Source organism: Asterias rubens, chromosome 14 (assembly GCF_902459465.1).
Source record: "Asterias rubens chromosome 14, eAstRub1.3, whole genome shotgun sequence".
In the NCBI taxonomy this organism is placed as follows: Eukaryota; Metazoa; Echinodermata; class Asteroidea; order Forcipulatida; family Asteriidae; genus Asterias; species Asterias rubens.
Window position 1 is genome coordinate 2,847,008 of NC_047075.1, and position 72,089 is coordinate 2,919,096.

The following is a 72,089-nucleotide window of genomic DNA, read 5'->3' on the forward strand; positions in this document are numbered from 1 at the left end:
CCGCTTTTAACATCGGTCTCATCACTGTCACCATTACAGCCCACCTTCGATACATGTCTTAAAAGTTTTCAAAGGTCGCAAAATGCGAGGTAGTTTGATTGCAAATTTCTCCCATTTAAAAAAGTCCTATACTACTCCAACATACCTCATTTTATTCCTTACATTTGTGGAATTACTATGACACATAACAGGGCTTACTAAATGATGACTTTGTCCAGATGTGATGATTTGAAAATTGGTCCAAAAAAACGTGTACAAAAATTACATTTAACGTGACTATTCTCGGGCGCCGCCATCTTTTAATGATTCTCCCGCTGTTGATCAGGGGCGCCCGGCAAATCTTGCAAGTCATGAATATCCATAAGGTGACGTCATGATCGCTAGGCTTATGTGCGTGTACAGTAAAAAGTGAATATGTATAAGATGACGTAGCGATGCGCTGTATCTGGAAACTACAACCGCGCAACGTCACCTCATACATATTCATATTTGCTTTGTACACCACACAAATTGATAAATCAGCGTAGCCATACCGCGTCACGTGACATTACCTCTTGGATATTCATGACTTGCAAGATTTGCCTGGTGCCCTGACTTCTCACGTCCAACAAGAGGAGAATCATTAACACATGGCGGCGCCCTAGAATAGTCACGTTAAATGTCATTTTTGTACACGTTTTTTTTGGACCAATTTTCAAATCATCACATCTGGACAAAGTAAGCCCTGTTATGTGTCACAGTAATTCCACAAATGTAAGGAATAAAATGAGGTATGTTGGAGTAGTATAGGACTTTTTTAAATGGGAGAAATTTGCAATCAAACTACCTCGCATTTTGCGACCTTTGAAAACTTAGCGTGTAAGACATGTATCGAAGGTGGGCTGTAATGGTGACAGTGATGAGACCGATGTTAAAAGCGGAGCCGTTAACAGCTCAACAAGGTGGGCTAGGTGAAAACAAAATACTGTGAATATTGTTTACCGTCAAAATAAGTGGTGTCCGTTCTGTCATCTGGGGCTGGTATGAAAGGGGCTTCTGTCTCCCTGATTCGCTTCCAGTCGATTGCGTGGAATAGTGGATGGGACTTCAGGTCTGAAGAAAGCAAGATAATATATTTGAGAAAATTATGGGAAAGCGTCATTAAAGAAAATGGCTAATGTGAACATCCTTTTTATCTGACAGTTACCAACCTAACACACAAGACAAGAACATAAACAAAAACAACAACAACAAACTGTCAGTGTCTTCATTCCCATTTTAGCATTCGACCGGAAGTCGCACGTCTGGCTTGACCCCCAATAAAACGTGGATGAAAACAAACAACAACCACATGAAACCGCGACCAAAATGGTGGTCTCTTTTAGTTTGCGTAGACTACCGTAGAGAGCAAAAAAATCCCCATCGGATTGCTTCAGAAAGAAGGAAAACGGACCTAAAACATCCATCAAAAACCTCCATGTTCCCCGTCCACAAATGACCTAAAAAACATGCTCAAAACTTACCTTTAAATATTGAAAATGCTTGAAAAATGCGAGTTCTAGTGGTTGTGTTTTTGTTAACCACCGTCCTAGCTACACGACGTACACACACGCATCACGGCAATAACCAACGGAACTTTCGCAATGCTTTCTGGAAAAACAATAAAATGGAAGTTTATTTAAAGGTGACGCAATGAGGTGGCACTACTAATAGTAGTACTATTATTGAAATACTTTCTAAATCACCAAACTATCTTTTTGAATTGTACAAACAATTTACGGGTTTTCCCCGCCAGATATAAATATATGCAGAAACATAGTTATGTGATCTGAAAACAAATTAATCAGAAAGATTATAAATTGAAACAGTCAGGTCCCATTTTTTCTTAAAGCAGAAAATGTCCCTTAAAAATGTTAGTAGAAATGAGCAGGATACAAGTCAAAAGTTACTTATACGACGTTACAGTGAACGAGATGTTAACAGTTTTACTTGAATTTTTCCATGCCTTTTAAACGTATTGTAAAACGGTTGCATACAGTGATTTCATAACAAAAATGTTCCTAGAACAATTATTAATATGCTTTTCAAACTAACAGTATTCTCTACACTCTGTTAAACAAATTGCTTTGGATATGAAAAATTCAAATCTTATTTCAATAGATATTTTCTTTTGTCATTATTAATAGATTTGCCACAGATTTTTTTTCTTGAGAAATGAATCAGCTGTTGCAAACTGCTTGCCAACCAAAAAGGACCTTAAGGTCAAAATTCAACAAAATAATAGTAAAAATGCCCTCGAAGGCTAACAAGTACAAGTCAAACAAATCAAAAGTAATTTTAGCAGTAGGGCCTTCACTAACTAAATTTCTTACCCATTATTTTTGGATGGTACTTGAAGTGGACGAAAGGAAAATAGAAGATAAGACCAGAGAAGATGAAGAGACATGCGTAGATAGTTTCCATTCCTGGACCATTAATGAAGGGACACACAACAAGGTAACAGGCGGTGATGAATACAACAACCACGAAGATCATGGGTACCTGGGGGAAATAAGGAAAACAACTTTTGTGAGTGCTGAGATTAGGGAGAGGCAAGTTGGTCTCAATTTCTTGACCAATAATAAAGTGAGGCACGACAAGTTAACTGTTGTAATACTACTTTGTGTGCAGAGGCACACATGTTGAAGTTGGTAATAAAATACTCCATCTTACGATCACTTCATATCCCACCGCTGCAACCATGAAGTCACTTCATATCCCACCGCTGACACCATGAAGTTCGAGTATTTTATCACCAACTCAAACGTGTGTGCCTCCACACACAAAGTATTATTACAACACCAACATGCGGTGATGAAGACAACAATGACAAAGATCATTGGTACATGGGGAATAAGGAACAACTTTTGTGCGAAGATCATTGGTCGTATATGGGGAATATTAAGGACCAACTTTTGTGAGTTCTGAGATCAGGGAGAGGCAAGTAATTGGTCTCCGTTCCTGGACCATTAATGAAGGGAGACACGACAATGTAACAGGCGGTGATGAAGACAACCACGAAGATCATTGGTACCTGGGAAACAAGGAAAAGTGCTCTTGATATATGCCTTTTTGTTTTTAATTGATACAAAACATGCCAAGAAATTGCCCGGTAGCTAGAGGCAGTTCGGAGCCTATATTTTTAGCAGCGGGTGGACATTTTTGCAATCGGGGATAAAGAATATTAATATTGTGGTTTTACCCAGATACACCGATGTGTGTTAGCACTGTATACTCAGTACTTTCCAGAGCTCTGCGAAAATAAATCACAGGCATATTCGGGTTGGATGAAACAGAAACCAATTGCTGAGTTTAGAGGCAGCTCATAATACATACAGTAAAGAACTTTCCTAACTACGAAAAAGGCCTACTTGTTGGCGTACTTTAAAGGGTCTCGGGCGATCCGGTAGACGGTACCGGAGTATCGGGACGGCCAGCACGGCACTACCGTAGAAGATCCACCCAGCAAAGCTCAGTCCGTAGACCAACGTGTCGAAAGATCCAACGGCGATGAGAAAGACCGCAACAATAGCCTGGTATAGGTGAAGAAATGAAAGCAGGGTTTAAAATGTTTCATAGGGCTGATTTAAAGGCACTGGACACTATTGGTGATTGCTCAGAAATAATAACTGTCAGCATAAAAGTTTACTTAGTAGCAAGCAATAGAGAGCTATTGATGGTATAAAACATTGTGAGAAACGGCTCCCTCTGAAGTAACGTAGTTTTTGAGAAAAGTGTAACTATTTCTCACTCGAATAATAAAAAGACTTCATATGAAAGCACATGAATTTGCATCTCAAGACGAGCACACACATTGTTGTGCAACAGTGTTTTTCTTTCAACTATTCTCTCACAACTTGGATGACCAATGAGTCAACATTTCCACAGACTTGTTACTTTATGCATAATGTTGTGATGCACCAAGAGAATACTGGTCTTTGACATTATGGGGGAAATAATAATGGGCGGGGCTTACTTCCAGAAAGATTCCTTGGAGGGGTGTTCAACTCTTTATCCTGATCATGCTCAGAACCTGGGCCATGTGACCCTCACGACTCGTAACGTACGGAAGCCTAGACAAAACAATATTTAACAACATAAAAATACATTTAAAATTTACTCCATGCAGTGTATTAAAATTGATCCGTGTGTTGTCACATAGGGCATACAGATACACCTAAAAATTAACATCATGTCCTACCTGGGTGTTAAAATGTACACTAGGGTGTTAAATTTGACACCATGGTGCTCAGGCTAAAATGAACATCATGTCCTACCTGTGTGTTTAAATTTACACCAGGGTGTTAAATTTGACACCATGGTGTTCAGGCTAAAATGAACATCATGTCCTATCTGGAATCTGTAAGAGACGACCCCATTGCTCCCCCGAAGACTGAGATGCAGATACCTAGAGGTACGATCCAATACATGACACCAACCGATACCTCAGAGAAATCCTGGTCACACAAAAATAACCAAGATTCAGACAGTTTTTAAAGAAACGTGTTCTTGAGAAATCCTTTTTTTTCTTCAAAAGACTTGATCAGGCATGAAGTATTTTCTTCTGCATCTAAAAGCACACAGATTGGTGCATGGGGTTGTTTTTCCTTTCATAACTCTCTTGTAACTTCGCATGACCAATTGAGCCCAAATTTTCACAGACTTGTTATTTAATGCATACAGACCTGATACTTCACAGAGGCAACGAATGCGATTAACAGTTAACTAACAGTTAGCAATTACCAGTGCACTGCAGTGCACTACATGTAAATATTATTAATACATTACCAGGGCAACTGCTTTTGATGCGATCATCTCATTTGGGGACAGAACAGTCAGATACGACAGGGTGACGAAGATGTAAATCACTATGGTAATAGGAATGCTAATTATTACGGCCAATGGAACATTTCTAGAGAATGAAAATAAAATAATGCATTTTGTTGTTATTTATAAGTAAGGGATACGACAAGTTATACGGAACAAAACATATAAGGTTCAAATTATAGTTTGTAATGGCCTTACACGTTACGAGTACAGCAAACAATTTGATGAGCACATCAGGCACCCCACAAACCCCAGGGACCACAAAGTCTGCTGTGTACGTCCCCAGGGCTAGCGTGACGAGAGCCATACCCCCAGGACGCATGAGCAGACTGGAAGTCCACGAGTATAGCAATGCTGGGATATAGGCTTCCTTTAGGAAGATGTACTGGCTTCCTGACTTCCCTGTTACGATACTCAGTTCAGCGAAGCACTAAGGCACCTGGCCAATAGAATGAAAGAGTTATTGTTGTACTACAAATTGCATAGGAGGGTGGTTGCTCAAAGGTACAAAACCCTACATTCCGATAACACAATGAATATAGTGCTTTGAAACCACCGTAAAATCTCAGAAAAGAGCATCATTTTCTGCTATTAAGCAGAAAACGTTGCTCTTCTATAACACAGAAATGGCACTAATTTCATAGAGCTACTTTAAGCAATGGATAATTACAGCACATGCTTCAAGTGAGATTATCAGTCATGGCACATGTAGAATATGTGTTGTATTCTGCTAAGCAAAAACAACTACCATGTATTAAGCAATATTTTCGGCCTAAAGGAGCACTACAAGACCCAAAACTGATTACCCAAAAAACAGCCCGCCCGACATATAGCATGAACATCTGACGTCACACTTACAGGCTCATGAATAACGTCAGAGACCGGCCTCCAACCGGTGTGTACATTCACCTTTGACCTATATTCATTTCACATAGAGGGTGCGTTCGTTTATCTTCCCTGGGTCGACCCCGGTGTGTGACGGTTTTTTTTCCAGGACGAACGTGTGCAGATAATTAACCACGTTCGTCCTGGAAGAAAAAACCGCCACACACCGGGGTCGACCCAGGGAAGCTAAATGAACGCAACCCAGAGATACGCAGTAAAATGGAAAGCTAATGTCACTGCACGTTTATCCAATGATATCATAATTATCCATCCAATGGAATCACTAGAAATGAGTAGCAGATACCTGTCTTACAGGGGTCCACACGCTGACACAGTGAGCTCGATCAACTCACCTGCTAGAGCTAGAGACTAACCCACATACCACACATACCACCAGTTAGCAACTGACCATCACAACGTAGCTGGTTGCAAGTCTTATAATGCATTGTCTATGTGTAAATGAAGGAAACCAGCCTATTACTTAATACGCACAATTAGGCTAGTTTACCGTGAGCGCAATGTTTTTACTGACACACTACTACGTATGCGCTGGTTTATGCGCTACAACTCACACAAAGAGTCAGTTACCAAAGTACATTTTAGTAATATGCGCTATGAAAGTAAACAGGAGTCAAGACACAACATGGTAAATGGTTTATTACTCAATGTTTTTATTAAATCGTAAAGAATGAAGCGAGGATCATGAAGTCGTAATTGGCTAAATAAATCGTACAAATTACCCCTAAATCAAAAGTGTTGGCACCTTTTTGGGGTTTGTAATTGCATTTCAAGCCTTAAAATTTCATAAAAATTTAGGCCCAAAAATGTAAAGCAGTTGACTTTTTAAAATTGTATTTATTACTTGTAACACTAGTTTTATACATGTTATACAATGTTATAAATCATGTTTAAAAAATTGTTTAATAACACAAAGAAATCAAAAAGGGAGATTACGATAATCAATTAAAATTACCTTGCTTAAGCCACTCGCAATGTTTGTCCTGTCTTTAAATTTGTTGTTTATAATATAAACATAACCATGTACTTTACTTAGTTCCAGCCCGATACTTCACGGAGGCAACGAAGGCGATCACCTCCGTGTCCCCTGATCATTGCCTTGGTGCCCTTGAACCGCTCCGGTAGAAACTTACAATGTCCTCATAGGGTGCCCTTTACCAAGGAGGAAATGCGCTGCACTTGCCCTTTCAAAATACAAAGCATACATGCCTGGCTAGTTGGTTGCCTTTATGGAGGCAACAAAGGCGATCGCCTCCATGTTACCTGGTCATTGCCTTGGTGCCTTTGAAATGCTTCAGTAGAAACATGTCCTCATAGGGTGCTCTTTACCATGGAGAAAATGCCTTGGTGCCCTTGCCCTTTCCAAAAACAAAGCATACAGGCCTAGCTAGTTGGTTGCCTTCCTGTCGCCTGTAAGAATTTCCAGGTTTCACAAGCCCCCAAGGAACATGGTTTTTTATGTTCAGTACATTCGTTGTGGGTAGTGCTTAGGTGGGCTTGGGGACTCCAATCTCGGCTTCTGCAGCGGTGACACGTAGGACTTATGTCGAATGGAATACGCAGGATCACAATCTCTACCTGTTTTTAAAGGCAGTGGACACTATAGTGGTAGTTACTAAAAATAAGTATTAGCAAAAAACCTTTGGTAACGAGTAATGGAGAGCTGTTGATAGTATAAGACTAGTGAGAAACGTAGTTTTCCACAAATTTAATTTAGAGACCTCAGATTAGATTTTGAGGTCTCAAAATCGAGCATCCGAAAGCAAACAACTTCGTGTGACAAGGTTTTTTTTCTTCTTCATTGTTATCTTGAAACTACGACGACCTATTGAGCTCAAATTTTACAGATTTGTTATTTTTAGCATATGTTGAGATACACCTAGTGAGAAGACTGGTCTTTGATAATAAGCCATTTGCGAGTTAAATTTGAATAATGTCTGATACAATGCAGTTAAATGCACCCTTTACATTTGAATTCCTCAGACAATCAAGACAGTTGCTACGCCATGTGATTAGTAGTCTTGGTTCAGGACTCTCCTGGATTTGTCACAAGAGGTCGCGCTATCACCCCCAACACGCTAACAACCACGAACCGCTATCACAGGAGAGTCTTGGCACATTCGTTAAATCTCCCCCCCAAAATGAAGGGGGGGGGGGGGGTCTCTGCGGGAAACGTACGCACGCGCATTATGTTTCCCCCGATTTTGGGGGGAGATTTAAGACTCTCCTGTGATAGCGGTTCTCGGGTAATAGCGGTTCGTTGTTGAAAGCGCGTTGGGGCGCGCCCTTTTGTGACAAATCCAGGAGAGTCTTGAACCAAGACTATGTGATTAGAGGCAAACTTTTGTATAGCAACCTCCAGAATGAGCAAACCATGGTACCATTGTGTCATACACATCCATTCAGAATTGTGTGTGGGTGTTCACCGGCTCTTACGTAACTACGCAAAAGCTTGTCCCTAATCACTTGGCGTAGCAACTGTCTCGATAGTCTGAGGAAATCAAATGTAAGCGGTGCATTGTAACTAAAGCGAGTCATTGTACCAGACATTATTCAAATTTAACACGCAAAATGGCTTATTACCAAAAGTGTCCAGTGTCTTTAAAGGGAAGGTACATGTTTGGTAATTTCTCAAAACAAATATTAACTTAAAAACTGACTTGGTAGTAGAGCTGTTGATATTATAACACATTGTGGGAAATGGTTCCCTCTGATGAAGGAATGTAGTTTTTGAGAAAGAGGTAATTTCTCACTAAAATATTAAAAGACTTCCAGCTAAAAGTATTTTATTCCAGCTGAAAGCACACAAATTCGTCCAACAAGGGTGTTTTTTCTTTCATCATTTTCTCGCAACTTCGATGACCAAAAAATTTAGCCCAAATTTTCACAGGCTTGTTTTTTTACGATTATAATGGGATACACCAAGTGAGAATACTGGTCTTTGACAATTACCAAATGTGTTCAGTGCCTTTAACTGACCTTTCCGAGAATAGCAATCACTCTCTGACGTCTGGAAATTGTGAAGATCAAAACAGTCATCGTAGCAATCACCCCTTGCAACTTTCTGCTCTTCAAGAAGCCACAATTGCTCGTCCTGAAGATGGTGTCTGGTGGGTATCTCTGCATGGTATGGGATGTAGGCAACTCTGTTGGTTTGCTCCTGAGAGTGGGCTTCAAGGAAGTAGGAGTGGTCTTGTCGATAGTGAGGCGGGTGTTGCTGATGGGAGCTGTTGACAACATCCAAGATATCCCTAGGATCCTGAGGAAAAGAATTTGGATGAAACTGAACATTGAGAAAATAGAATAGAAGGATTGCAATACACGTCATCGACCGCCATCTTTGATGTATTAACAAGGGAAAATTTCACTTGCAGGGCGTACACGCGTGCGCTTTTCCCTTGTTAATACATAAAAGATCGATGGTGGTCCATGATACTAATTGCAATCCATCTATTAGCCGTTGCAAAGTGCTTACCAACCAAAAGAACCTATGGTTGACTCTATCACAGTGCCAAGGTTGTACAGTATGATCCTTTTGTATGTATTCTGAAAGCAAAATTATCGTACTCAAAAGAGTCATCAATCGTACAACCCATAATATACATGTTACACGTTTACACACACTCACACACTCAGTTGACCCAAGTTGTTGCATTGCAGCATGTTTGAGTCAGGCTCTATGTCTGACACGCCACACGACTCTATCCTGAATACAGCTGATTAGCTCCTCCTTGTTAACACGTTTAAAAGGCTATAATATAACTTAAGCCTTATGAAAAGTGTACAAGGCCTTGTGTACCTGAAAAATGGTACAAGGCCTTGTGTACTTGTCAAATTTTGCACGAAGAAAAGGGAACAAGGCTACAGCCTTGTCTACCTGAAAAGCATAAGCCAATTTTGCCCGAAAAAAAAGGGAACAAGGCTACCTGAAAAGTTTAAGCCTTGTGTACTTGTCAAATTTTCCCTAAAAAAGTGTACTAAGGCAAGCCTTGTGTACCAGAAAAAGTTTTGATACATGTGTATGCTCACCTGTTGTTGATAGATGTCATGGTAACCAGCCCTCCAATCAGGATGCCGGTTAGGTTGCTCAGTGTGCCAATCAGGACATCTGTTGGATTGCTCAGCTAGTCTCTCTCTCATCCCTGCTTCTCTCAAAGCATGGTGCCAACCGCTAGTAGACTCGGTCAGTCTTTCGTAAGAACGAGCCCGCCAATCTTGCTGACTGATCTCTTGCATATCTCTCAACACGGTGGGTATTTTTTCGATAGCCCCAACCGTCCCGTCCTTGGTGACGCCCCACGTGTAGGTCGACTCGGATGGCCTGTTGCTTTTTAAGGCCTGCCAAACATTACCGGACTCTACTAGTTGATCCCTTGATGTCATTGACTCCCTAGTTTGCCCACTCTCCTCAGCCTTCCTAAGGAATGGCAGGGTATCGGTGATGCTGTCTACTGCCCTCTTGTGACAATCTGCTGTATAGGCTGCGTGTGTAGTAGTTGGCACCATGTGTATATTCTGAATGAGACAGAAATAGGGTAATTGATTTAAGGCTGAGTGATAGACACGGAGCAAGATCGTTTCCTCAGCTCACGTCATATCAATCTTCTTGCCATGCCACACAAGGTAATTTAGGATCCATCTAAAGTTTACAGCATTTTCACGCTCATACAAAGTGTATGAAGGGTATCAGGGGGGGGGGGTGTCAGGGCACTTCTTTAAAATTAATAATTTGGCTGTTTACTGTTTGGAAATTCTCCTGAAAAAAATAGCGAGTTGAAATTGAATTGGATTGAATTTGATGATGCAAGTGTACAAGTTGGCACACTCCAGTCAGAGTATGTTATGATAAAGATATTGGACTATAGGACCATTGCAGATTTGTCTTTTGAAATAAGTGGTAAAATAACAACTATTTTGGTAAAAAGTTAAATGCATTTCACATACTCGGTATCAAGGACAAAAAATAATTGTTTACTTTTAGTCTAAAAGCTTACCGATATGAAGTTCATACTTAACAGGGTCTATGTACTTTGTGTAGGAAAAACAAAACAAAAGTCTACAGATTTACACTAAACTTACACAGTATGAAGATAATGATAGTAGAAAGCTTTCTTGAAAATATTACTAGCTGAGGTGCTGTAGTTTTTGAGAAAGGAGTAAAACAATGTCATGAAAATAATTTTTGTTTCAGTGATCATGAGACGAAAATTATTTTAGCATTTAAAAACATATTTTCATGACAATGAAAACTACAGCACCTCAGCAACTAAATTTTAAAGTTACGCTTTCTACTATCATTATCTTCAAACGGTGTAAATTTAATGTAAATCTGTGGACATCGTGTTAGTACCCAAATCCTTTAAAGCTATTTTTATGTGAAAGAGTTCTTTCTATATTTTGCTATTCGAGATAAACCTTATCGGCTGCAGGACTCTTTACCTTGTAAGGCTGGTATTGCCTCAGGTCCAATCCTGTGCTCTCCTGGGACAAGGAGTACACTGCGGCCCCATGGACAGGTTCAGCTTCAGCAGAGTGGCCTGGGATGTAGGTCGATGGCGCTTCGTGGGGATGAGTCAAGGAATCTGATGAAGCTGGTTGATTTTTCTCTTCTGGAAATATACACAACACAGGACTTGCATGATTTTGTATGGGTCAGATAATTCTTGGAGGCAACAGAGGCAGTCAGCACTAGCCCCTGGGGCAAATTTCATAGAGCTGCTTAAGCAAAAAATTTGCTAAAGCACGAAAATAGCTCGCTTATTACTGGCCAAATGTCATACCATATATTGCTTGTGACTGGTATTTAGCTGTTGTTTACTTTAGCATAACAATTGAGTTGAGTCTTGGCCGGTACTCTGATTTTACTAAGCGAGGATGTTTCTGCTTAAGCAAATTTGTTTGCTTAAGCAGCTCCATGAAATTGTGCTTGATGGCGGGACTGACAGTTACAGACGACAACAAGAGCAATGGCAATGTGACACCCAAGTGCAAACATCATCTGCCAAGAGTTTCCTTCCCTTAAAATATTACTTGCTGAGGTGTTGTAGCTTTTAAGAAATGAGTACCACAGTACAACTTCACAAAAAAAAACGTTTTCGGTCTCAGTGAGCCAAAAATTATTTTAGCTTGTACAACAGATTTATGCGGCTTTCCTGAAAACATTGCTGTGATTTTCAAAAACTTGAGGAATAATGAAGTGAGTGGGGATTCATGTCATGGTCAAAAACTGCAATTACAAAAGGTATCAAAACCCTTTAAAGACACTGGACACTATTGGTAATTGTCAAAGACTAGTCTTCTCACTTGGTGTATCTCAACATATGCATAAAATAACAAACCTGTGAAAATTTGAGCTCAATCAATCGTTGAAGTTGCGAGATAATAATGAAAGACAAAAACAACCTTGTCACACGAAGTTGTGTGCTTTCAGATGCTTGATTTCGAGACCTCAATTTCTAAATCTGAGGTCTTGAAATCAAATACGTGGGAAATTACTTCTTTCTCGAAAACTACAATACTTCAGAGGGAGCCGTTTCTCACAATGTTTTATACCATTAACCTCTCCCCATTACTCGTTACCAAGTAAGGTTTAATGCTAATAATTATTGTGAGTAATAACCAATAGTGTCCACTGCCTTTAAAGAATTCCGACATGGACTTCCAGTCAGTGTAGGATTTCTCTGAAGTTGGGGAAATAAGCAATTACTTCAGACACTTACCTTCCTTTGCAGTTAGAATCGCATCTACTCTAGATAGGGTGGAACTAGTGTCTCCTCCCGAGCTGACAGAGTGACAAATACTGGGAAAAAAGTATAACAAAATACAGAATGTGTTGAAATAACAATAGAAGCTTCTTATTTAGCGCTCAATCCGTCACTCAGTGATGCTCAAGGCGCTTTAACAAACATTCATAAATACCTAAGACAGTTTATCCATTCTGGTTGGTCGAGAGGGCATCACGAGGGGTTGTTTGAACGAATGATATAACACCAGTAAAAAGTGTTGAAACATGGGCGTGACACACGAGCTTGCACCTGTGCTTATAAGACAGTTTCTTCATTCCTATTGGTTGAGAGCAACGGCTGAAACAGTTGTGCCACATCGGCATTTCCTTATAAGGAGTTGTTTACCCAAGGGCGGCAGAGGGCTTTACCATTTCATAGCTGGAGGGGTGTTGTGTTGAAAGAAATCATTGAACAATTATAATTTTCGCATTTATTTTACTTTTTGACCAAAAAGTGTTGATGTTTTTGACCGAAAAGGTATTTATGAATGGGAATCAAAGAGTATTGAATCTGTTTTCAACTAGTGGTTTAAACCCGCTGAGGCCTGGTTCTTGATATTTTACCTCGACTTTGTCTCGATAAAATTATCAAGAACCAGGCCTCATTGGGATTAAACCACTACTTGAAAACCTCTTCACCACACATTGATTCCCTTAGTATTTCCTGCAAAAAGGTTGGCTAGGTTTAAGTTTTGAGATCTATTCCTTTTACACACATGTAGCACCATGCAATATGCTGCCAATCAAACCAGGAACACCAGGGAGAACCCCTTCTCATTTTGATAAGTGCACTGGGTTCTTTTACATGTGTTAATGTACACAACACACGGAACCAACGGCTTTACGTCCCATCCAAAGGACGAAGCAATGGAACACCTGGGAATTAAACCCCTTGTCATTTTGATAAGTGCACCGGGTTCTTTTACACATGTGAATGTACACAACACACGAAACTAACTGCTTTTTGTCCCATTTGAAGGACAAAGCAATGGTTAAGATTCTTGCTTAGAGACAAGTTTCACGACTGGGACTCAAACCCACACTCTGCTGATCAGAAACACCAAAGAAAAATTATGTTGTAAGCATAGAGTTATATATAAGAACTAGAGGGCGCACTTGCGATGCTGCTTGTACAAATGCGACGGGACCGCAAGATGACAAGCGCGCCATTCTGTACGCGCGTTGAATATGAAATACACGTTTGAGTTTTTTTATTGAACGCTCACGCGATGCTGTTTGTTTAACTTACAAAATGTGTGGTGAAGAGGTTTTCAACTAGTGGTTTAAACCCGCCGAGGCCTGGTTCTTGATAATTTGACCGAGCTGAATTCGAGGTAAATTATCAAGGACCAGGCCTCGGCAGGTTTAAACCAGTAGTTTAAAACAGATACAACACACTTTGATTCTCATTCATAAATACCTTTTCCGTCACGCCCATGTTTCAACACTTTACTGGTGTTATATCATCCGTTCAAACACCCCCACGTGATGCCCTCTCGACCAATCAGAATGGATAAACTGTCTTAGGTATTTATGAATAAGGTTTATAAACACACACACAACAACAAGCAAACAAACAACAACATACCTGTTTCTCTTTAGCATTTTCAATAAGTCCTCCTGCAGTTCTTTGAAATAACCTAAAGGAAAAAAAGACACAACACTTGAAAGATAATAACAAAAATAATAATGAGCCATTGGTATAAAGCGCAAAATCACAATGAAGTCTCAAAGCTCTTTTGAAATGAAAGAGTGAAACCAGGAAAATACAGATGGAACTGTACTGCATACAATAAAAAATACAAGTTATTTCACAAAAAGTTGTGTCTTCAAATTAGACTTAAAGACACTGGACACTATTGGTAATTGTCAAAGACTAGCCTTCACAGTTAGTGTATCTCAACATATGCATAAAATAACAAACCGGTGAAAATTTGAGCTCAATCAGTTGTAGAAGTTGTGAGATAATAATGAAAGAAAAAGCACCCTTGTCACACGAAGTTGTGTGCTTTCATCAGAAGCTTGATTTTGAGACCTCAAATTCTAAATCTAAGGTCTCAAAATCAAATTCGTGGCAAATTACTTCTTTACATCAGAGTGAGCCATTTCTCAAAATGGTTTATACTATCAACCTCTCCCCATTACTCGTTACCAAGTAAGGTTTTGTGCTAATAATTATTTTGAGTTATTATAGTGTCCACTGCCTTTAAAGCCATTGGACCCTTTTGGTACAGAAAAAAATAATAAAAGTTCACAGATTTACAAAAAACTTACAGGGTTTACAGAAGGTAGTGGTGAAAGACTTCTATTGAAATATTATTCCATGAAATGCTTTACTTTTTGAGAAAACAGTAAAACAATATCAATTCTCGATAGCGAGAATTTTGGATTTATTTTAAACACAGGTCATGTCACGGCGAAACGTTATTTTCTCCCGACTCCGATGACCGGTTGAGCCTAAATTTTCACAGGTTTGTTATTTGATATAGAAGTTGTAATACACAAAGTGTGGGCCTTGGACAATACTGTTTACCGAAAGGGTCCAATGTTCTAGAGAGGAGCTTTCTTTTGTACTATTAGGAGTGAGTTCCAGAATTCAGGAGATGCAACCTGAAAAGATGTGTGCCATGCTTAAAGGATCAATCATGTTTGCCATGCTTTGGTTGGGCTAAGTGGTCCACAAAGTCGGTATGATGGGAGGATGCCAGAGGAGGGCATTATGGATGGGATGCCGGAGGGATGCAATCGTTCCGTGGGCCGACCAAGGGTGGCTGGTGTTTACATGGAGCTGTCCATACACCATACAAGTATTTTGCACCCTGATGAGACCTCTGAAAATCACTTCAGTATAGGCACGTTACTTGTGTGGGATTCGAACCCAGGATCTTTGCCATTCTAGTCTATAGTTATCATGATAAATTATCTACTAATAACCTCTCCCTGAAAAAGCCACCTTTATGTCAGATCGAAGACAGTCCATAGGCTAAACAAAATCTATAGGCACGTTACTCTTGTGGGATTCAAACCCAGGACCTTTGCCATTCTAGTCTATAGTTATCATGATAAATTCTCCACTAACCTCTCCCTGGAAAAGCCATCTTTATGTCTGATCGTAGACAGTCCATAGGCCAAACAAAATCTATAGGCACGTTACTCTCGGGGGATTCAAACCCAAGACCTTTGCCATTCTAGTCTATAGTTATCATGATAAGTTAACTACTAACCTCTCCCTGGAAAAGCCATCTTTAATTATGTCTGATTGAAGACAGTCCATAGGCCAAACAAAATCTCTAGGCACGTTACTCCTTTGCCATTCTAGGGCTGCAGTTATCATTATAAATTCTCCACTTACCTCGCCCTGGAAAAGCCATCTTTATGTCTGAACGAAGACAATCCATCAGGTCATGGCTGATCTCCTTCAGAGGTAGATCCTAAAGACAGAAGTAAAATGAAGATTTGGAAGCTGAAATTCTCCTTTCCCTTATGAAATAGTCTTATAAGATTCTTATAAGATTCTTATAAAATTCTTACAAGATTCTTATAAGATTCCTTTACGATTCTTATACAATTCTTACCCATGTTCTTATAAGATTCTTATAAGATTCTTATAAAATTCTTACAAGATTCTTATAAGATTCCTTTACGATTCTTATACAATTCTTACCCATGTCCTTATAAGATTCTTATAAGAATCTTATAAGTATCTTATAAGGATTTTATATGCAAATTAGTAGGATCTTATACAAATCTTATAAGAATCTTATAAGAATGTTAAAAGACCCTTTTAAGGTTGTAAGTAAGAATCTTAAAACAATCTTATAAGAATCTTATAAAAATCTGAAATTCTCCTTTTAAAGGAACACGGTGCCTTGGACCGGTCGAGTTGGTCTTTGAAATCTGTTTGCAACCGTTTGTTATAAAATGCATATGATTAGAAAGATATTTAAAAAGTAGAATATCATGATCCACACAAGTATCACTCGAAATTACGTGGTTTTCCTTTTACCTAGTCGACAAACACAGTCAGCCATTTATGGGAGTCAAGTTTTTGACTCCCATAAATGGCCGACTGGGTTTGTTCGCAAAGTAAAAGGAAAAACATGCAATTTCGAGGCAAATGTGTGTGGATCATTGTATTCTACTTTTAAAACATCTTTCTACCCATATGCATTTTATAACAAACGGTTACAAACGGTTACAAACGCTTTTCAAAGACCAACTCCACCGATCCAAGGCAACATGTTCCTTTAAGAGAAAGTATGTTTAATGATCAAATTTGTGGCTATTGACAGAACTCAACAGGGCCAATTTCATGGCTCTGCTTACCGTAAGCACAAAATCGGTGCTTACGGAAGCAGGGAATTCTGCGTTACGGCAAGCGTATTTCACGGGTTAGCGGCGAATTTCTGCGCGTGCGTACTCCACGTTCCTAGGCATTCTACACTTACAAGGCTAGCGCAGAAATTCGGCCCTTGCACGTAAGCGGGGAATTGTGATCGTAAGCGCAGAATTCGGCGGTAATTAGAGCCATGAAATTGGGCCCTGACGTCATCATCAGACTAATCTTGGATGCGCCATTTTGGTGGTCAATGTCACCGTCAATGTGCGATATTCAGTGAAGTGTGCATTTTGACGAAGCGGCGTTTACACATAAACCTATTGACCACTAAAATGGCGCCATGTGTGACGTACTTGCAACGGGTCAACAACAACTTTTGGTTAGAAGTCTACGACAGAATAGTATCAAGCAGTTAGAGAAACATTTCACTTTTACATATATTATGAGTACAATGTAAATGAGATAAAAGTTTTTACGACACAAAATCACAATTTAGATCGTTTATTCCTATTAAGAGCACCGAATTCAAACTCTGGTGTTTCTGATCAGCAGAGTGTGGGTTCGAATCCCCAGCCGTGACACTTGTGTCCTTAAGCAAGACACTTCACCATTGCTTCATCCTTCGGATGGGACGTAAAGCCGTTGGTCCCATGTGTTGTGTAACGCATGTAAAAGAACCCAGTGCACTTATCGAAAAGAGAAGGGGTTCGCCCCGGTGTTCATGGCTGTGGCTGCTTAATGCGCCGTAGCACCTTGTAAGGTGCTAACTAATTGGGTCTCAAAATTCATTACTGCAATAACCTATCTTTCTGAAAGCTTGTATATACTCAGCGTCTTGAGTACCTTGTTTGGTAGATACGTGCGCTATATAAGACTTTGATATTATTATTATTATATTATAATCAATGCAGATTTTCAGTGATTACTCAAAAATGCAACCACCTTGTGAAGTGAAATTTTCTGAAAATCAATGGCAATAAAAACTTACTTGGTAAGAAGTTCAGCAGATTTGGAAAGTATAAAACATTTTGAGAAACTTTTCACTTTCAAGGAACGTTACAGAATTGGTAAGAAACAAAAATCGTGAATATTACAGATTTACATAAAACTTACATGGTCTAATGATGATGATAGTAAAAAAAACATCCCTTGAAATATTTATGTCTGAAATGTCATATTTGATGAGAAATAAATAATCTAACTTCGCGTTTGGAGTTTATCGCTCAGTGAGCGTTTTATTCATTTTTATTTTGGCATCGATGCAGTGCAAAATTTGTAATCGGTTTTTTCACTATTCTCTCGTGACCCAGATGGCCGATCGATCTCAAACTTCAACAGGTTTGTCAGTTTATGTATATGGTGGATTACATAAAGTGCTTACACTGCTAGCAACTGTTTTGTTAGCAACAACCAATTCTGTAATGTTCCTTTAAATCCATGACCAATCTATGACCAAGCGCAAGTACATAACATGTACATCTGTAGAGTTATTAGTCATAGTGGGTCTGTGTCATGCCACTGCCAAGCAATTCTGTTTTTGTCAATGATTAATTCTCTCTGTTGTTCACTAACCTTTGGAAACTCCTCATTCGTGCTTGCCTTTTGTCGACAACCATCCGCCTTACTGTGTGATCTGCAAACAGAATTGAAACTTCAATTTTAGAACGCGGTGCCAGTTTTATATAGAGTCTTGATAATTCTTCTTCTTTGTCAATTAGTTCTCTTGGCCTAGAATGATGTGTAAATTTGAACTCAATTGGTCGTCAAAGTTGCGAGATTACTATAAAACACTATTACTCAACTACCGTGATCCCCCTCTCGCTCCCGCCTCTCCGCAAACATTACTATCGTCTTGCAACAAGAATGTAGTGAGAACAAGTTCGGTGTGATGGGGATACATGAATGTATACCCGGCAGCCAGGGAAGTTCTTTATATAATTTGCCACAACATCCCAAAAAGTAGTCTGCACACGTTGGTTAAAACTTTTGTATTACTGAGTTTGGACTATTGTTGTTTGGTTTAGGGAGGCCGATACAACACACCTAGTAACCTGTTGAATAGACTATTGAAAAGAGCCGCCAGATTAATCCTTGGTTGCCCCTACCAACTTCCTCGACTGATATGTTTAATAAATTTAACTGGTGAGCTTTTGCCGAGAGAATTTAACAATAATTGTTCTCTTGTATAAATGCATTCATCATCTATGCCCAGAGTACATTTCACCAACAGCTGTTCCACTCGACAAAATGACAACCTTATCTCTGAGAGTTCCCATGGCAAAGACAGAAAGCTTGTGCTCAAGCTTTGCCTTTTCTGGGGCCAAAATGTGGAACGATCTGCCAGTAAGTCTGAGGAAAATCGAGTCTCTGTCAAGTTTTAAAACTGAGCTTTTTCAATTCTAAATCATTTAATTTATACTCTGTACATATTGTGAGTCAAGTTTTATTTGTACTTATTGGCAGTTTTCCCGCCTTTTATAATTGTACATTCATATAAATCAAATTCTATTGAAGTTCCTGAATATCTATATAGGGACGGGTTATTTATTTATTTTTTTAACCTCCTCTTACTGTGACAGTTTATAAAATTTACTCTTGTGATATTTGTTTGTTTAGACTCTTATTTTTGTTTATGTTGCTTTTAATTTTCCGTAACATTCTTAGATATTTTTGGGGTTGAACAAAGAATTGACTAGAGTGGGATTCGAACCAACGACCTCCGGATTAACGTGCCGGCGCTCTACCAACTGAGCTATCTAGCCCTATATTGGCGGTGTCCCTAAAATAGGGACACCGCCAATATAGGGCTAGATAGCTCAGTTGGTAGAGCGCCGGCACGTTAATCCGGAGGTCGTTGGTTCGAATCCCACTCTAGTCAATTCTTTGTTCAACCCCAAAAATCATTTACAAATTTACCCAGTCAGTTTCCCTTGTGGTTTATATTGATATTCTTAGATATTTACGTAATTTTTATATCGTAATTTTATCAAGTGATTTTAGGTTTACTTTTAATATGTTAGTTTGTTTTCAGGGCCCAAATGGAACCAGTTATTTTTTACTGATTTGGCTTACCCTGGGTTAATAAAGAAAATAAATAAATAAATATAAAGTTGTGCCATGGTCACCCAGTTGTACTGAAAACGACTCCTACCTCGGCAATGATCCAACAGACGGTAACTGACTTGCTCTAATCTCCGTACTGACCACTGGTGTGATTGGGCCAGTGCTTCCAACCAGAGAGTCGTCAAAGCTTGGTGCATTGTGTAGAGTCCGATCAGAAGTGCTCAAGATCTTCTTCAGGTCATTCTCGACCGCTTCTTTGACACGATCAGAGACAAAAAGTGGAGCTTCAAGAAATAAAAAGAAGAAAGCGATTTAAGATGATTCATAAAGCTGAAAAGTTTAAACAATTACCAAATATATTGTGTGCAAATGGGAGTGTCGTGGCCGAGCGGTTAAGAGCACTGAATTCAAACTCTGGTGTTTCTATCAGCAGAGTGTGGGTTCGTATCCCCAGCTGTGACACTTGTGTCCTTAAGCAAGACACATAACCATTGCTTCGTCCTTCGGATGGGACATAAAGCCGTTGGCCCAATGTGTTGTGTAAACGCATGTAAAAGAACCCAGTGCACTTATCAAAAAGAGAAGGGGTTCGCCCCGGTGTTCCTGGCTGGATTGGCAGCATATTGCGCCACAGCACCTAGTAAACCATTACATACTGTGCTTAAGGATTAGGTCTTATATCTCAAAAATTCGCCCCACTCCTTGCAGTAATAATACCTGGCGCTTTGTATCCTTTTGCAAAAGGCGCGTTATAAATATGGTTATTATTATTATTAAATAAGTGAACTGTCGCAGAGTATAATCATGGGGTAAAATTCTTGACTATTCTCACCCAAATCAAAAAGACAGTTTCTCAGCGTCAGTTTGGAAAAGTTTGGCGTGTATTCCTGTCATCTGATGTGAAGTGGTTAAGAGTGTAACTAATTAACCTTGCTGAACTGGACCCAATTTCATAGAGCTGCTATAACAACAACGTTTTGGAAATATCGCGGAATATCTGGCACAGTAATCTTCATGCAGGAAAAATAATCCTTAGTTGGTCATCGGAGTCGGGAGAAAATAACGGGAAAACCCACCCTTGTATCCGCACGCTTTGTCGTGTCATGACATTTGTATAAATAAATCCGTAATTCTCGTTATCGAGAATTGATATTGTTTCAATGTTTTCTCAAAAGTAAAGCACTTCATGGAATAATATTTCAAGAGAAGTCTGTCACCATTACCATCTGTAAACCCTGTAAATTATTTGTAAATCTGTGAACTTTAAAAAAAAATTCTGTTCCTAAAGTGTCCAATGGCTTTAAACAAGAGCATCAACCTAAAAATTAGTCACCTGTCCGTGAGCCTTCAGAATATTTGAATATAGTTGATGTTTGCTGTCTCATGTTAAAGGCACTGGATCGACACCTTTGGTAATACTTGTCAAAGACCAGTATTCTCACTTGGTGTATCCCAACATCTGCATAAAAAAACAAATCTGTGAACATTTTTACTCAATTGGTCATCAAAGTTCACCAGGCTTGTTGCATAAATTTGTGTGCTTTCAGATGCCTAAAAAAGGCTTCAGGTCTTTTATAAATTTGAGCGAACAGCTCTCCATTGCTTGTTACAAAGTAAGTGATGCTAACAATTATTTTGAGTAATTTGGCCTACCAATAGTGTCCAGTGCCTTTAAGCAAGTCAATGTAATTTTACATGTTTTTATGTGACATTTTTTATGTGACATTGTCTGCCGTAATTTTAATGGATGTCTGCCTCACGCCTGTCAACCTTCATTAGGATTCAAAGCCTGTCAATTTACATTTAACCGTAATCTCTTTCGACAAAAAAATATTAGCGCAGATTCGTTTATTCCATCACTGAGCTTTGTTGTGTTAAAGGCAGTGGACAATATTGGTAATTACTCAAAATACTCAGCATAAAACCTTACTTGGTAATGAGTAATGGGGAGAGGTTGATAGTATAAAACATTGTGAGAAACGGCTCCCTCTGAAGTGACATACATGTAGTTTTCGAGAAAGAAGTAATTTTCCACGAATTTGATTTCGAGACCTCAAGTTTAGAATTTGAGGTCCCGAAATCAAGCATCTGAAAGCACACAACTTCGTGTGACAAGGGTGGTTTGTTTTTTCATAGTTATCTCGCAACTCCGATGACCAATCGAGCTCAAATTTTCACAGGTTTGTTATTTTATGCATATGTTGAGATACACCATGTTAGAAGACAGGTCTTTGACAATTACCAATAGTGTCCACTGGCTTTAAAGATTCTAGGTATGGTTTTTGGCCGATTTGAACATAAGTTTAAACTAAAAATTTAAAATGGTAAGGATTTAAGAAAGTTACAGCTACAGGAGGTTTTTATATTTTGTTGTGGTAATGAAACCAAGGATGTCTCATACGTGCAAGTCAACTTAAAGGCAGTGGACACAATTGGTAATTGTCAAAGACCAGTCTTCTCACTTGGCGTATCTCAACATATGCATAAAATAACAAACCTGTGAAAATTTGAGCTCAATTGGTCGTCGAAGTTGCGAGATAATAATAAAAACAAAACACCCTTGTCACACAAAGTTGTGTGCTTTCAGATGCTTGATTTTGAGACCTCAATTTCTAAATCTGGGGTCTCAAAATCAAATTCGTGGAAAATTACTTCTTTCTCAAAAAGCTACGTTGCTTTACAGGGAGGCGTTTCTCACAATGTTTTATACTACCACCCTCTCCCCTTTACTTGTTACCAAGTAAGGTTTTATGCTAAAAATTATTTTGAGTAATTACCAAATAGTGTCCACTGCCTTTAAGCGCAGTCAATGTTATTTTGAAGATGGGACATTTTTTGCCATAATTTTAATGGATGTCTGCCTCAAGCCTGTCAACCTTCATCAGGATTCAAAGTCAGTCAATTTACATTTAGCAGAAAATAAACATAAGCGCCGATTCGTTTATTCCATCACTGAGCTTTGTCAGGTTAAAGATGCTAGAGTATGCTTTTTGGCTGATTTCATAATAAAATTTAGACTAAACATTTTATATGGTAAGAATTTAAGGAAGTTAAAGCTTCTAGCACATATCTGTGCAAAAAGGGTGTTTTTTTTTTCATATCTTCTTGCAACTTTGAAGACCAATTGTGTAAAAATTGTCACAGATTTGTTTTTTAGGCATATGTTGGGATACACCATGTCAGAATACTGATCTTTGACCCAAAGGTGTCCATGGGTCCATTTCACAAAGAGTTTAGGACTAGTCCTAGGAGATATACAAATTGCATGGCTAGTCCTAAGTTAGGACGAGTAACTGGTCCTAACTCGAGATAAGACTTGTCCTAACTCTTTGTGAAATCCACCCCAGTGCCTTTAAGTTTCTACATACATTAGTCTCATCAATTGTGAACGTGACCAACACAAAGATAAATCAATCTCCAAGGTTCTGCATCTCTAAATGAAATCATGAGAAATCGACACAGAGAGTTTAGCGCTCACCTCGGTAGACTTTGTCTGATTTCTTGCCCTTGTTGTAAATTCCAATCGGCCTCTGGGAAGATAGAAAATAAAAGGTTGTGATATGTTGCTATGTTTAAAGGTAGTGGACACTATTGGTAATTACTCAAAATAATTATCGGCATAAAACCTTACTTGAGCAATGGGGAGAGGTTGATGGTATAAAACATTGTGAGAAACGGCTCCCTATGAAGTGACGTCGTTTTCGAGAAAGAAGTAATTTTCCACGAATTTGATTTCGAGACCTCAAGTTTAGAATTTGAGGTCTCGAAATCAAGCATCTGAAAACACACAACTTCGTGTGACAAGTGTTTGTTTGTTTCATTCATATCTCGCAACTTCGACGACCAATTGAGCTCAAATTTTCACAGGTTTGTTATTTTATGCATATGTTTAGATACACCAAGTGAGGAGACTGGTCTTTGACAATTACCAATAGTGTCCACTGTCTTTAAGGATTTCCGATTCCCGGAGAGAATCTCTTTTACATCTGATTTACATCTTCGTCTCTTCAGGCCTCTATCAAGCCTTCTTTTTTGGAAGGGCAAAGGGCGCTAACAATAATAATAATATTAGAGGATTGGAATGACTGTATTCTTCTATTATTATTATGTATGTATTCTTCTAGAGACCCTTTATGATATGTTTCAGAAAAAAAAATAGAAGATTGGAATGAATGTACTCTTCCAAAAACCAATGATGTGCCATCCCTTTATGATATGTTTCTTGAAAACTAAAGGATTGGAATGAATGTACTCTCTTCCAATAACCAATGATGTACCATCCCTTTATGATATGTTTCTTGAAAACTAGAGGATTGGAATAAATGTACTCTTCCAAAACCAATGAGGTACCATCCATTTAAAATATCTTTCTTGAAAACTAGAGGATTGGAATGAATGTACTCTTCCAAAACCAATGAGGTACCATCCATTTAAAATATCTTTCTTGAAAACTAGAGGATTGGAATGAATATACTCTTCCAAAAACCAAGACGGACCATCTCTTTATGATTTTTTTTTTGAAAACTAGAGGATTGGAATGACTGTACTCTTCCAATAACCAATGATGTACCATCCCTTTTTGATATGTCTCTTGAAAACTAGAGGATTGGAATGAATATACTCTTCAAAAAACCAAAGATGTACCATCTCTTAATGACATGTTTCTGAAAACTAGAGGATTGGAATGAATGTACTCTTTTAAAAAACAATGATGTAAGTGTCTTGGCCGAGCGGTTAAGAGCACCGAATTCAAACTCTGGTGTTTCTGATCAGCAGAGTGTGGGTTCGAATCCCCAGCCGTGACACTTGTGTCCTTAAGCAATACACTTAAAGGCAGTGGACACTATTGGTAATTACTCAAAATAATTATTAGTGTAAAACCTTTCTTGGTGACGAGTAATGGGGAGAGGTTGATGGTATAAAACATTGTGAGAAACGACTCCCTCTGAAGTGCCATAGTTTTCGAGAAATAAGTAATTTTCCACACATTCGAAATCAACTATCTAAACGCACACAACTTCATGTGACAAGGGTGTTTTTTTCTTTCATTATTATCTCGCAAGTTCGATGACCGATTGAGCTCAAATTTTGACAGGTTTGTTATTTTAGGCATATGTTGAGATACACCAAATGTGAAGGCTAGTCTTTGACAATTACCAATAGTGTCCACTGCCTTTAACCATTGCTTCGTCCTTCGAATGGGACGTTTTAAAAGCCATTGGTCCCATGTGTCTCTTTGATTCAAAATCATGAAAAGTCTGTCAAAATCAACTTAATTTTTTTTTTTTATGAAGGCCACTTCAAGGTGTGGGCTACAATTTTTTCCAGAGGCCGTTGCCACCTACTCCTAGGACTGAAACAGGGTAACCCCTTTTAAAGTCCATACGGATGTAGGCATGGGTATCGTCAGTCCGAAGCCTGGCCGGTAGAGCAGAAGGCACTACCTCCCCAATTTTACGTAGCAAGCGTCACGACTGGGATTCGAACCCACACTCTGCTGATCAAACACCAGCGCTTGAATCCGGTGCTCTTAACCGCTCGGCCAAGACACGCTACAAACTGCCACCAGGGGCACGTTGCCACCCACTCCTGGGACTTAAACAGGGTAACCCCAAGCACAGTCTGTAAGGATTTAAGCACGGGTCATTCACTAAAAGAGTCTGGCTGGTAGAGCAGAATACAATACCTTCCAAATGTTTTTAAAAAGCAATTATGCTGTAGTGCCTTGCTAAAGCGCACAAAATTTCATATATTTCATATTCGAACCTAGAACCCGCTGCTGACAATACCAGAGCTTGGGTTCGGTGAACTAGATCGTCCGACCATGACATGCCACATTTAAATATTGATGTTTCTTACCGTGAGTCTGCCCTGAGTTATGATGGAAGTCTGTTGAGTTTGCTGCACCCCATTGTCAATTTGAGAATGCTGTCAAAAAGAAAAACAATTCAGAATTTATTTTATCAACTTACTGTGTCTTATGGTGCTTGTATGAACAGGCATTAAACAATTGTTTGTCATTGTATTTGGCTTGATGGGAGGTAAGGGGCAATTCAAAATATTAAATCATCAAATATTTTAACAGCAAAGCTTAAAGGCACTGTACAAATTTGGTAATTGTCAAAGACCAGTGTTCTCACTTTGTGTATCCAATCATACGCATAAAATAAAAAGCCTGTGAAAATTTGGGCTCAATTGGTCATCGAAGTTGCGAGAAAATGATGAAAGAAAAAAAACACCCTTGTTGGACGAATGTATGTGCTTTCAGTTACTACAGGCACCGATAGATTTCCATGACTATGGCCTAGATAATGCGCGCTAATGCCGCGTCCAAAAATGCATGAACCAAAACACACACAAAAGAGTGACCCTTAATTCATTATTCTTTGACAGATTCAAGCCAACAAGCAGGGGAAGAAAAGAATCAATAGATAAAGTCAATTTGTAACATCGGCCTCGATTGATTGAAATGACAAGATGGTACATCATCAAATAAAAATAGCGCAAGTCCTTGAGTTTAATGGATTTTTCTGCGGACAATACAAGAGTGATATTATCCGTGTTAAACATGGACTACTGGATGATTGAAGAGGCTATGCATTGTGGAATTTTAATTTCAAAACCGAACGAGCGGGATTGAAAATCATGTTATGAAATATTGGGAACAATCTGAAGGCTCACTGATTCATACACAAACCAATCAATCCTCCATGAAACTAATTGCATTTGAACTTGTTTATGGGATTTGTTTGATTTAAAGGCAGTCGACACTATTGGTAATTACTCAAAATAATTATTAGCATAAAACCTTACTTGGTAAAGAGTAATGGGGAGAGGTTGATAGTACAAAACATTGTGAGAAACGGCTCCCTCTGGAGTAACGTAGTTTTCGAGAAAGAAGTAATTTTCCCCGAATTTGATTTCGAGACCTCAGATTTAGAATTTGAGGTCTCGAAATCAAGCATCTGAACGCAAACAACTATTTCCATCTGGAAGTTCACTGATTATAAAGAACATACCAGTACCAATCCTCCAGAGAAAAATTTCCATCTGGAAGCTCACAGTTGGTTCTAAAGTTCATACTTAATTTAAAGAGGATGTCATAATGATCTAAGCAAGTATGTTGCTCTAAATAGAATCATGAACTCTCACCAATTTTTGGGGAGGGCTCTCCACAGATTTGATATAAAGAGGGAGGTTGCTGTATGAATTAACATGTTATGATGAGGTAAATAAAACCCTGTTCAATAGTTTGTGGTTAGAGACAATGTTGGATGAGGACTCACCAGTGAAATTTCCTTAGCGCGCTTGATATGCTTCCTAAATTCTGTCCGTTCATGTGGATCAACCTTTAAATACAAACAAATAAAAACAACGATCAAATCAGTAAAATTTTATTTCTAATCCTAAATATTGTGTTTTATTTTCTTTCAGCTTAAACTAGCACCCTTCTTAAAATATCCTTTGTTTTGGGGGTAAAATTGCTTGAAATTCATGTAATAATAATCAATAGTCAAAAGTATCTGAAAAATTACTGTATTGAGCGGAAGGCAAAGTGGTGCAATCATATGATGAGACAGTGAGGCCTACCCAGCGGCGCAGTTATAAATGGTGTGCCTACAGGTGCAATTCGAGGCAGAGGCTGCCCTGAGCTGCGCTGGATAGACAAAGTCACAAAGTGGAGCGGCAGAAGCGTAGGAGAGTTGAGAAGAGCAGGGTTTGAAAAAGATCATGTGATGGCGGTGCCTCCAGGAGTGCGCCCCCATTACAATTTGAGGATAAGGCGTCCACGGACGTAGGTATTTGCCAAATGATGATGTATTGAACACACAATGATGAAAAGTGAAAATTATTGTCAGAAAATTAGACAGTAAAAATGAACTATGTCCTAGCATATGGTCAGAGCTATTCTACATGCAGCTTGGGAAATGCAAAGCACACACAGTTTTTTAACTCTAGGCCTCAAAATCACCCACAGCAATGGCACTTTTGGGACAAAATGGTTGCTTGTATTGGAACCTTGCAGAGGGCACCACAGAAAAGAGCGCGAGGCACCCTCAGCAAGGTTCCAATACAATGTTACATTTTGTCCCCATAGAGTGCCTCTTGCCAGAGGAAACTTACCGTGTCCCTTCAAGTACGAAATTCAAGGCCTGCAACTCCCTATTAAACTGTTAAAAACACTGCACAGCTGATAGATCTCCCTAAGGTTTATCGCGAATAGCAAAATATAAAGAGAGCGCGCTGAACCCACACAGAGATATAAGGCCATGCGAGTGCACGTCCTGCATGACAACATGCGCCATAGTCGTCAAATGCCCCCTCTGCCTACCCATAACGCAGTGCGGTTCAGAATCGTGAACCTTATGGGCTATATAGAGGGCCATGTGAGTACCCTCCCCCCCTCCAAGACAGTACCCACAATTATGGGAAACTTTGGGGAAATGTTTGAAGGGGCACCTTGGGAAACGTTTGAAGGGGCACCAAGGCCAAAACCTGGGCAACAAGGGCCATTGCTACCTGGGCCCAATTTCATGGCTCTGCTTACAGTAAGCACAGAATCGGCGCTTACGGAAGCAGAGAATTCTGTGCTTACGGCAAGGGTATTTCACGGGTTAGAGACGAATTCTGGCTTCTGCGCGTGCGTACTTCACGTTACTAGGCATTCTACGCTTACAAGGCTAGCGCAGAAATTCAGCGCTTGCACGTAAGCAGGGAATCGTGACCGTAAGTGCAGAATTCGGCGGTGAGCAGAGCCATAAATCGGGCCCAGGTGAACTGGGTCAATAGTCTACATGTAGGCTACAGGGGATTACAATGCATCCTACCTGTTGCTGTTTCTGACCAGCTCTAGTCTTATTCCTCTCTGTGCGTGACTTCCGCCTTTTCTCCTTCTGATAGCTCGTCTTATGGCTCGCGTCCCGATGGTGGCGATGCTGACATCTTACTACTGGGTTGTCCTTGTCTTTAGCGGGTTTTACTGTTTCCTTCTTTGCTTTTGTTGTTTGTTTTTCCGGAGTCGTCGTTCCGCAACTTATCATCACGTCATCGCTGTCGTACAAATTGTATTTGTAGAAAGTTTCGGACGCTGTTTTGACTTGAATGAAGAAGGAGAGGTAACCCACACAAAATTTTAAATCAGGAAGGTTTTTTTTTATAGCTTTTTTTTAATAATAGTTATAATAGTGGCCTCTTAAAGACAGTGGACACTCTTGGTAATTGTCAAAGACCAGTCTTCTCACTTTGTGCATCTCAACATATGCATAAAATAACAAAACTGTGAAAATTTGAGCTCAATTGGTCGTCCAAGTTGCGAGATAATAATGAAAAAAAAAAACACCCTTGTCACACGAAGTTATGTGCTTTCTGATGCTTGATTTCGAGACCTCAAATTCTAAATCTGAGGTCTCGAAATCAAATTCGTGGAAAATTACTTCTCTCTCGAAAACTATGTTACTTCAGAGGGAGCCGTTTCTCACAATGTTTTATACTATCAACCTCTCCCCAGTACTCGTAACCAAGCAAGGTTTTATGCTAATAATTATTTTGAGAAATTACCAATAGTGTCCACTGCCTTTAAAGAGCCCCTGTCCGTCAGCCATGTTGCTCATGGCGCTTTACAAGCAAAATATATAAAAATACAAAACAAAGTACAATATATCTTTACAACATCGACATAACAAATTGACTAGAAGAGGTAGATTGTTCCAGAGAGATGGGCCAGCGTGGGAAAAGCTGTGGTCACCCCAAGAGTGCCCTGATTTTAGTTTGTTACAATTAGATTAGTAGGATTTGAAACTTTGCATGGTGGAAATACGATATGGAAAGGTTTGCGGTAACACCATGTAATGACTGTCTCTAATGAGTTGGGGTGGTTCTGAAACGAACCGTTGGTTTTAACTCAACGTTTCAATTAGTATGCTCTGATCGTCTTCTGGAGAAAGCTGGTCTTCTGGAGAAAGCTGGATTGTTGTTGAATTTCTTAGAATTTTGGTTTCATAAACAGAGAGATTTGAAGATGAAAATTGATTTGTCAAAAATATATATTTTTTTTTTACCTCCTGCTGTCTTTGAAATTGTTGGAGTCCTTCTCTTGACAACAATATCTGCACATCGGGACGTTGTAGAGCCTCGAAATACTACGAGTTTAAAAACAAATAAGGTATAATAGTTATAATAATTCATAAAGCGGGTTAATATTAATAATAATAATTAAAAAGCACCATCTATCTAAGACTAAACTTATTCCGAGGCGCATAAAACAAACAAAGCTAGTAACAACACAAAAATACAAATTATGAAGCTTGGAAAGAAATAAGGGTATGTTGCATAAAAATGCTGAATTACATAAACATGTTGGCAAAAATAAATGGTTAAAAACAGACAGAAAGTCAATCATAAGAAATTTTGAATAGGTGGGTTTTTAGCAGAGTTTTGAAGCAGGGTTCGTGCGAATGTGATTCAAATTTTGCGGTCACAAATTTGCGACGAATAATTTGAAGGAGTAGAGATGTGGACAACATCTGCGAAACATGCGCAACAAAAACAGAGCTGCGGCAACAAAATGCGATTTGCAATCGCATTCGCAGGAATGGACTGGACATCAAGCGCAAATTGTACATGTAGGTGCATAGCCACGATCGTTGGTACACTTTTTTTCTTGTCTATTGCAGGGGTCGAATTTGCCACTAGCCCGCTACTACCAAATTGACAGCCGGGCTACTCATTAACCAGTTTGATAGGCTGATGGGCTAGTGGAAAAATAATGCATAATACAATATCACCAATAATAATGACCTGTGCTGATGGTAGTGTAAAATGAAATTCTTTCGGTGACAAATTTGTGCTGTGACTCAAGACGTAATGTGTTTTTTCGGGCTACAAAAATCTCATCAAGGCTACTAACAATTATGGGTTACTAGCCCTACTGACTTCCATGAAAATACACTTAATTTCAACCCCTGTATTTTTATGAATAACTGTTTGAAAACCCCGATGCAGAAGTTATCTCAATTATTTAAATCAATTACCAATAGCTGCGTCAATTATGAATAAATCCTCAGTTTATTTTGACACAAGGTCTGCAAAGAGTTACTCAATATTTATTGGTTGCTCGTTTGGTGTCTTTTGTCACAAAATTGAACCCATGTTTGTGGGTGTGAACAGGCATACCCAGAACTGTGCGGACTTTTACTCAATGGAACAAAGGTACCGCAAACATTTTCTTTGTTAAACTGGGTCCCCACTTTAGAACAGGGGATAGAACAACAGAAGCAAGTTCCTGTAACAAGTAGTCACTACTAAATTGAAGATCAAGACACAAGATCTGGAATTTCGTCATGTTCGTTTTGCAAAGGGCACTTCCCACTGGAAAATCTTACTGTCTATGGGGAACTTTTTAAGAATATTTCCTCAAAATGGGCCCAACTTCATAGAGCACAAAAAGTGGCTAAGCACAACATAAACTGGTCACGGGTGGCTACACGGGGGTTTGGCGTTGTTTTGGCTGGTGCATTTATTTTAGTGTGCGGGTCTTTTGTTGCTTTGTATTTCTGACTTAACTTATTTTGTTATTTATATAGTTTTGATATTGATTGTGTATTCTTGTATTTGGCCAGTGGATGTCAAGTTTCTATGTTTTTTAACCTGGACAATAAATAAATCTATTCTAATATATTCTATGCTTACCAGAATAAGGTTACCAGCCAAATTACTTTGTCAATTACGACATTTCAATGTGGTATTCTGCTAAATTTTGCTAAGCACACACGTTGTAAGCAAAACTACACTGGCTCCATATCTCTCAACGAATCATCTTAAAGCTGATGCTCACTGTCCACAAAGCACTTAATGGCAAGGCTCCCCACTATATTTCTGAACTTCTTCAAGTTTACACTCCATCAAGGAATCTTCGATCAAGTTCTATGCTTCTCCTCATTGATTGAACCCAAGTCTCGACACTCATGGGGAGACAGGTCTTTTTCTTCAGCTGCGCAACGCATCTTGAACTCTCTACCACTTAATCTTAGATCTTGTCTTTGTACCACAACATTCAAATCTCTTCTCAAAACTTATCTTATGTCACAGGTTTTCAAGGACTAATTTTGTTGTGTCTGTTTTTCTTTGTTTTGTTTTGTTGTTGGTTTTTACTGCGCCTTGAACACTTAGCAGGGGGTGGATACGTGCGCATTACAAGTCTTATTATTATTATTATTACTATTAAAATTGTCAGCTCTTAAAAACAGCTCTATGAAATGGGGCCTTGGCACCAAAGAGTTTAACAGTCTGGGGAATCTTACTTTTAAGAGCAGCTTCTCTAACTAGTGGTTGGTTTGTTGTTGCATCCATACAGCTCAGCTTAATGTGAAACTTGTTTTATAGGAAGAAACATCTGTAGCAAGACAGGGAAAACAAAGAAGACATAACAAACTAGCTGTCTACAGAAACTAAATTGGATTTGTTCTTAAAGCCATTGGACCCTTTCGGTAAACAGTATCATCCAAGTCCCACACTTCGTGTATCACAACTTATAATAATAATAATAATAATAACAAATTCTTATATAGCGCATTTCACAATAACCGTATCAATGCTCTTTACATTAGTGCCCTGGTCATGGGGCCAATAACATCCCTGTAATGTTTCTCAGCTCCCTAGGGAGTATACAGCCCTGAGCTGCCTGTAAGGCGCTTGTGGCTTTTTCATACACAATAACAACCTCTACCCTCGCAGGTACCCATTTATACCCCTGGGTGAAGAGAAGCAATTATAGTAAAGTGTCTTGCTCAAGGACACAAGTGTCACGACCGGGATTCGAACTCACACTCCGGTGAATCAGCACCAGAACTTGAATTCGATGCTCTTAACCACTCGGCCATGACACTCTATATTATATATTAAAACAACAAACCTGTGAAAATTTAGGCTCAATCGGTCATCGCATTCGGTAGAAAAAAACGGGAAAATCCACTCTTGTTTTCGCGCGTTTCGCCGTGTCATGACATGTGTTTGAAATAAATCTGTAATTCTTGCTAACGAGAATTTATATTATTATACCGTTTTCTCAAAAAGTTAAGCATTTCATGGAATAATATATCAAGAGAAGTCTTTCACCATTACCTTCTGTAAACCCTGTAAATTATTTTTTTTGTTTTTTCTGTACCGAAAGGGTCCAATGGCTTTAAAGGGAAGGTACACATTTCTTAATTACTCAAAACAAATATTAATCTAAAAACTGACTTGGTAACGAGCATTGGAGAGCTGTTGAGAATATAAAACATTGTGAGAATGACTCCCTCTGAAGTAACATAGTTTTTGAGAAAGAGGTAATTTAAAGGCACATGGACACTATTGGTAATTACTCAAAACAATTGCTAGCATAAAAACTTATTGATAGCATAAAACATTGTGAGAAGCGGCTCCCTCTGAAGTAACATAGTTTTTGAGAAAGAGGTAATTTAAAGGCACTGGACACTATTGGTAATTTCTCAAAACAATTGCTAGCATAAAAACTTATTGATAGCATAAAACATTGTGAGAAGCGGCTCCCTCTGAAATAACGCAATTTTTAAAATAGAGATATTTTCTCAGTCACATAGGAAAATACTTCAGCTGATGAAGCCTTTATTTTGCATCTGAAAACACACAAATTTGTGCAACAAGAGTGTTGTTTTTTTCATTGTTCTCCTGCAACTGATGACCAATTGAGTCAAAATCTTCACAAATTTGTTATTTTATGCATATTTTGGATTACACCAAGTGAGAATACTGGTCTTTGACAACTACCAAAGGTATCCAGTGCCTTTAAATAAAAAGAAATATTCAACCACAAGGGAAACTGACTGGGTAACTTTTAATTTAACAAATTTACTAGAAGGGGATTTGAACCATCCAACTCAGGATTAACAAGCTGATGAGCACTCTACAAACTGAGCTACCTAGCCCTATGTTGGTGGTCATGTAAATGTTCTAGCTAAAAGTCCTGCAGCCGATTTCACAAAACTCTACTAGGATTAATCCTATCTCGAGTTAGGACGAGTAACCCGTCCTAACTTAGGATGAGTTCAATTCGTCCGAACGTCTTCGGATACGGAACTGAACTCGTCCTAAGTTAGAAAGAGCTTGTTTTCAGATCAATGTTATTTAGACTTGTTCCATAACCTTCCAACCAGATTTTCCCATCAAATTCATGTACTACATGCACTTCAAAGGTGAAGAGTACATTTTCAATCATGCCTTTTGTGTTCCATTTTTTAGACTCAGTAACTAAGTGTTTTCCTTCAATAAGTTACAGACATTTTTGTTTTCTTCATATTTTTAGGTTTTTCAGCCACATTGTAAACACAATGGTCTATTGACTCAATTCACCAGGGCCCAATTTCATGGCTCTGCTTACCGCCGAATTCAGCGCTTACGGTCGCGATTCCCCGCTTACGTGCAAGTGCCGAATTTCTGCGCTAGCCTAGTAAGCGTCGAATGCCTAAGTAACGTGAAGTACGCACGCGCAGAAGCCAAAATTTGCTGATAACCCGTGAAATAAGCTTGCCGTAAGCACAGAATTCCCTGCTTCCGTAAGCGCCGATTCTGTGCTTACGGTAAGCAGAGCCATGAAATTGGGCCCTGACGTAATCATCAGAATAATCTTTGATGCGCCCTTTTGGTGGGCAATGTCACTGTGCATTATTCAGTGAAGTGCACATTTTATTTTAGGCGACGCGGCGTTTACACATAAACCTATTACCCACTAAAATGGTGAGTGTGGCACAGTCGCCGCACGTGACGTGAGTGCAAGATTGCTTTTTTGGCTGTCGTGCTTCAAAATTCATGCAGTCAAATAGGCAAAATTCCAAAAGTTGTCACATCCCCCAACCAAAACTTCCACTTAATTTAGGTCAAATTAAGGACAAGTTTCTGTATGACGCCACCACTTTTCTATTTGATATGAAATAATAAAGTATCTAATTTACCTCAATAAGATATCCCTTTTTCATGTTTTTGTAACTAAAAATGAGTGAAAAAGTGGTGGCGCCATATGGAAAGTTATCCCAAATTAATAATTAATCCAATTCCTACCATAGTATTAGTAACCTAAACTAGGCCTACTAAAAAAAGTACTACTGCTACTACTGAAGCTAGAAGTAGAATAAAAAAAGTATTCATACAGAAAATTAAAACTAAGACTCACTGACATGACTGAGGCCTGAGCAACAGCAGAACAGGCAATTTCAAATTTAATACGAAGGTCAAGGTGTCGATGCAAAATCATGAAAATAAATTAGCCATTTTCGTTTAGACTGTCTTCTGTGGTCGGTCTCGACAACTTTGCTCGCTTAGATCGTTAAATAATTGTTGTTGCCAACTTGCTAATGGTGTAACTGCAACTTTCTAAACTAAACAATAACAATCATCGTCATTTTTTGTATAGACCCCCAAAAAGTTCAAGATTCTTCCACACGTTCAATACCACCAGCAATACCATGCATGTATTTTAATCATCGGCGAAAATACGAACACACAAACAATAATTTCAATCCGTTTTAATACTCACTTTGACTTCGTTTTCTTCACCATAGTTCGGAATATACAGCCACAACATCATCCACTTGATTAAATCTCTCGGAAAATCGCTTTTGTTTGACCAAAAGAGCCATTAAAAATTGCTTTTTATCTGATTTTGTGCGACGTATGACGAACGTCCTCCAAAGAACTTGGCAGCCATGTTTGAATAATATGACGTCACATATTGATAGAAGAAACCATTATCTTTTGAAGGGGTGTGGTGCATAAAACTTTTCTCTAACGTGATTGGTCAACAATGCTTTCACATTAACATAGTGCTTTGCAGTATCAACAGAATGAATGATGATTTTAAAATGTCATTTTGTGGACTGGGATCAGAAAATTTTAGGGGGAAAGCCAAAGGAAAGAAAAACGGGGGAAATATGTGATTTTTTTTACCGAAATCATTTGTTAGCAGTGAAAAGTTAGCCCTCTGTAGGCTACAATGAAATGATAGAAAATCATCCTTTGCTCATTTTTTAACGATAATTGTAACGCTGAGTGCATAGCCCAATAATTAGGCTACAGAAGCGTTAAAGGCATGGACAACTAACCTTTGGTAATACTTATCAAAGACCAGTTTGCAAAAAAATAACAAACTGTGAAAGTTTTGGCACAATTGGTCATCGAAGTTGCAAGAGAATAATGAAAGAAAAAACACACTTGTTGCGTTACTTGCTGTGCTTTTTAGACTCATTATAAAAGGCTTCAGGTGAAGGTTAGTTTATTATTTTAGTGGGAAACCACCCTTTCTCAAAAACTACGTTGCTTCAAAGGGAGCAATTTTATTTTTTATTACTATCAACAGATCTTCATTTCATACTGGTTTCAATTAAATTGTTATGCTAACAATTATTTTGAGTAATTACCAGTAGTGTCCGATCCAGTGTATTTAATTAAAGAGATACATTGAGAAAAATAAAAGAACGTCATATTTATGACTATATATAACGCATAAAATATGACTTTGAAGTCGTAAAGTCAGTACTTAAAGCCATTGTACACTTTCGGAACAGAAAAAAAAAGTTCACAGATTTACAAATAACTTACAGGGTTTACAGAAGGTAATGGTAAAAGACTTCTCTTGAAATATTATTCCATGAAATGCTTTACTTTTTGAGAAAACATTAAAACAATTATCAATTCTCGACATCAAGAATTACGGATTATAGTAAAACACATGTCATGACACGGCGAAACGTGCAGAAACAAGGGTGGGTTTCCCGTTATTTTCTCCCGACTCCGATGACCGATTGAGACTAAATTTTCACAGGTTTGTTATTTTATATATAAATGGTGATACACGAAGTGTGGGCCTTTGGACAATACTGTTTACCGAAAGTGTCCAATGGCTTTATAAAGCTCATAACTGTGATACAGCATAATTCATAATCATGGCTTGTGTAAATTATGTCATCTGTTATAAGTATCGAAGTCGTGAATATTATGACTTGTTCATAGGCCTATAACAGGATTGGTATAACTTTGTATAGTTTACTGCAGAGGCGCATTCCACCATACATGGATTGAAACCGCTCGCTATACAAAATACACCATTGACAATATTATTCGCCTGGCGCCGTACCAGGAAACAGTTGAACAATTCGCTCGTTTTGATCAATCGGGGCAATAATTAATGTTGATTTCACAAGTGAATGGTTTACGCGTTCGCTAATTAAATAGGTTGATTGACTGGTCTGGCGTAGTGTTTGCTTGAGATATTGCGAGCAAACGATAACAAGGGTACTTATTAAAATAAATTAATGTTCAGAAAGCATTGCTATTTTTTTCTCAATTATACCTTTCTGTACCAGGAAGTCAACATTTTAGAAAATCTAAAAGTTCTGGTTGCAATGTGACAATGCAAACTAGCAAAAATGCCATACGCATGCGCGTGTGGCCGATGAACTAACAAGGAAGGGTGGATCATGTTCTTCTTCCATTGGTAGATTTAGAGTGGAGTCTAATGGCCCTTTTCGAAACCACGGCTTCGGCTCAGGCTAGCTAGCTTGGCCCCGTGGATAGTTTGACAATATTGTGCGTGCTTTGCGTATTACGTGCTTAGGGTTTCAGACGAGAGTACGGAGCCTGGATCCGAATCCAAAGCCGAGGCTTCGTAAATGGCTTTGCTTCGGTTAATGTTTACCCTGACATCATAATAAGAATGGCGCCTGCATGCAACTGCTGAACTTATTTTTGTGATGAGTGTTTATTTTGCTCTTCGATTCGGCTTGTTAACATCATCACTGAAGTTGTACACGGGGTCACATCAACGTGAAACACCCTGTACTGTTTGATCTTCAATAGCTAAACAAATAAACCATAACACGTAATTTGTCTTTCTGGTTTTGAAAGGTCAGTTGGTTGTAGTTTCGAATTCTCCATTGTGAATCTTTTTTTTTAACCTCAGTTAAATTTATTTTTCGGATAAGTTAATTATTTGCTTTAGTTAGGGTGTATTTCTGCGTTTTTGATGTATACCGATTACAATTCGTTTATGGTTGCGTAAGGTGTCACAAGATTAGTAAGGATAAAAATATGTTGTTTAATTTTAATCTGAAAGTTTTTTTACGATGAAGATCGTACTTTTAGCAGATCGGAAAACTTTAAAGTGAATGAATACCTTTGGTACTTCTGGGTTTTTTTTCCAATCTTAAAAAAAAATTGTTTGTATATTTATAGCCATCAAACTAACCTGTGAAAATTTCATTAAAAAAAAGGGGGTAGCGTTTTTGAGATTGCCGTGCCGAAAATCTTAAGCGTGGCATGCAGAAGAATAGTCGGCAATTGGAATATACAATCTGAGATTGAAATATACAATCTGAGAAGCTTTACCGCTGCAGTAACGCCCTTTGAATAGTCTTGGTTCCAAGACAGAGATCCACAGACATTAATAAAAAGAGCGCCCGCTAACGTTCGTTCATTACAATCCTGTACAGTTTTTGCCGTGCGCAGATCGGAACGTTGGTTGTGTGTGACCGCGCAACACCAATGGTCTTGGAACCAAGACTACCCTTTGAAGTAATGTGGTTTCAGAGACAGAGGTTCTTATTTTTACCAGGAATTTGAAGAAAGGCTTCAGCATGAAGTATTTCTCAGGAATTTGAAAACTGAAATTTGAAATTATTCAACGCAACAAGGGTGTCTTTTCTATCATTAGTATCTTGCTTCTTCGATTACAAATTGAGTACAAATTTGTTATTTTATAACTTTATTGTATCGGTTGCAGGGGTCCGGTTGTACACATATTAAGATGACAGTTTTTATGCTTTTGTATAACCCGTTGACAGCCCCTGTCCAGCTTGTTATCATTATGGATATGTCAAAAGATTTACCATAAATAAAAAAAAAAAATTGTAACAGATGCAAATGTTGGGATACACCAAGTGAGAAGACTGCTCTTTGCCTTCTTTTTCGAACAAGTTAATTATTTGCTTTAGTTAGGGGCTATATAGTTTATGTGATGTATTTCTGCATTTTTGATGTATACCGATGACAACTCGTTTATGGTTGCTTAAGGTGTCACAAGATTAGCAAGGACAAAAATATGTTGTTTAATTTGAATCTTAAAGTTTTTTTACGATAGGCAATTCAGCACATAATTATTTAGAGAATTATAAACTGCAGACTTTCCCTTTAAACGGTGGGGGAATAAAGTCCATGTTGATTCAACTACCACATGCGGAAATGCACCAAGAAAACAAATACCCATCATGGAACTTTCAACCCATATGGTCATGGTTAGACCTATTTTCAACGCTCAATTGCACGAGGTTTCGCTTTAGACGATGGTTCTGCATTTAAAGAGACATACAAAAGCTGCACCTTATCTTGATTCAAAAGAGAGTGTAAACCAAAAATTAATAAACTTACCAAACGTTTACACACGCTGCACTTTAAGTGTACATGCACAACTAGCAGTTGTCAAAAATGTACTCCAAAAATGTTTTTAAGGACGTACGAGAAATCCAACTAGAATCACGAACAAACACTTCCAATTCTGTTTAGTTTCTGGGTTTTTTAATATTTTAATATAAAGAAAATTCCATGCTTTCAGGCTTCAAACACAATATAAAGAATATGAGTATTACAATTATATAATCATCGTTAAGGTTCACTTTCGGTAAAATCTAAATAACTCTTTTAAAATTATAATAACACTCTAAAAACTAACGAGTTGAATCCAACACTTGCATGAGTTCGATGAGTGACTACACTTTGAAAGTGTTGAATCCCGCATTTTCTTTGTTAAGCACAGCATTTTAAAGTATTCGGTCAACAATTCGAGTGCCAGTTTAACGTTTAAAAAGCTGATCCAACAGTTCAAAGAATATTTTTTTAAGAAATGTTGAAATAACACTTGTTTTGTTTGATTCAACCCTTTTTGCGTTTGGATCAAAAATTTAAAATGCTAGATTTAACAAACAACACGCTGGATCCAACACTTTCAAAGTGTCGTCACTCACCGAACTCATGCAAGTGGTGGATTCAACTCTTTAGTTTTTAGATTGTACATTATTTATGATGATAAAAATAAATTTGCGACTCTACATTTTTGCTGCATAACAAGCTAGTATGTAAAGGTATAAATTGCTTTATTTGCATTGCTTACTTTAAACTCGTATATCGAGGCCCGATGTTTACGACACTTTGGTTTCACACCTAAAAGTTATAAACCTGATCCAGTAATTATTTCAAAGTCTGACACATGGTATTCGATTTTTCAACCCAAATCATGCGATATATATATTTCTATCCGAAATAAGGTAATGCGACTGCAAATTTTCCAAAAGCTACTTATAAAATATGGTGCAAATTAAATCCAAGCACAAAATGTGCACACCACTTCCCCGCCATTAACCAATCTGTCTCGAAAAGTTCAAAATAATGTCGGTTAGGGATTTTTGGGGAATAACATTTTTCTTTTCTTGCAAACCTCTAAGTATAAAATATTTATCATGGAACATTAGAAGAAAAAAAAATACTTTGGGCTGTCTCGTCATGATCAAAGCAGGCTGTGGTGTAAATGGAGTATGCTTTGATCACGACGAGACAAACAAAAACAGCAGTTAAACAAAAGGGCGCCGGTGCTTGTGGCATTCACACTAGTTTGTAAACGTCTTACTTGAGGCTAAACTGTAATTGCTTTGGGGAATTGGCCAATCTCAGGAGGATGATAGTGTGATTGTGTAGAAGTTGTTCGGGGGAAGTCTGATTGTTTGGTTGTAATATTTATCAAGATATTTATATAGCTGGATGGAAATGTTTTGTGTGCTGGTCACTGTTTTATCGCTGTCTTGTGGTTGTCTTTATGTTTTCGTCAATAGTATTGTTTGTTATCTTTTGTTTGTTGCTGTTGTTGCTCCTGTCTTTGGTTTCTTACTTCTTGTTTTTGCTTGCTGTTGTTGGGGTTATTAATTTTTGTCGTTTTCACTTGTCTTTAATGTTGTTGTGAATAACTTATAAAGCTGTTGCCGACCCCTTTTATGTAATTTAAAAAAATTAAATCCATTCTAGGAAAGTCTAAGAATAAATTTAGAATGATTAAGAATCATCTTTTGATGGTATAAGCTCTCATCACTCAACAAATGTGATGGGTTGGTCACAGTATATAGCCACATAACATTGTCTTACATGTAAACAGCAATGTGTGTATACCATTTTGGATTAAGAATAATGTTGCTATACGCAAAATATATGAAGTATTTATTATTGCACCATCCGATAAGCGTTATTAAAAGCCACTTTAAAGGCATTGGACACTATTGGTAATTACTCAAAATAACTATTAGCATAATTAAAACCTTACTTGGTAACGAGTAATGGGGAGCTGTTGATGGTAAACAATATTGTGAGAAACGGCTCCCTCTGAAGTGACGTAGTTTTCGAGAAAGAAATAAGTTTTTTTCCACGAATTTGATTTCGATACCTAAGATTTAGAATTTGAGGTCTCGAAATCAAGCATCTGAAAGCACACAAGTTCGTGTGACAAGGGTATTTTTTCTTTCATTATTATCTCGCAACTTCGAGGATCAATTGAGTTCAAATTTATTCAGGTTTGTTATTTTATGCATGTTGAGATACAGCAAGTGAGAAGACTGATCTTTGACAATAGTGTCCAGTGTCTTTCATAAAAGATATTCGAACACACGCACGAGACTTGCGCGGGTGTTAAAATTGACACCATGGGTGTTAAAATTGACACCATGTGTGTTGTCACATTATAGATACCGAAGTGAGGATCAAAATTGGGTGTTAAAATAATACCAGTGCAATGGTTTGGGCAGAAATTAGATACTGGAAAAAGGTATCAAAGTGTACACCATTATGATGGTGTTAAAGATATTGGACACAATAATTGTCAAAGACCAGTTTTCTCACTTGGTGTATCTCAAAATATGCATAAAATAACAAACCTGTGAAAATTTGAGCTCAATTGGTTGTTGAATTTGTGAGATAATGATGACAGAAAAAAACGCCCTTGTTACACGAAGTAGTGTGCTTTCAGATGCTTGATTTCGAGTTGAGGTCTCGAAATCAAATTCGTGGAAAACTACTTCTTTCTCGAAAACGACATCACTTCAGAGGGAGCCGTTTCTCACAATGTTACAACATCTCCAACATACTCGTTACCAAGTAAGGTTTTATGCTAATAATTATTTTGAGTATTTACCAATAAGGCCTTTACAATTGACACCATGGGTGTTACCACGTGATTATCATAGATGCCACACAGCGAACCAAACTTACTATCATAAGGCCTTAATAACACCAATGCAAATGTTTTGGCAGAAATTAGATACTGGAAAAGGGGATCAAAATTTACACCATTATTTGGGTGTTAAGAAAAAGAAAAAAAAATTCTAATAATACTACTAATAAATCCGACTGAAGTCTTTGCACACGTCCGACAAGCTTAAGGTACTCAAGGCGCTTAGTAAAAAATACATTTTTTTTCAGAAAGATAGGTTATTGAAGTTATGAATTCTGAGACCCAATTATGTAGCACCTTATAAGGGTTCACATGACCATAAGGAGTCTGAACACAATAATTTCTGACAAAAACGTTCACATTGGTGTTATGTTTTAAACACCTTTGGTGCAAATTTCGAATTTACTTTGGGGTACATAATACTGGACACCAACCATTGTATCAATTTTAACACACCAGTTTTTGCAGTGTATGTCTATATTCATAATAATAAAGCATGTCATTGTGCGCGCCATTTCTTTCACAGGTTGAATAAAGCAATCATAATTTGGGAGCCCAAAGTGCACGCGTGCGGGTTGCATTGATTTTATGAACGTGTTGCTGCGAGACACTTGACGGGTGAGGTCTCTGACCAAACTTAAAGGGACACAATTATTAGCTTTCAGATCGGGTAAAGTTATTATTATTAATGTGGTTAAACCCTAACACCGATGTGTGTTAGCACTGTTTTGTTTACAATAAGTGTGTCAACCTTGTACATTCTTTGGCTAGTCTGGCAGGCAAGATACTGCACTGGTCATATGGGAAAGTTGACATTTTGTGTCATAATTTCCACATAAATCCAAGAGTTATGAAAGTAAAAGCTGGAAAAGTTTTGAGATGTGCCCCCCTTGATAAGAATTAGACAGTGCAATCTCCATAAAATATAGGATTTTATGTTTTGTTCCATTAGGCTGTGTACAACGTGCCTGCATGAAGTTCAGGCTTGGTGGCTCTTTTGTAAGCATGTGATGTCACAGGTCACCACGTCTATACTCAGTACTTTCCCGAGTTCATGTAAAATGGGATAATTTTGCAGCTGTTCTTTTTCTTCTGTTCTTGCAAATGGGGATGGGGAGTGTAAGCTACATGTAAACGTTTCAGCGTCATCAAACAGAAAACATCATCAACTTCGATGTTTGTTCCCTGTTTTCATTCCCTCTTTTTTTTACCAAACAGAAGTCACACATTCACATCATTTAGCGAGGCTGATCCATAAAAAGTGAGTTGTGTTTCCTATTTTGCTTTCCGCTGTTCCGTTTGTTGCTAAATCATAAGTCTTTATAAACAGTCGTCGCGGCCTTTCCTATAAACAATTAATAGGAGTGGTCTCCCCTTTTCGGGGTGGGCTGGGTTAAGGCTACCCCACCTTTCCTCTTCCACAGATTTCCCTCAAGGCTTTTTATATAATATCAGCGTATAAAAAACCCAACATTTACATAGGAATAAAAAAATAACCACTTTGAACAAAACAAAAAAATATATAAGTAAATATACTTTGGCCTAGAGCTATAAAATGGAATTTTATCAACAAAAGCTTTCAGATCTTGGGCGGGAGATTTCCATAGATAGTTCGTCTGTTTTTGCTATGGAGTTCACAAGAGATCCCGTATTCTCTTTTTCAGTCGCTTTTTCAATGCTGCCACTGCTGGTGGTGCTATCTTCCCGCTCGTGAAGCGTTGGCATGGATGGTTGATCAGCGGTCTGGCCGTATAAGGGATTCCCAAAAGCGAGTGCGGAGAGTCTAGGCGATTTGAGCTTTCTTTGAGGACAGTCAGTGGTTGTTGACGTTTCATCCAAGACATGTTCAATGTCACCAAGGCTGAGTCCATCCACAGTGACCTTCGTCTCAAGTCTGAAGATGTTATCATTCAATGTGTCATCTTGGTCGATGAGGTCGTCCTTTCCCGTGTCTTTCATCAGGGGCGGGACCCACTGGTCGAAGACTGGGTTTTCGAAGGACCAACTCGCCCGTCTGGTCCCCGAGCCCAGCTTCGGTGGCCTGGTATCCGAGAACGAAGACGGCCTTTTGATGCTTGGTTTCGCACTGGCGGTGTTGAGGGTCGAGTTGTCTCCGGGGACTTCAATATCAGAAAAAGTTGTTGTTCCGAGTCCGTTGGGTATAACATCGAGGCTCCCGCGCCGTAGCTCCCGCCCAGGGTCGGGTGGATACGACTGGTGCCTGGTGGGTGACACCACGGAAGCAGGTCTCGAACTGCGTGCCCCTAGTACCTTAGAGCTTGCCGTGGACACGGGCCGGCTGCCCCCATCCTTTCCACAACTCTTCCCCCGTTGATCAGGCCTATCTGCCCCGGTCGCCAGAACTCGCAACTCGGCTAATGCTTTCTCCTTGCGTAGCACCGTAGCTCGGAAGTAAAACATGGCCGCCGCGATGCAAACCATGGCAACGGATGACACCGCACATGCAATAATGATCCTTGTGTCATCCTTGTCGGACGAGACCGTTGTGGGAACTATCAGCGTGACCGTCACGTTCATGACGGGGCACCCATCCCTAAATCCTCCGCCCAGTCTTCAGCTACAACCCCCCTAAAAACACCCAGCAACAAAAACATCAGCGGTCGAGATGTTCCACTTCGGCAGACGACATCTTGTGCTGTTGTGATGGATTTTGCTGTCTCTATTTTGCATTAGCAAAGCCGCATAATACATGAAAAGGAACAGCAAGGTCACTGCGAGCTGCCGTTCGTGTATGTGTTTAACTCAGTAGTGTCAATATGTCAATGCGCTGGCTCACACCGTGGGTTCGTATGGCAGAGTGCGCTGAGTGGGTTTTAAAGGTGACATGCGAAATCGGTAAAAAGAGAAAAAGAAAAACACACAAGGAAGTAAGTGATGTTTGAAATTTTGCATGGTGTGAAGGATAAGAATCAACAATACAGTTTACAATACAAAAAAAGGTATTTGTATTAAACCGCTATTTCGTTTAGATAGTAGCGGTTTGATGATACACAAATGACTCATGAAAAATTAATTGAGTTCCTAATCATTGGTCTCAACGTTTCGACTAGCTTGCTATAAAAGAAAATCATCGTCACGACTCTTCAATCTTAGACTTGTGGACAAGTCTATTGGTCCCACGCGGTGAGATGGTCGAGTTGTGGCGGAGCTATGGCGAGATCACTGCTCTCGCGCGAACTCTATCACCGCGACAGACATTTCAACGACTTGTCCACAAGTCTACTTCAATCTCTGTTGTACATATTCCAATTGTGTAAAAATATAAGTGAAAATCCGTGGTTAGTTGCGCAAGGTAGAAAGAATCAATTCAATTCAATTCAACTTTGCTGTTTATTGAATCTTTGTTTATTACCGTGGGTGGTGCTGATGCATTACAAATGTGCACCTTTTGAGCACAAACTGCCGGGTTCATGATCAGAGAATTTGGGGGCATTGGTGTTTGACAATATCTAATGTTTACACCCACGCGTCTACTTCAAAATTGAGAATTTTATGTATCGACTGACTATTATTTGACATATACCCTTTAGCAGGCCTACAGTAAACAACAATTACGAAAGTAATGCCTCATTATGAAGTATGATCATAGAGCTCAGTTTTCTAAATGGCTTTTACTGGCTTTGTGGGTAAACAGAAGGTAAAATTGCCAAAATTTATTTGAATTACACCTGCAATTTGTTTGTCTTCAGACACTACTGATTGGCTAACGCCGTTATGCACAAGCGGATGTACAAAACTGTATACATAAGTCACGCCAACGGAAACCCGATTACAAAAAGGCGCGATATTCCCTCATTTTGTCCACTGGTTTGTGCAATTTTATATTATTTCATGGGAGGGTCGACGAAATTTGAGACGGAACAAAGTTCTCTGGAGGATTGGTAGCAGCCTCGGTTTGAATACGTTTGCAATGAACGGGGAAAATGCAAGATGGCTGCTCAAACTATAACTGTCAATTGGCCAATTCTACCTGACGTCACTGACTGGCTGATACATGCGTACAAGACCTTGATGCCCTCACCTACACACCTGGCGGCCATTTTGAAGAAGAACAAAAACTCAGCCATTTAATTAATACACACAATGCACTACAAAACGTAATGCAGAATTACCCTCTCTATATACATAACGTCATTTCCAACAATGTTCAATAACATCAACAACTCTCTTCAGAGGCTCTTTACCAAGTCAGTTTTTATGGTAATTAATTTCTGGAGTAATTACCAAAGACCTACGTACTTGTACACTATAAAATAACAAACGGCCAATCGGTCATCAAAGTTGGGAGATAATAATGAAAGAAAAAACACCCTTGTCACACGGAGTTGTACGCTTTCAGATGCTTGATTTAGATCTATAGAGACCTCAAAATCTAAATCTGAGGTCTCGAAATCAAATTCGTTGAAAGTTACTTCTTTCTCGAAAACTATACGTCACTTCAGAGGGAGCCGTTTCTCACAATGTTTCATACCATCAACCTCTCCCCATTACTTCTTACCAAGTAAGGTTATATGCTATAATTACCAATAGTGTCCACTGCCTTTAAAGGAACACGTTGCCTTGGATCGGACGAGTTGGTCTATAAAAAGCGTTTGTAACCGTTTTTTATAAAATGCATACGGTTGGAAAGATGTTTTAAAAGTAGAACACAATGATCCACACAAGCTGCCTGGAAATTGCGTGGTTTTCCTTTTACTGCGCGAACTGCATGGTCGGCCATTTATGGGAGTCAAACATTCGACTCCCATAAATGGTCGGCCGTGTTAGTCGACGAGGTAAAAGAAAAACGGTGCAATTTCGAGGCATGTTTGTGTGGATCGTTGTATTCTACTTTTATAACATCTTTCTACCCATATACATTTTATGAAAAAAACATTACAAACGCTTTTCAAAGACCAACTCGTCCGATGCAAGGCAACGTGTTCCTTTAAGTCTCTTACAGCCATCGCTCTATTGAAAATAATAATATGTTTACATGCCCGTATCCGTACGAAATACAAGAGGCCTTTATGATTGCAACTTTTGGTTTCTATACAACCCGAAACTGCCAGGTCTCAATATTTGTGGTAATTGTGAAATTATTCTGATTCCATCGACCAGACGAACCGGAAATAAAATGGCGACCGATCAACCGGAAACGGAGCCAAATTGTTTTGGTAGTCACAGTAGGATCTCATCGGGGGGTTACATTTATACATGTCAATTCAAAGGTACTTATTTTAAAGGCACTGGGGTGGATTTCACAAAGAGAGAGTTAGGACTAACTTAGGACTAGTCCTAGGAGATATACAAATTGCATTGATAGTCCTAAGTTAGGACGAACTCGAGATAAGACTAGTCCTAACACTTTGTGAAATCCACAGGACACTATTCGTAATTACTCTTAATAATTGTTGGCGTAAAAAAATACTTGGCGAGCAATGGAGAGTTGTTGATAGTATACGCCTCTCTTAATACTTATGCATGACGTCATAATTCTTACCCAAAATGAGGCCATGGGCGCACTTCCCCCGTCCCTTGCAGTGGCTGCGCCCATCGCCTCGTTTTGAGTTAGCATTGTGACGTACCTCATGCATAAATATTAAGTGAAGAACGGCTCTCTCTGAAGTATCGTATAGTTTTTGAGAAAGAGGTAATTTCTCACTCAAATAATAAAAGACTTCAGCTGAAGCCTTTTATTATGCATCTTCAAAGCACACACACGAAGCTACAAGAAATTTTGTTTCTTGCATTATTGTCTTGCAAACTCGATGACCAGTTGAGCCAAAATGTTCGCATAATTATTGTTTGTTATATTGTGCATAATGGTTGGATACACCAAGTGAGAACACTGGTCTTTGACAATAAAATAAAATTACCAAACCAGTCCAGTACCTTTAACTTACATGATGTTTTTCGTGAAAGGTTAGCGCACTTTCAGAAGAATTTTTTTTTTGTTCGTTGGATAATGTTGTGTTTTGGGGGAGCGGGACTGCACCAGGTACCAGGAAGTGCCCGCGTTTATTTTGATAAATAGTGCACTTGTGATATATAGGCCTATATTAAAAGTTGAATACCAAGTGAGAAGACTGGTCTTTGACAATTACCAATAGTGTCCCTCCAGTGTCTTTAAAGGGGATGATAGATTGGCTTTTTGTCAACGTTAGAATAAATTATAAGCGAAAATATAAAGAGGGATACAATAACACTGAAAGTTTCTGAGCAGAATATAGTATCTATTTGAAAAAAAGAAGGAAAAAAACAGGAAACTGTAAAGGTATTTTCAAACGAGTCAATACCAATTTAAGCATGTTTAACCAATTAATTCAAAGTGAGGCTTGAAGGTAAATAGCATGGTCACTGTTTTAACAACACGGACGCCTGGTAAGCGAAACGTTCTGCAAAGAGGGATCAAGACAAAATGGCTTGCTTGAGGCCTACTTTCGCATCTCGCGGCTTTGCTTCCAAACAACAAGAGCAGTTCATGTAAAAGTAAACAGCGCCCTCTCTGCCAGGCAAGCTTTGCAAATTATTCATCAAAGCTTCTCGCGAGACCATGTGTCCTTTGTTTACAATAAGTGTGACCTTGCACATTCTTTGGCTAGTCTGGCAGGCAAGATATTGCACTGGTCATTATGGGAAAGTTGACATTTTGTGTCATATTCCACATCAATCCAAGAGTTATGAAAGATGGACAAGTTTGAGATTTGCCCCTTTCATCATATCAAAAGTTAACAAAATTAGACTGTGCAATCTCCATAAAATAAAAGATTTTATGTTTTCTTGGTGACTCTTTTGTAACCATGTGATGTCACAGGTCACATCGTATAATATAGGAAAACGAGATTTTGTCGGAGATGAACAAGCAAAGAGAAAGAACTATTATAAAACAGATTATGTCCGTTGCTTTTTTAAAAGTAAAATGTCTCAGAGTGCCCAGTTTATGTTTGTGTAATTTTATGATGTGTATACTTTTATCTAATGTGGGCCAGTCTAACAGTTGAGTTAAGAGAAAAGTGAAAAAATCATTGCAAAATGTTCAGCATGTGAATACAATGTCCTTAGTTTGACTTGTATCACCGAAGCTGTTTCAATGTTTAAAGACAATTGGTAATTACTCAAAACAATTATTAGCAGAACCTTACTTGGTGTCGAGTAATGGGGAGAGGTTGGTAGTGTAAAACATTGTGAGAAACGGCTCCCTCTGAAGTGGAGTAGTTTTTGAGAAAAAAAGTAATTTTCCTACGAATTTGATTTCGAGACCTCAGATTTAGAATTTGAGGTCTCAAAATCAAGCATCTGAAAGCGCACAACTTCGTGTGGCAAGGGTGTTTTTTCTATCGTAGTTATCTCGCAACTTCGACAAACAATAATGAGTTCAAATTTTCACAGGTTTGTTATTTTGTGCATGTTGGGATACACCTAGTGAGAAGACTGGTCTTTGACAATTACCAATAGTGTCCAGTGTCTTTAAGGTTTTCAGATACAGTTTTTTTTTAAATAACTTTATTGCAAGGGAAATACTTAACAGGAAAAAAATTTATCTTAACCAGTATAAGCTTTCATACTAAAATTAAACTACGGTGTGCCTTATTATCCTTGCCAATTCTAGAATGGACAGAGTAATACTGGGTTTTTTTTGTGTTTTTTAAAACAATCTTGTGAGAATCAGATGAGCAAGATCAGCGAAAGGGTAATTCAATCCGTCTCAAAAATAACGACGAGAATCGGCTATATTTATAAGGCAATTACATATACTCTCTAGTTCGTATATTTCCATAAGACTCGAGCGAATTTCTTCATCTATTTATGCCACGTGTCTTCTACAATCAATATTCATCTACGATGAAACCTGACTTCCCCCTCACAAGTCGCAATCTCATCTCATTACATCATAAACCTCTAAAGGTTTTTTTTATATTTTTATCTTCCGTACTTTTTTTTATTAGCGCGCTGTCACATCTATCGTCGTGGGGCAATTAGACGCTAGCTGCCCCGTCAGCTCTTCCATCAAGCCGAGGGTGGTACACGGAACGGAAAGTCCGGAAATTGGATGACGTGATTAAAGATGGGATACTATAAGCACTTGGTATTTAACTCTTTTGAGGAAGAGCACATCCAGAGTCAGTTTGATTCAGTCTGTATGGAACTCATTCCGAACTTGTAGTTGGAATTGCTGCGTATCTACATCATCGGTTTTTTTTTTATGAGCCAAATTAACCACTAGCTTTTTTTTTTTAAACTAGTGGTTAATTTGGCTCATAACTCATAATGGAATGGTACATCATCAGTTTCCGGAAGGGTATATTCATTCCATTCTTCCAGTTTACAGAATCATAAATGAATATTGTATTTTTTTTTTTTTATACATTCCAATCCTCTAGTTTACACGAATCATTTCATAAGAAGTGACGGTACATCATTGTTTTGTTTTTAAGAGTAAGGCACAATAGTAATTCCAATCCTTGAGTTTACACGAAACACCATAAAAGGGTTTATATCATTGGCTTTTGGAAAAGTACATCCATTGTTACGTAATCCTCTAATATTTAAGGAAACGCATAATTGTTTTTAGGAGCTCAGAGCACATTTCATTCAAATCTAATTTGTTCAAGAAACGCATTTTTTTTGCAGAGTACATTCATTCAAAGCCTGTTGTTTTCAGCAACACACTTCTGGCTTTTGTCAAATTATTTCATTGCAATCCTCATTACAAGAATTTCCATCAAAACACACACTCGATAATTCTTTAAACCATCTTTCCCAAAATTTCCACATTCTTCACGGACTCATGTTGACAAAAATATAAGCAGCCGTCTAGTGTCGACCTTTCCTCACCTCTTCGTATAAAAACAGCAATTTCTAGCAGCGAGAGGCAGTGATGACACAGGCCTTGCAACAAACTGGCCCAGTTAATCTCAAACACCAAGAATTCAAACTGAAAATCCTCAGCACGCGCGGCGTGCTGACGGGCCGTGGTCTAGTTCCCGCCACCCCATGGGAAAAATACAGTTTGCATTCGGGGTTGTCTTCGCATAAATGTAGATGGCACAGAATAAAATATCACAACAACCAGATCAATAACTTTTGTCAGCATGAAAAGGTTACCAACCAAAGGTCAATGTAAGTTTACAGTAATGCAACTGGTGCCCAGAGACTTATCAAACTATATAGGACTTGAGGCATTGCATGGTGAGGTATCAATATGTATTTGGTTTGCGGCAACACCATATGTGTGTATCTACTTGCCAGGTAGAGTTTGTTCTTAGAGAACTGTCTTGCTTTATTCTACTACCGCGGAGTAGATTGTTCGGGTGTTCGGGAGACTTCTCAGTTCTGAAAAAAAACCTGTCCTGCTTATTAACTATTACCTGGGCGGATGGTATAGAAATAGGCTGGGACTACTATACTTATCAAACTACTCGCAATTAATTTACAAAGGGTGCGTTCGTTTATCTTCCCTGAGTCGACCCCGGTCTGCCCCGGTTCATCCGAATAGCTATGACGGGGCTCACCTAGGTCAGCCCCAAGTGCCCTGCTTGTGGAGTGGGTCACTTGGGGGTGACCTGAGGTGCATGCCGTCGCCACAAGAGGGGGAGTGTGATCGTTCGATTAGCTCTTGTCAGGGGCTCACCGAGTGAGCACTGCGGGGTCGACCCAGGGAAGCTTATCGAACGCACCCAAAGTAAATTTTCTCTAGCCTCAACATCTGACGTCACACTCGTCCAGATACCGGCCCTCGAGAGCCTGGCAGGATCCCATCGGATTTACCTCTCGCATCCATTTCACATACTAGAGATTTGCGATCAATCACAAGGAATAAAACGAAAATATTGGAAGCTGACAAATTAATTACGAACTAATCATATCACAAATGTGGAAATCTTACGTCACTGCACCTATGAAATCACGGGACCTGTAACACCAGCGCAAGGGACCAGTCTTTATTTAATTTAAAGCCAACTCACTGATCTCTACTCAGAAAGATATAGATCGGTGGCCCAACTTCACTACAGCACAAGTCCGTTTGCGATTTATTCGACAGAGGGCGCTGTTTACAAAATCTTCTCGCACCTCGAAATGATGATGCATGTGCAAAGATAATTTTGATCTCGTCTTCCATTTTGTCATCTGGTAAAGAGATTGCTGGCGCAGTACAATCATCGTGGCGTGTGAAGCCATTTGTATGAAACTAGAACGGGACTAATAAGTTGAGACACGTATTCGTGCGTGCAGAATATTAATGCAAATTAAAGGTATAGATTTAAAGACTCATACAAATACAGACCATTTTTGGGAGTTCTAAAGGCCGGGAGTACACACTGCTGGTAAACATTGACATCAATGTCTGTGAGTTAATAATTGAAAAATCCCTGAGGTTATAGATGTTTATTAAACGCTAATTAAAGTAAAGGCTCGTTCTTTTACATTGTTAGGGCCGAGGCGACATGGGTGGGCTGTAAGATTGGGGTGGGGTGACGCCCCTAAAAAGGGTTCCCCATTGGAGCCTAGGGCACGATTACACTGTAAAAAAATACCGTAATTTTACAGTGAAAAGTACGTAAATAGCTACGGTGTTTTACCGTAACGAGATTTGTCCATGACTTTACCGTGCAAACCCCGTAAATACGTAATTTTGAAGGGAGATTATTATCTCATTTGCAGTTTTATGATGAAAATTATTCAGAACTATATTTCTTGCCAAATTCTTTTGATAATTACCAAAGTCGATCGTACCTTTAACATATGGTTATTTTCCACTTTTTAAAATACAATACCATCGGAGTAATTATACTATTGTAATAAGCCATTACAATTACATTAGCCAATACAATTACGATCAGTTTCCACTTTTTCAAATACGGTCCCATGGTAGTAATTTCAACGTGTAATGTACTGTACAAATCACGGCACACCGTAACTTCGTGTACGGTTTACACCGTAAACTGACAGCTTTCTCACCGTGAAAATCACGGCACACCGTAACTTCGTGTACGGTTTGCAACGTACAATTTACGGGAATCGGTTGGCATCTCGCTGCACAACCGATTCCCGTAAATTTTACGGGAATTTGTTTACAGTGTACTATAATAAAATGCCAACTAAAACAGACCGTATTGAATATGACGTCAACGTTCAAATATCTGCCCTACAACATGGCGTCTGTGAGCGTGTGCGTGAGGGTGTGCGTGCATTATGTGCCGTAGAAATCAAACCGGGAATGCCGCGTGTTGCGTGCTTCATTGATAATACGCGTTTGGACGCGCATACGGTTTGGCCTACAAGATGGCGACTTTCATAGCAAAAGGGGGTTATTCAATACGGTCTATATTATGCAAGTTATGCTAGAATGTACTGCATTGTTGTAAATTCCCTACTTTCCTTTAAGTATTTTTTGCTTATTGTTTAAAGCGCTTGGAGGCTCTCCCCGTTTGCATGGAGAAAGATTGTCACACACATAGGGCAGTGGAGGACTTGGAGGCATGGAGAAAGATTGTTGTAACAAGCTAACGTTCGAATTGGTAGGAAACAAAAATCATGAAGATCACAGATTTACATCAAACTTACACGGTCTAATGATGATGATAGTAGAAAACATCCCTTGAAACATTTCTGTCTGGAATGTCATATTTGGTGAGAAATAAATAATCTAACTTCGCGTTTGGAGTTTATCGCTCAGTGAGCGTTTAATTGCAATGCAAAATTTATAATCGGATGTTCACTATTTCGTGACCCAGATTGCCGTTCGATCTCGAGCTTCTACAGTTTATGTATATGGTGGATCAGTAAAAACCAGTCATGTAATGTTCCTTTAAGTTATAGAAAGGTTTGTTGAAAACAGCGATTCTTTTCAATACCAACCCAACTCATTTAGAGAACTATCATTATTACATGGTGTTACCGCAAACCTAACTAATCGTATTACCGACATGAACATTTTCAAATCTTACTTGCAAAAAGTTGAATAAACACAAAATCGATTGAAAGTCGATCTTAAGAAATTTGTTTCTTGTCTGGAATCCTACATCTGTTTGAGCAATTATAAACGCATGACTAATTTACAGTCAACATCAACACCAACCAGGACAAAATATTGACATCAAAACAAGTATCGACTTGCAACAAAATGAAGTTGACAACTACAAGTACCTTTGGTTGACTTGTGGAGACAGCAAGAGAATCGACACGGATGGCATGGTCGGCGTGCCCTTGTCGCACATGTGTGCTTTCAGATGCATTAAAAAGGCTTCCGGCCTGAATAATTTAGTGAGACATGATCTCTTTCTCAAAAACTGCGTTAGTTCAGAGGGAGCCGTTCCTTACAATGTTTTATCAACAGCTCTCCATTGTTTGTTACCAAGTAAGTTGTTATGCTAACAATTATTTTGAGTGATTACCAAAAGTTGTCAAATTTTCACAGTTGTTACTTTATGTTGGGGGTTACACCATAGAGCTAAATATATAGCTCTATATGGGGTACAGCAAGTAGTACTGGTCTTTGATCCAAACATGCCCAGGGGTCGATTTCACAAAGAGTTAGGCCTAGTCCTAAGAGATATCAAAAACGTATAGCTAGTCCTAAGTTAGGACGAGTAACTCGTCCTAACTCGAGATAAGACTAGTCCTAACTCTTTGTGAAATCCACCACATGTGCCTTCAATGAACGGGTAAATCTTAACATGATTCCAACCTCGGTCGACTAGACCGAGAGACATTGAGAGAGAGAGAGAGGGGGGGTGGGGGTAGGGGAGATGTTGTGCATTCAACGTGTATGGGTCGTCGTCCACGACTCGTGACTTGGGGCCCGATGAAACAACCATTGATCTGCTGCTAAACTGTTGTCTTGACTGGGATTGAGCAGTTGTATATTACAACGAAAGCAAGCTCAAGAAAAGCTGTCATCAACTACATGTTTTTCGCACTGAATGAGAGATGTACACAAAGTCCCAAATGTCACTGCCTATAAACAGAATCAAATTACTTTAACGTATTTCGCTAAAGAACAATCATCTTCTCGTCAACATGACCACCGAAGTTAATGATATTGTGTCCATCGAATTACACATGTGCATGAATTACTCTTATACAAAAAACATCTTATTCGGAGGCCGTTTGTACATCACAGACTAACTTTTTCAGTTCTGAACTGACTTTAGAGCAGTGATCTAAGATCACACCATGACATTACAACATTATAATAATAATAATAATAATTGTGGCTTCTTATATAGCGCACATGTCCGTCACTCAGTGACGCTCCTGGCGCTGTAAACATATACAGTATTTCCTGCAAGATGTGGGACTACGCTTTTGAATTATGAGACCTAATTCTGATAGCACCATGTAATGTTTTACAAGGTGCTGTGGCGCAATTTGCTGCCGATCATTACAACATGACGAAGTATATTCTTTAGATGATGAAGGACGACGCGTAACAGTTTCAGGGGTGAGAGTCATTACTAATGAACAAGTCTGAAACTTGGATACAAATTCAAAGGTATGTTAAAATGATGGCATTTCTACCGTTTGGTAACCCCTGGGGTTATATATTCCAAGGAGCTTTTGGAAACAGTATCCAAAGCACTAGAGAAGTAGACAAATGAGCAGGATTTCTTTATATGTGGGAAAAAATATTGTCTGATTTTCTTCACCAGGCCGACATAAAAAGTCTGAATTCAGCCAAAAGTCTGAACAATCTCATCCCTGCAGTTTATATATTTGATTGACCATAATGGCAATTCGCCTTGACAGACAACCGCAACACCAAGGGGGAAATCTTTGAAGAATAAAGCATGACGCGTAACAATTGAATTTTATTTGAAAGACAACGCAAACATCAAGGGGAAATCTTTGAAGAAAAACGAACGTTTGACGCATAACAATTTTATTTATTTGAATGGCCGTAATGGCAATACGCATGGACAGACAAAGACAACATCAAGGGGCTTGCTAATGCGCCCTGACGAGTCCATGCACTCGACCGTGTGGTAATGCAAACCGATGGATTGATATAATAATACAAGCTAGTCCGGAGCCAGTTCAAAATTAATTAATTGGAATTTAATTGCGCTATAAAAACAAAACCCGACCACAGCGCTGTCAGGTTTCACACAAATTTTTCGTATAAGGTTTGTACTCACATTTATTTTGTTTTCATTTAAAATCAACATTTATTTATATTTTGGTGAGCAAAAGGAGTAAAATAAACAAATTAAGTCAATAAAGTGAAAGACAGACGAGAACTGGTCGTTGAAAAATAATTCATGAAAACAAAGAATAAATAATGATATGGAAATAATATAACGTGTTGGACACGAATAAAATAAAGTTGTACACAACAAAATGTGTAGGATATTTCGAAAAAGAATTTTGAGTGTTTATTACATTTTGTCACTGCAAACAAAAGATCTTAATCATTATCGTAAAACAACGATTTAAATAAACCCTTTACACAATAAACCAGTTGCATTGCTTTCAATAACAATAACGATATAAATCACGACACAACAAACTGTAAAATTCTGCTAAAAAAAATAAATGAATGTCTATGTAAACTATAGATTTCAGAGCCATATTTTACGTTATACTTTGGGGTTGCAGTTAATCGGCAACCTCGTTCCCACAGGTCAGTACGCATCATTATGCGTATACGAAAGCAGAGAGGGAAATGCAATGCGGCAAGATTGCCTATAAACAGCCGGGGACGAGAATATACAGGGCCCAATTTCATAAAGCATGTAAGCACGAAAACTTGCTAAGCGCAGACAACTTTTGTTAGCAAAATTAGGTCACCAGCCATATAGAGTTAATTGATGTGACTGGTGCCCCACTCATTTCTTGATTAGTAAATTAATTTGCTAAGCAGACTGTTCTGCTAAACTGCATCAAGAAATTGGGACCAGCCCCTTTCTGCCCGATTCCCACTTGCTTTACTGCTAAAAGCTAATTATTAATTGGAATAAATATAATTGTTGTTAGAAACTTTAAGAGGTGAGATTAAGATGCATTTACAGAAATTATGTACAGGAAGTCGAATTTGTATAACTAATTTGTTGTAAAAGGGCACGTTGCTTTGTTGAGCGCTTAGGTTTGAAAAGCGTTACTTTGTTTTGATGTTTTGAAGTTAAACAGTTATGCTGGGAAAGATAGGAAAGTAGAATTTAATTGTTTACGTAAACACCCTTCGAAAGTGTAAGGGTTTGTGTGTAAACATTTATGACAGAGCACTGTCCATTATTTTGTCGAAGAATGGGAGACTTTTGGGACGCTTGGTGGCATCAGACTTACCAGGTAAAATCCATTGTTCCCGGTAATGTGCGCAGGCTCAGAACTACGTAAACAATGGAAATTTACCCGGTGAGTCTGCTGTCACCTAGCTTTCAAAGGTATCCCATTGTTTGGACTCAAGTCAACAAAATGGCAGGCCGTGTACTCCACTTGTTGTATACCAAGAGGCACATTTTTGTATATTTAAAGCCATTGGACCTTTCGGTACAGAAAAAGTTCACAGATTTACAAATAACTTACAGGGTTTACAGAAGGTAGTGGTGAAAGACTTCTCTTGAAATATTATTCCTTGAAATGCTTTACTTTTTGAGGAAACAGTAAAACAAGATCAATTCTCGATAGCGAGAATTACGGATTTATTTTAAACACATGTCATGACATGGGGAAACGCGCGAAAACTGGAGTGGATTTTCCCGTTATTTTCTCCCGACTCCGATGACCGATTGAGCCTAAATTTTCACAGGTTTGTTATTTTATATAGAAGTTGTGATACACGAAGTGTGGGTCTTGGCCAATACTGTTTACCGAAAGGGTCCAATGGCTTTAATTAAAGACGTACACTGGACACTATTGGTAATTGCCACAGACTAGTCTTTACAGTTAGTGTATCTCAACATATGCACAAATTAACAAACCTATACAAATTTGAGCTCAATCGGTCGTCGAAGTTGCGAGATAATAATGAAAGAAGAAAAAACACCCTTGTCACACAAAGTTGTGTGCTTTCATATGCTCGATTTCGAGACCTCAAATTCTAAATCTGAGCTCTTGAAATCAAATTCGCCTCGGGAAAATAGAACGCTCCGGGGATCACCTCGGGAGTCATAGTTTTAACCATAGCACTCGAAGCAGTCAATGTTTGTATACTACCTTTACTCGTTATCAAGAAATGTTTTATGCTAATACTTATTTTGAGTCATTACCAATAGTGTCCACTGCCTTTAAGCACCCCTCTCACTTATTAACAAAACACTGTACTGTACGTGTGTCATAGCTTGAACAACTCCATACAAGGATATGGCAATTCCAAGCAGCAACATCGAAGGCAAAGTGCCCTTTTAAATCAAACTAATGACACATTTAAACTTTATGATGCATTATACAGTTACAATTTGATCTTAAGAAACGTTCTCAACCATCTAAGGCTTCTGAAGAGAGCGTTTGCTACTACGAAACGTTCTCAACCATCTAAGGCTTCTGAAGAGAGCGTTTGCTACTACGTACACCCCTAACTCGATCAGATATAGCTTTGTGCGTAACTTTTCTAACCTTGGCTTGTCATTTTGCACTCGAATTTGATCGCCAAACACTATTGTTAACCACAGTTTGACTATAAGTTAGCCCGAACTCTGGACTGCTTGGACTAGATACGCATAGTCGACTATTTGGAACCAGCCTACAGGTTGGGGGGGGGTAGCTGCAGTCTAACCAGGCAAGTGTTCATGAGCGAGTTCTGAGCATGCGCATTTTACCGAGAACAACCCGGTAAGTTTGCTGCCACCTCGCATTATCCCATTGTGAAGAACTCCCTTCACGTTTATTTGCATTGATTTCGATTTTTCAACCATTGTCGATCCACTGCAGGGTGAAGTCCTCACAATCAGCAATTGTCTCCATAATTTCTCTATTCTGTGATCGTTAACTGTCCCCCAGTATTGTTGCAGCTCTTCTCTACATCTTTTTCTCTGGTGCCCTCCATTTTGTTTGATCCAATATGGCGTCTATAAAATGATTGATTGCTGAGCTCCGATTTGTATCTGTCTAGAGCATAGAGTTATATGTAAGAACTAGAGAATGCACGAGTGGTACTTCGTGCACAAACGCCACGGGACCGCAAGATGACAAGCGCGTCATTCTGCCCGCGGGCGTTGAATATGAAAAACACGTTTGACTTTTTTTTTATTGAACGCTCACGCGATGCTGTTTGTTACTTACAAAATGGCCGCACAAACACGCGCTGTGAGATGCCAGTTTTGTCCACTTAGAAAATGGCCGCCTGCGCGCATGCCGGAGTGCGTATATAGGCAAGTGCGCCCTCTAGTTCTTATATATAACTCTATGGTCTAGAGCTATTGTGTCCTGCCCAGCTCCATCTTCTCCCCAGTTTTCCGTTTCTATGTCAGGAGCTTTGAAGTGTTCCTCTGTCACTTGTTTGTTTTTCTGTTCTTGTGTACGTGATCTCATGTTGCAATATTTGATGCTACAGCACTTGGATGTGTGCATCTTGCCCGCCACAGTCGCCGTCATGTCATATCCCATTTGATGAGATTGTACAGTATACATTATACAGTATACAAGAACCAGAACCTGGGCCCAATTTCAAAGAGATGCTTAGCACGAAAATTTGCTTAGCATGAAATTTCTTCCTTGATAAAAACAGGACTACCAACCAAACTTCCATGTGATACTCAGGATAAGAAAACACCAGCTGAATACCAGTAACAAGCAATATGCAACCAATAGAAATTTGGTTGGTAATCCTGGGTTTTTTTTAAAGAAGAAATTTCATGCTAAGCAATTTTTGTGTGCTCAGCAGCTCTATGAAATTGGGCCCAGGTGAAGTAGTAAAGTAACTTCTAGGCCAACAACAGATAGCTGCGCTCAGAGAGCCTGAAGCATTTCCACGTGTATTATTCCGTTAAAAATCTAGACAAAACTTGCATATTATTAATCGATCTCCTTTTCATCCCTCAGTTTTCTATAATAAAATCATTGGCCTGTTTCGGCTTCCGTCCATGGCGACCATTCCTCTTCATGTTCACGTACGTATAATTATCATACGACGGCGACGGGGGTGCTACACAGTCAAACTCGTCCTCATATTGGTCCTTCTCGTCCTTCACTAGATCGGACGAGTCGTCCTCGTCCTCGTCCACAATGCACTGTAGCTCTGAGGTCCGACTTCGTACCTGGAGCCTCTCCGAGGCAACGTCCTGCCTCCGCTGCTCGCGCAGCTCGGCCAACTCGACCTGCGCCTTTTTCAACTCTCGTCTGGTGCCCTTCACGAGGAAGTACAGGATCAATATCATCATGAAAAGGGCCAAGACGGCGAACGTCACAAACCCAATGATCATCCCCTTCTGGAAGTTGTCCAGGCCAGAATGCGCGTTTGGATGGTGAGTCCCTGGGAACGAGGTTGGGGTCAGACAGGACGCTACTGGTAACGTTATTGCAATGAGGAGTATATTGAGGAAGAGCCCCTGGCTGGAGGTTGTTTGCTGTAACGACGCCATGTTGAAATTCTGACCGGCAAGATGCTTGCACTTAAACTTGTCTTACTTGCACAGGAGATGTGACTTCACAACCTGCATGGAAATGAGTAAAACAAACAAACAGATAATTGTTAAAAGTTGATGGTTAACTTTTTTTTTTGCAATATATTGTTTTTCATTTGGGACCCTCTAAAGTGACTAGCACTAGTGATCCCATGCCTGTGTGCTTCGTTTATAAACGGGCAAGGGCACCAAGGCAATTCTACTTGGTAAAGGGCACCACCCTTTATGAGGAAATTGGAATTTTGTTACTTGAGCATTTCAAGGGCACCAAGGCAATGACCAGGGGACATGAGGCAAACACCTTCGTTGCTTTCGTGCCTGGTCTCCTGAGCTGAATAACACTCGTGCATCTTTTCGGCAACTCTGTTGCAGTGTATTCATGTGTACCTCAATTGAGATGTTAAAGGCAGTGGACACTATTGGTTAATACTCAACATAATTATTAGCATAAAACCTTACTTGGTAACGAGTAATGGGGAGATGTTGATAGTATAAAACATTGTGAGAAACCTCCCTCTGAAGTAACGTAGTTTTCGAGAAAGAAGTAATTTTCCACGAATTTGATTTCGAGACCTCATATTTAGAATTTGAGGTCTCAAAATCAAGCATCTGAAAGCACACAACTTCGTGTGACAAGGGTGTTTTTTTCTGTCATTATCATCTCGCAACTTCGATGACCTATTAAGCTCAAATGTTCACAGGTTTGTTATTTTATGCATACTATGTTGAGATACACCAAGTGAGAAGACTGGTCTTTGACAATTACCAATAGTGTTCAGTGTCTTCAACAGCAAGTTGAAATTATAAAAGGATTTGTCTCTGGAGTCACGATTCTGTTTTGCTTCGAGACAATTCCAGGGTTTTTAATTTACGATTAACATTCTGTCTACTCCGTGAAATAGTTGTCAAGCCACGATGAATAATAAACAAAGCAAAATAGATGTGCCCGACAATTTATTCATTTATTTATTGCATTTCTCTACCCAGGGTATGACCATCGGGACACACAAACATTAAACATTCTGCATCTAGTAAATGACTATAAACACACATTGTAAATGCCATTTAAAAAATAACAAAACAAAGGGATTAAGGAGACGAATAATTAAAATTCTATGCAAAGGAGATGTTAAAGAGCTACTTGGACGATAACAAAAAATACGTCATACCGTCCCGTCAACATCTTATACAAAAAGTTTATGAAGTACAAAAACAAAATCATGTTGACCTCAACTCAACTTTGCATTTCTTTGAGTTTCGCACAAAGCCCCTTGGCCTCATCATTCGTGGATGAATTCGTGTGACGTCATAGTTGGGGGTGATGTTTCATAAACCCCTGCGCGGTATGTACGCATTGCAATGATGGTAAATGTACTGTTCTTCACCAAGACAAAGTCGAAACAAAATGCCGCAGAAAATGTTAGTGCTACCAGATACTCGGAGAATCTTGCTTGATGTGTCAAGTCGCCCCCAGTGCCAGGAGGCAATTTACGCCTTGTTGACAAAACAGTGAATCCTCAGAAAGACAACAAATACGGAAATAATGTTCGATCCACTACGGGTAAGATTCACTAGAGAGAGCGAAACAAATGCTCCTGCATTTTTGTTGATCCAATGATCCAGTCCTCTCGAAAGAAAACAAGCCAACTCAAGATGTAACACCATGTTCGCTAGAATAGCGGATAATTGAGCCCGCAAGACCGAACTATACATTCCCAGTAGTTCCGTAACTCACGATTGCATCCGAGAGCGCTATTGTTTGGGGATAAAGCATCGCCATGAAAACCCCTGGGAACGATTGCGTTTTTGTGACGCGTGACTTACGGGTAACTCGACCCCCCGAAGAAAGAAAATTGCTGGATTTTCTTTAATGCAATCATGATACTGACGGGGTGACCAAAACGCACGGGAATTTGCATTCGTTTTTCTACGACGGTGTAGCGAAAACTGCTAACCGTTGTCGTCGTAGACTTGATCATTCTGCCACCATATTGGCCATGTTCCTGTGTCCAACGGCATTAATGGATAGTAATAACCATTGTACAAAGAGGAACCAGACTATTTTTCAAATCCCGGTTTGATAACACTGCTTTGAAAACTAAGAAATTAATAATATTAATTGTTCAAAATGAACCAGACTGTTTATCCGTCTACAGGTAATCACCATCTTGGTCATGTACCCATTATCCAACAGCATAATGGATGTTTATTTTAAGTGTAAAAAAGGAACCAGACTATTTGCCCTACCAACCTAGAATCAAAACCACCATCTTGGTCATGTTCCCTGTATCCAATAGCAGTATTGAATGCTACAACTCAATGTACAGAAAGGAGCCAGATCATTTCTGCTTCCAACCTCAGCTTGGCTACACTCATTTGAATGGGGGAAACTCAAAATGGCTGCACCATATGACAAAGGTCTAGTCGGGACAATCGGACCTACTCAAGAATTTTCTTTGATCGACTTGCATGGAGCGAATGGCAAGTCATACACTTGCTACAAAATTGGTGATAAAAACATGTTGAGGTGTAATTGCGGTTTAGGGTTTCAAATCGAAGCTGTAAACCTTGGGTTGTTTCTTTGCCAATTCCCCCGGGGGAAAAGTTCGGTTTCAGCGGGTAATATTTAGCGGCGAACCAAGTATCCGAAGTGAACACGACGCGGCGTGGAACTCAATCGGTCGGTGGTAATTTTTTGAAGGTTTGGGATTCATTTAAATGTTCTCGTTTCGAGAAACATATCGAATAGGAATAGTTCGTCGATGGTTTATCCTCATATTATAAGATACATTCCATAAAGTGTTGACATGTATCATATAGGTTGTGGAAGTGTGCATGGATTCAAATCCTTTCTCCTTAACATATAGTTTCAAGAAACATATCATAAAGGGATGATCATCATCGGTGTTTGGAAGAGTAGATTCATTCAAATCCTCTAGTTTCAAGAAACCTACTATAAAGGGATGGTACAACATCAGTTTTTTGAAGAGTAAATTCATTCCAATCCTCTAGTATTCAAGAAACATATCATAAAGGGATGGTACAACATCAGTTTTTGGAAGAGTAAATTCATTCCAATCTTCTAGTATTCAAGAAACATATCATAAAGGGATGGTACATCATTGGTTATTGGAAGAGTACATCATTCCAATCCTCTAGTTTTCAAGAAACATCATAAAGGGATGGTACATCATTGGTTATTGGAAGAGTACATTCATTCCAATCCTCTAGTTTTCAAGAAACATATCATAAAGGGATGGTACATCACTGGTTATTGGAAGAGTACATTCATTCCAATCCTCTAGTATTCAAGAAACATATCTTAAAGGGATGGTTCATCATTGGTTATTGGAAGAGTACATTCATTCCAATCCTCTAGTATTCAAGAGACATATCATAAGAGGATGGTACATCATTGGTTATTGGAAGAGTAAATTCATTCCAATCCTCTAGTATTCAAGAAACATATCATAAAGGGATGGTACATCATTGGTTATTGGAAGAGTACATCATTCCAATCCTCTAGTGTTCAAGAAACATATCATAAAGGGATGGTACATCATTGGTTATTGGAAGAGTACAGTCATTCCAATCCTCTAGTATTCAAGAAAAATATCAAATAATGGATCGTACAGCATTGGTGTTTGGATAAATTATAAGAATCTGTTGAAAACAGCATACCAACCGAAAGGACATACAAATAATTATTAGAATTTCCAAAAATAGCTAATGACATGACGTTTCGTCCCTGGTAGCAGAGACTTTCTCGAATTGAAAAATGTTAAGAAAGCCACACTCCTGGCTAGACGACCCCATCGGTTTAGGGTGACACGAGTCCAATCAGATTTTAGAATTATTACCTGTTATATCTTGGGAAATCAGCGAGAAATTCTCATCTATACTTCTTTCATAATGAAATGAAATGTGAACAGGGAAAAGAAGGAATACCACTTTAGAGAATTGATTCTTAAATCACCTCAATGTTCACGCTGCCTTTTGGGATTCGAAGCAGACATGTCTGCGTATAATATATAAAAATGAAAACTTGATAATTTGATTGAAAATTATGGTGTCCTTTTTAGTCCTTGTAATTTAAAAATGCGGCTGGGCAGGATTTTGTTCTTGGTTTCTGGTTCTATTGTATAACGATTGAATTAATTAGATTTGATTTTAAATGAGAGAGGAGTGGGCTGGAAATTGGTCTGGACAAGGTGAATTATAGATATGTCATATCTTTGATCACGGCCCTGACAAGAAATTATGTATTTTTCTTTATCCGAAAAACTACTGTTATAAAGATGACAATATGGTGCAAATAATTTGAAGTTCCTGTTTTTGCCATTTGCCATTTATCTTTACGTATCCCTCTATAAGTAGTTGGTTTTACCAGTAATTTGTATAGTTTTGTACATTAAAGTAGCTTGAATAAATTTCCTCCTCCAGGTGGGAAAAGAAAATGCTGCTAACAATATTGATATATGTTTTGCGATGAGACCGTGCTTGTACTATGGCATGTACTATAGCTGTCAATATTCCTCCTTATGATTAAAGGCAGTGGACACTATTGGTAATTGTCAAAGACTAGCCTTCATAGTTGGTGTATCTCAACATGTGCATAAAATAACAAACCTGTGAAAATTTGAGCTCAATCGGTCACCGAACTTGCGAGATAATAATGAAAGAAAAAACCACCCTTGTCACACGAAGTTGTGTGCGTTTAGATGGTTGATTTCGAGACCTCAAGTACTAAATCTAAGTAGAAAATTACTTCTTTCTCGAAAACTATGGCACTTCAGAGGGAGCCGTTTCTCACAATGTTTTACACCATCAACATTTCCCCATTACTTGTAATCAAGTAAGGTTCTATGCTAATAATTATTTTGAATAATTACAAATAGTGTCCACTGCCTTTAAAGGTACCCATACTGTATCATGACATAGCGAGGTAACTACTGACATGTTTTTCTTCTTCAAATAAAGATAGGCCTACCCACATTGGTACAATACACACTTAAAGTTTCCTTTAATTTCTCATTTAAAATTAATAATTGTCCGATTGTCTTGATCGTAAAACAAGGTTATCCATTAAAGGCAGTGGACACTATTGGTAATTACTCAAAATAATCATTAGCATAAAACCTCACTTGGTAACGAGTAATGGGGAGAGATTGATAGTAGTATAAACATTGTGAGAAACGGCTCCCTCTGAAGTGACATAGTTTTCGAGAAAGAAGTAGTTTTCCACGAATTTGATTTCGAGATCACAGATTTAGAATTTGAGGGCTCGGAATCAAGCATCTAAAAGCACACAACTTCGTGTGACAAGGGTGTATTGTCTTTCATTATTATCTCGCAACTTCGACGACCAATTGAGCTCAAATTTTCACAGGTTTGTTATTGTATGCATGTGCTGAGATACACCAAGTGAGAAGACTGATTTTTGACAATTACCAATAATGTCAATTGTCTTTAAAAAGTCAAGTGAGTAAAACAGTTATTCTTCAGTAAAAATTACAATTCTGTAATTCTTGTAATATATTTCTACGTTGAAAAGCGCGTTCGACAAAGCAAATTCCAATTTTATGGGCAATGGACAATTAATTAAATTGAAATGGAAACAAAATCATAAAGCACTGACAATTAATGATGACAAGGATAAAGCAATATTCTCATGTAAAAATCTCTCATCATTACAAAAAGGAGACGGGACTATATAACAACATGCGAGCGTGTAGCAGGCAGGTGCGCTCATTGATTGATTGACTATTATAGGCTTGCCATCATTACAGGAATATTGCACATCATTGAGATGCATGCTAACGACAGAAGCTCCAGGGAAATTAATGAAACATCGGACTACAAGATTGAACGGTTCACAATTGCAGTCGAGAGTCAAGAGTAAATTCATTCTAATCCTCTAGTTTTCAAGAAATATCATAAAGGGATGGTACATCATTGTTTTTTGGAAGAGTACATTCATTCCAATCCTCTAGTTTTCAAGAAACATCATAAAGGGATGGTACATCATTGGTTTTTGGAAGAGTACATTCATTCCAATCCTCTAGTTTTCAAGAAACATCATAAAGGGATGGTACATCATTGGTTTTTGAAAGAGTACATTCATTCCAATCCTCTAGATTACAAGAAACATATCATAAAGGGATGGTACATCATTGGTTTTTGAAAGAGTACATTCATTCCAATCCTCTAGTTTTCAAGAAACATCATAAAGGGATGGTTCATCATTGTTTTTTGGAAGAGTACATTCATTCCAATCCTCTAGTTTTCAAGAAACATCATAAAGGGATGGTACATCATTGGTTATTGGAAAAGCACATTCATTCTAATCCTCTAGTTTTCAAGAAACATCATAAAGGGATGGTACATCATTGGTTATTGGAAGAGTACATTCATTCCAATCCTCTAGTTTTCAAGAAACATATCATAAAGGGATGGTACATCATTGGTTAGTGGAAGAGTACATTCATTCTAATCCTCTAGTTTTCAAGAAACATATCATAAAGGGATGGTACATCATTGGTTTTTGAAAGAGTACATTCATTCCAATCCTCTAGTATTCAAGAAACATATCATAAAGGGATGGTACATCATTGGTTATTGGAAGAGTACATTCATTCCAATCCTCTAGTTTTCAAGAAACATCATAAAGGTATGGTTCATCATTGTTTTGTGGAAGAGTACATTCATTCTAATCCTCTAGTATTCAAGAAACATATCATAAAGGGATGGTACATCATTGGTTATTGGAAGAGTACATTCATTCCAATCCTCTAGATTTCAAGAAACATCATAAAGGTATGGTTCATCATTGTTTTGTGGAAGAGTACATTCATTCTAATCCTCTAGATTTCAAGAAACATATCATAAAGGGATGGTATACATACATCATTACAGGAATATTTCACATCATTGATATGCATGCAATAGACAGAAATAGGCTCAAGGGAAATTAATGCAACAACGGGCTGCGCGAATAATGGTTCGCGATTACAGTCGTGAGTCAAGCATAAAGATCACCGACCTCCATGTTCGAGAGGAAGACAGTTCAAGACCAACAGGACCACACTCTACGGAGTTCTGGAAGTGTCATCTAACGTGTATGATGTCATCATCATGCAATAAAATCTTAGGATCTCAACAAGTTGGGTGGCAACCGCAAAGCTCCGTATATAGCTTAAAACCGAGACTAGTTGATAACCCTTGTATAAAGGTTTGGAGTATTGCATGGTGAAATTAAATGAGGTGTGACTAATATAATATATATTCGATGTATTTTTTGGTGCATAAAATGGTAATTTTTTAGTGTTTATTGTTATATACAAATATTCTTAGACACGCAAAACCAAAACAAATTTCACTGTACAAATATTTGTATTTTTTTTACAAGTGACAATAAAACAATATTCATAATTATTATTCACAACAACAAACTATAGACAATAGTAAACTTGCGGGGACAACCATGTATTAAATCTCTTTATAGGGAGTGTTGGCGCTTATAATAGCTGGTTTGCTCTCATCCAAAGTGGATGCACCGATGGCGAAACTTTGTTTTGACAACAAAGGGGGACAGGGGGACAGGGAGACAGGAGAGGAAAGCATAATGGGCCCGGGGACTGTGAGGGGAAAACCGGTTTTGTTTTCATTGCATTGTGTCATCATCCTGCAGAAAATTATCTTAGGATTTTAACAAGTTGGGTGGCAATTGCAAAGCTCCGTATATCGTACAACCGAGACTAGTTGATAACCCATGTATATAGGTTTGAAGCTTTGCATGGTGAAATGGTGTGAATAATATAAGAACAAACTCTAGACAGTAGTAAACTTGAGGGGACAACCATGTATTGTCTTTATAGGGAGTGTTGGCTCTTAAAATAGCCGGTTTGGTCTCACCCAAAGTGGATGCACCGATGGCGAAACTTTGTTTTGACAACAAGCGGGGACAGGGGGACAGGGAGACCGGGGAGGAAAGCATAATTGGCCCGGGGACTGTGAGGGGAAAACCGGTTTTGTTTGCATTGCACTGCTTTGGGAAGAGAATAGCGGGGCGAGGAATGAAACATGATTGACTGTAAAGTTCATCTCTAGAGACAAGATTCTGGGCCTCGTAGCTTACACAAACAACAAGTACTTTAGACTGAAAACTTGAGGGCCACTGCGTAGTACGCAGGCTAAAATGTACCTTCTCATCACTTTCCGACCCCCGTGGGTCTAAGAGTATTATTTTAAGCGAACCAACATTGCACCGTTTGGCACATGGACAATTCAAAATTCGCGCGTTGTGTAATCGCATAATCCCACAGTCAATTACTCGGTCACCCGCAGCCATCTCTGTTGTATTCGCTGCATCACCGTGTTTAAAGGCAGTAATGGGGAGAGGTTGATGGTACAAAACATTGTGAGAAACGGCTCCCTCTGAAGTAAGTGCCATAGTTTTAGAGAAAGACGTAATTTTCCACGAATTTGATTTCGAGACCTCAGATTTAGAATTTGAGGTCTCGAAATCAACCATCTAAACGCACACAACTTTCTGTGACAAGGGTGTTTTTTTCTTTCATTATTATCTCGCAAGTTCGATGACCGATTGAGCTAAAATTTCCACAGGTTTGTTATTTTATGCTTATGTTGATATACACCAACTGTGAAGGCTAGTCTTTGACAATTACCGATAGTGTCCACTGCCTTTAAACTGCTTGTAAACATATAACATTGTGCTATGTGTCTCCTATATATAATACATATACCTGCTGTAAAAACAATGAATCCCTTAACACGACCATCATGTGATAAAGTACTATAATAACAACCATTATTATCATTATAAACAAAGGTGTACAACAGCTGGATCGCTCGTCAATGCCACCCTAACCAAATTATACACTGACCACCAGACAGGTAAAACAGCACACTGCAATAAGGCCATAAGACAGGTAAAATAGCACACCGAACATATAGGCCCTTTTCGAAACTACGGCTACGGCTTTGGATTTCAGCTTCAGGCTCCGTCCTCTCGTCTGATACCCTGAGCGCGTACCGAAATCCCGCGCAAATTGTCAAAACAACCGCGGGCCAAGCTAGCCTAAGCCGAATCTGGAGCCGAAGCCGTGGTTTCGAAAATGACCTATACCATGCTGCTAATATAACACGTCCCAATTCTCCAACAAACCATCGCTATCTTTACCAATGTAGATGAAAATCTAGAAAATCTAATAAAACCCCGAACTCAATTTCATTCCACCGGGAACTTTCATCGGATCAAAAAAAAAAAAAAAAAAAAAAAAAATAACACAATAAGAGAGAAGATGAAATTTTGACCGTAAAGCCTAAAGGCAATGTACACCTTCTAGGCGACAATAACCCAATTTAATCAGAAACTGATCTCTCTGGCTGGTCTGGGTCCGGTGTTAAAGTAAGAGTAAGACGACCAGGGCCCAATTTCATCGCGCTGCTAACCGTAATCACACGAAAAGGCATGATAACCTTCTGGTGCTTACCGCACGAAAATAAATGACGTCACAATGCAAATCCACGGTAAACACGCACTATGACAGTATCAATTGCTACTTTAAAATGCTCACAATTTCTTAAAATTCAGATGCAAATCAAGTACGCTTACCAAAAAGTGGTTATCCTGCCATGTTAGAATGTATTCTTGCTCAGCAGAAAACAGTCAAGCAATATTCTCCTCTTCGAAAAAAAAAACCAGTACTCATGATTGCGCCTTCGTCAACTTTCCATTAAATTGAGCCTGTCTCAAGTAGTTTAATGTGAAACGATCATTTATCATGCATTAGGAGTCTGATCATAGACTCATTATAATCGATCAACTCAAGCGTAGTGTAGCCTCATGTATCATTAAATGCCAAGGGCATGATAATTACCAGACTAGCCAAGGCTATATTATAGCCTGAACATCTGACGCCACAATTCAATAACGCCAAAACTGGCCTTGTTCGCATGCAATATACCTTTGACCTCTCGTCCATTTCTTCACAGAGATTCGCAGTCAATTCTCACATACATGTAGGCCCACATAAGACTTGTAATGCGTATTATACATACAAAATTACCACCCTGCTCAAGACACAGAAAACAAAACGAAAGAAAACGGACACAACAAAAAAATACCTCGAAAACCTATGACCTGTGCGATTTGAATTTTGTTCTCAAAAACTATTTTACTTCAGAGGAAGCCATTTCTCAAAATGTTTTTTTGTTTTCTTTTTTTTACTTAACAACTTGAGAGAATCGCGGAAGGAGATTTTTTTTCCGGTCACTGAGGGTTAATTTAGGAGATTGGATTAAGTCCAACGGCAGGGGACGAAACACGATCGTTGACGGGGATTCGATGTCGGTGTATGGGAGGGAAGTGACGGGGGAGATTGGCTTGGCTGCGTGGATGGATGCCCGGGCATCTTAACTGCGATGTTTTTCTATAACAGTGATGTTTTGTTTGGTTTATGAGATGATTAAGAGTGAAGTGAAGACAGCGAGTTGGTTAAGGGAAATTGGGGTGGTTGGATGAGGTTAGGAAATGGATTGGGTTGGATGGTACGATGCTCTGGAAGTGCCATCCATTGTTAAGCTTGGTTCATCCTGCGAATGGTTTGCAGGAGTTTGTATAGATTTGGCAAAAAATACTAGGCCCCCATTTACACAATGCAAGGCTTTGGCGATAGTTCAGCACATTTCAACTGTTGCGAAACATTCGCTACGAATTTGTGACGTCAACATTCGCAGAAAGTAGAACCGGTGTGGCGGTTTCAGTCTTCCGCCGTGTTCAGTTTTCCGGGTGACGTAGTCGGACATATCAGCACGTTGTTCGAACGGTTTTAGCTTTCCGGCGTGTTCAGTTTTCCGGGTGACCTGTCAGATACCGCCGCGAGTACCCTGGCGAGTACTGTAGTTCTCTCAGCAGTGACCCCCAAATTGTTTATAAATTACGATTCTTTTCTGTGTAGTCACATAATCTCTTGCCCCATCTTTACATGTATTCATGGGTACAACTTTAGGCAGGTCACACTCTGCTTGCATAAAAAACAACTCATACGATCCACGCGTTTGCCGCTAGTTGTACTCGACTCGTGGACGCCACCATGACAGCTACCGGAGGGTAATGGATGACTCAATACGGCACTAAAAATGGACTACTTTCGCTTGCTGTGCGCAGGCATCGCATGACGGAATGCTACCGTATTTGGTCATTCGGAAAACTGAACACAGCGGAAAGTTGAAACCGCCACACCGGGCTTTGGGCTGGTATCTGGCGTAATTCACTAGCCTCAATTATTGAGTGTGGCG

The 72,089-nt window shown here is 38.9% G+C and overlaps 2 protein-coding genes and 1 pseudogene across 2 annotated transcripts; all 3 read right to left on the bottom strand.

Annotated features, from left to right (window-relative positions):
• Window positions 1-2,334: 2,334 nt before the first annotated feature.
• LOC117299556 lies at window positions 2,335-5,750 on the bottom strand (annotated as a pseudogene).
• Window positions 5,751-7,065: 1,315 nt separating this feature from the next.
• LOC117299558 lies at window positions 7,066-32,319 on the bottom strand. The gene is made up of 15 exons (XM_033783107.1): window positions 32,234-32,319; window positions 29,993-30,073; window positions 28,763-29,031; window positions 27,221-27,283; window positions 25,794-25,862; window positions 23,413-23,464; window positions 20,023-20,218; window positions 18,444-18,504; window positions 15,885-15,963; window positions 14,121-14,172; window positions 12,468-12,547; window positions 11,188-11,357; window positions 9,778-10,263; window positions 8,728-9,007; window positions 7,066-7,326 (listed from the first exon to the last, which is right to left on the bottom strand). The coding sequence occupies exons 1-15, from the start codon at window positions 32,280-32,282 to the stop codon at window positions 7,211-7,213; spliced, it is 2,103 nt and encodes a 700-aa protein (XP_033638998.1). The 5' UTR covers window positions 32,283-32,319; the 3' UTR covers window positions 7,066-7,210.
• Window positions 32,320-59,480: 27,161 nt separating this feature from the next.
• On the bottom strand, window positions 59,481-60,792 carry LOC117299677. The gene has a single exon (XM_033783228.1). The coding sequence runs from the start codon at window positions 60,723-60,725 to the stop codon at window positions 60,183-60,185; it is 543 nt and encodes a 180-aa protein (XP_033639119.1). The 5' UTR covers window positions 60,726-60,792; the 3' UTR covers window positions 59,481-60,182.
• Window positions 60,793-72,089: the final 11,297 nt, after the last annotated feature.

Bases quoted from the DNA above. Each gene is read 5' to 3' on its own strand.
- LOC117299558 (XM_033783107.1), bottom strand. From the start codon at position 32,282: ATGGATGCAACAACAAACCAACCACTAGTTAGAGAAGCTGCTCTTAAA. The intron at 25,863-27,220 runs GTGAGTCCTCAT...TCTTTTTGACAG, and splicing joins GCGCTAAGGAAATTTCACTG to CATTCTCAAATTGACAATGG. The intron at 11,358-12,467 runs GTAAGTGTCTGA...GTATATTTCCAG, and splicing joins GATTCTAACTGCAAAGGAAG to AAGAGAAAAATCAACCAGCT.
- LOC117299677 (XM_033783228.1), bottom strand. From the start codon at position 60,725: ATGGCGTCGTTACAGCAAACAACCTCCAGCCAGGGGCTCTTCCTCAAT.